Source organism: Staurois parvus, unplaced genomic scaffold (assembly GCF_062004578.1).
Source record: "Staurois parvus isolate SC_StPar_1 unplaced genomic scaffold, SC_StPar_1.0 ptg000417l, whole genome shotgun sequence".
Lineage (NCBI taxonomy): Eukaryota > Metazoa > Chordata > Amphibia > Anura > Ranidae > Staurois > Staurois parvus.
The window spans coordinates 236,268-308,356 of NW_028318213.1; positions in this window are offsets into that span (position 1 = coordinate 236,268).

The following is a 72,089-nucleotide window of genomic DNA, read 5'->3' on the forward strand; positions in this document are numbered from 1 at the left end:
CCATGAGTTGTCAGTCCACCTCTGCTCCTATGTCATCGGGGACATCATTTAATCCTACCAACTTTTTCCCCAGACAACCAAACCTGTAATTGAAGAAAGCAAGGAAAGCTGATCCAAAGGACTTTACTGAATCAGCTGTACCAAATTAAAATTTGCCATGGAGGGTTGATCCAGAAGTTGGTGCAGCATGATCAGATCAGTGTTTCAGAACTTATTAGTGGACTGTAATTAGGATCCATGTTTGTTTTTATGTATGTATGTGGACTTCAGATACTGAGATCCAAAAATCTGGACTGTGCAGATCATTGGGTGCCTAAAGGGTCTCTTCAGAATACATTACCAAAAGCACCAAATATTAAAGGAGATGACATATAAACCATTGTGTGTCCTAGTCTCACCGAGACATGAGGTTGTGATATCTCCATTAACAGATGTAAATTATCCTGTAATTAGAAATATATATTTTATTTAGTTTGTGGGTGTGTAATGTCTCCTTATCTGTTCATGTTCTGAGAATATTTGGAAATGGTTTGATTTGTCTGTAAGCTGCCAAGCAGGGTAATCTATTCATTATGGGTGGTACTGTTTCTTGAATGGCATGACAATAGGCTGAGGGCAATCTGGTGCCAGGATAGTGCTTATCTGAACAATGGATTTGAAGCTGATATCTGGAATTGATTCCTATTCAGACAAGCACTAAGGGTGGCTGACCTTCATCACACCCGCACATGTGTGATTTTCTCCAAAGGGGCCCTCCTACTGGACATAGAGTAATGGAAATTTGACTGATTCAGCAGGGACCAGCTGAATTTTGATCTGTGTGACCCCCTCCTGCTTCATAGTTTTTTTAATAGACTTCTGTTGGGTGGTTTTCCAAAATTCCCATTCAAGTTCCATGCAACGTGGTACTATGAGACAGCAAGTGCAGAGCTGCTGAACCTGCCCAATCTACTCTGGCTCACAAGCCAGTATACCCTCTTCAATTGCTCATCCTTGCACATTTCATTATCATAAACATCTTCAGGGGTATGGAGGAAGGGGAACATAAGTGTATTTGTGTGTGTTGGCCCAGCTGTATGAGTAGTGTCTGCATAACTGACTCACTGCTCTATCATCCAAGTGTAGATAAAAGCATATCTAGAGGACTACGGAGGCAATATAAATAACTAGACTGTAAAAGTTAAGACAATGCATTAAGTGGTAGAACCTCCAACTCTAGAAAAACCCCATATATCCATTACTCTTGTAAATATATGAAATATGTGAAACATTTAAACTTAAATGTACTGAAGACCAGAAAAAATTATGAAATGTTCATGAAATTATTCGAAAAATGTGTATATACAGAGCATCCTGAAAGTATTCACAGCTCTTAACTTTTTCCACGTTTTGTTACAGCCTTATTCCAAAATTGATTCAATTCATTTTTCCTCGTTAATTTATAATGACCATGTGAAACATTTGTTTTGAAGTCTTTGAAGTTTATTAAATAAAAAAACCCCATGTACATAAGTATTTACAGCCTTTGCCATTACACTCATAATTCAGCTGTGGTGCATCCTGTGCCCACTGATCAGACTTGAGATGTTTCTACAACTTGATTGGGAGTCCACCTGTGGGAAATTCAGTTGATTGGACATGATTAGGAAAGACAAACATGTCTATAGAAGGTCCCACAGTTACCAGTGCATGTCAGCACAAACCAAGCCATGAAGTCCAAGGAATTCTGTAGATCTCCAAGACAAAATTGTATCAAGCCATAGATCTGGGGAAGGGTACAGAAACCTTTCTGCAGCATTGAAGGTCCCAATGAGCACAATGACCTCCATCATTAAATGGACGAAATTTGGAACCATCAGGAATCTTCCTAGAGCTGGCCAAAATGAGTGATTGAAGGGCCTAAGCCAGGGAGGTAACCAAGCACCCAATGGTCCCTCTGAAAGAGCTTCAGTGTTTCTCTGTTGAGAGAGAACATTCCAGAAGAACCCTCTCTGCAACACTCCACCAATCAGGCCTTTATGGTAGAGTGGCCAGACAGAAGGTAAATGGCAGTCCATCTGGTGTTTGCCAAAAGGCACCTGAGGGACTTGGGCCATGAGAAACAACTCTCTGGTCTGAAATGAAACAAAGATTGAACTCTTTGGCCTAAATGCCAAGCGTCATGTCTGGAGGAAACCAGACACCACTCACCACCTGGCCAATACCATCCCTACAGTGAAGCATGGTGGTGGAAGCATAATGCTGTGGGGATGTTTTTCAGTGGCAGGAACTGGGAGACTAGTCAGGATCGAAGGAAAGATGAATGCAATGTACAGAGACATCCCTGATAACCTGTTCCAGAGCGCTCTGGCCCTTAGACTGGGGCAACAGTTTATCTTTCAACAGAACAACCCTAAGCATGCAGCCCACATAGAGTGGATACATGCCAATTCTGTGAATATCCTGGAGTGACCCAGCCAGAGGCAAGACTTGAACCCGACTGAACCTCTCTGGAGAGATCTGAAAATGACTGCCCTGACATTCCCATCCAACCTGAAGAAGCTTTAGGTACTGCGAAGAAGAATGGGAGAAACTGGCCAAAAATGTGCTAAGCTTGTAGCATCTTATTTTTTTTTTTTAATAAATTGCAAAGATTTCAAAATTCACTTCTTTGCCGTTGTCATGGGGTATTTGTAGAATGTTGAGGGGGAAAAAAGAATAATCCATTTTGGAATAAAGCTGTAACATAACAAAATGTGGCAAAAGTTAAGGTGAATTGTGGTTTAGGAGTAAGAATAGGTGGAGTTTTGTGAATTTCCCCTAGTCAGCCTGTGAGGCCTAATTGGAAGACATACTGCAATATAGGAGATCGGACAAAACACCAAGTGTATGCTGGAATGGTTTCCATTTATTACAGATGTGACATGTATATAAAAACAGAAGATGCAAGGCATCCAGTCTTTGGTCAGTAGTCCGTGACAATGTTAAGATGCTGGTGACAATCAGGTGGTGGTGACTATCAGTGGTCATGTTTGACAGCTTTTGGGTCTTAGTGGAATTTTTAATTTCTATGTTCATGATGTAATGTCTTTAGACTTGGCACTGATGTTTGTGGTCCTCAGATGTGACTCTCAAATGCATATTAAAGAAACTAAGAGCTGAGATTAATTTAGGGACTAGCTTATAAAGTCCTCAGTACATAAAATCATTAGTAATTTTAATGGCATACAAAAATATATCAAGGTATGGGAGGAGTGAGGATGAAGATTATGGAAGAGGATAATATTTTGGGGGACCTTTTTGGAGGGGTCTTTTGTTTCTATAATCACAAATGCCATTTTCGTTTTATTTTAAAACCATTTTCTCAATGTGTATGAAAAATAGTCCTTGATCAAATAGTTTTGACCGTGTGAATTGTCCTTAGGACAGTGAAACACCCCCCCCCCATGCTGTTCTTTTATAACCCTTTACCTATTAACCCAGAAAATGGCTATTTTGATTCAATGGGGTTCAAGTTCACCATCTGGTTTTCTTTGTAGTTCCCCAAACCCTGCTTGGACATATTCCAGGGTAGTTTGGCTCATCCCGAATTCTGCTGTTGCTCCCTTTAAAATTATATATAATAAATGACCATAACAAGCTAAAAACTACAAGAAAGTGAAAATAAAAATGTAACTCCTACCCAAAGCATTAAAAAAACTACCTAGTATTGACTTAATACTAAAACACCCCAAACCAATCAGGTTAAGGGGACTTAAACTCAGCTCTTCCTAGCCATAGATGACCATTCACTGCAAAAGTATCAATAGAAAAATATATACAGCACACAATATAGTAATACATATAGCAATGAATGCAGTTTATAGCACAATACTGGAAGCACATGACACTAACCGGTCTTTCCCTTCAACAAATGTCACTCACACTAAATCCACCCACACTGACAAATGGGTGCTGTGAAAGCATCCTTAGTGTGGGGGTGCTAACTTTACAGTGACCAACATTGGCCAATGTCTTGCACCTAACTAGAAGCCAAGTAGGTCCATGGCCCAAGCAATGCATTGTGGGACATTTGGTCAGGGGATTCTAGCCAAACAATGTTCACATTTTCTATGAACAGCCAAACTGCAAATGTTCAGTTTGAACCTATGCTAGGACCAAATGTTATCCTCATCTCTACTTTTCATAAAGATTTGCCCACACTAATTCCTGAAGCCTATCCCTTCCAGGGCCATCATATTATGATACACTGATCCATAATTATAAAGACTATAAAGCATGTAAGCAAAACATCAACAGTGTTCTAAGATGTCAGTGTTCAGCTAGGACAGGAGGCTTGTACAGTTCCCCAGAGTGGATTCAACAAGTTGGTCTCTTGATTATTAGGTGGTTGAAAGGACATATGCAATTTCTACCTCAGCTCCTATAGTCAGGGAGGTTGTCTCATTGTCTGGTATAAGATATGTGGCAGCACTGGCAGTATCTCTGGAATGGACATCACTTGCTCTATATGCCATATGTTCTGTATAACAGTAATTGTAAGGTTTTCTGAAAGCAATTCTGCTTTCCAAGGCAGATGAAGATATATTAGAATGTCCCTGGATGAACACCTTTCAGAGACCCCAGGTCCCAGAACATTTTCTTGCCTTCAAGAGGCTTCTTCCACTTTTCTGGTGCAAATGTCAGATCCTCTGACTTGCCACCAAGCAAAGTCCCTATATATTGGGTCACAGTCCTCTGCTCTTTTCCAAGGGAATGACCTAGTCATAGCTGTGTAAATGACACCAAAGGCCCACACATAAATGCTTGGGTGTAGATGCAACTGTTTTCTCCTTGTTTCAGGCTACATTATTCTAGAGCTGTGTACGGTATGAACCAGGACATAGATGGTGCTGTCTTACCTTGGAGCCTTGCCAGTCCAAAATCTGCCTCTTTGATCATATTACATTCAAAGTCCATTAGCAGAATAATGTCCAGCTCGACACGGATCATCCCTTTGCTGTGCATGTATTCCAATGTACTCGCTATCTGAGGAATGCATCACTTCACAGTATCTTCATTTCAACAACCTATTACAAAGACAAAATTAGTCACAAGATGCCAACACAGCAAAGTATGGATAGGAACAGGGAAAATGTAATCCAATAAATCCATCGTACCATCCTGAGACATAGAATATTTGCTCAATACACTCAAAAGGATGATTAAAGGAAACCTGTTTGTATACAATTGTGAGAGCCGCCATTGATGGTGCAAGATTCTCAAATACTTTAAGGACACTAAGAACAAAAATGCTTAAAGATTATTTTCATACAATTTACATTTGGCTTTATTAGAGTGCAGAGTTCCAGCTGTTGCCACCTCCTGGACAAACATTCTCTGCTTATATGAAAGGCAACTTCATGAGTCCTGATTATGTTGGGTGGACGCTGAGGCTGATGGACATCCCATATTCAACCAGGAAGTTGTCCATTGAAACCCTTTCCTTGCAAAACAACTTCACAGCCACTAACTGACCTGTCAGAAGATAATTAGCAACATAAACCCGATGCAGAATCTTACTAAAAGCCCATTGAAGTGTGCTGAAAGCTTGATTAAATCAACAGCAGTGACCCATTAAGATACATAATCATCACACCAAAACTGGAAGTGGGGGGGGGGGGTGCTTTAAGAACTTACAAGAATGCTGCTTAAAGGAAGGTTAATTCTTTGTAAATGCTTCCTGTACACAATGCTGAGGCTAAAGACGGACATAGATGGTTTGAATCTTGGCCAGTTCAGCAGGGACCGGCCAAGACTCAAACCATGTATAGGCAGGCTGAATGTACCCAAGCTGATCATTCAACTTGTACAACCAACCTGTCAAATTTTACATTTGATTATTGCTGGCAGTTATAGCTTTTAGCAGTAATAACTGTTCTTCTGGGGACGGCACCTCTTGACCGCCGCTGGGAGCTCAGTGGCTCCATGGGAAGGAAATCAAATGATTGTTACAGGGAGAAAATTGCCAGCTTTATATTCAAACTAAGGGTAAACAATTTGTCTGTACATATGGCTTCAAAGTCATCCTGTTTGTCTACAGGTAAGCAATTCTATTGATACCTCCTGGCTGCAGAGGTTCTACTAGATCTGTAATTTAATTCACATGAGTTGCTGGTGTCTCTTTACCTATGGGTGACGCCTGCTCTACTGTGGATTTATATCCTTTTCCCTTCTATTACTTCCTGGGTCACTCCCAGTTTGCTTCCATATATATACACGTGCTCAGTGCAGTTGGCTTTGCTTGAGCAATGGCACATTTATTTGAGCTCCTGGGTGGTTGCTGGGTATCTGTGTACATATCCTGGCTTTGTCCACTGTCTGCTTGTTTTCTGACTTTGGCCCATCTACTGGATTTCCTGCTGTTGTACTCTACTCATGTGAGTGGTCTCTGCATCCTCAGCTGTGTGTACCTGGGGGCTGTGACCTGGTTCCAGCTTGCTGCAAGTCCATCCCCACCATCAGGGGCCCTGGGGAAGAAGCAGGCTGGGGCTTAGACTCCACACCCTGGGGAACCCTGAGTCTGATCTACAAGGGCTCATTACCACTGATGCTTGACAGAAGGTACAGATGGATTCTTGCTCTGTCTTCGCTAATGGAATCTTTGTTAATGTCCCAACTTGTCATTTCTTGAAATAATTGCAATATGACAGTTAATCCACCAACTCCCTTTTTTGCTTCACACAAGATCTCTGAAAGTAAGGATTGGAGGTCTGGTATGAAGGGAGAAAATGGCTTTGTTAACTGATGGGAGATTCTGATTGGCCAACACACAGGAGATGGAGACTTTGGAATGAGCTCTAGAATGGTGGAGCATGTAGACCCATATGGACGGGGGTCTGTGTATTCTGTTGTGCTGAGGGTGAAAACCTGAAACCATGGGGTGCAGGAAAGTGAATTGTTCGGTGTTGGAGGAATCCCTCCCACAGAGCCATAGTGTATAGCTGCGGGCAATAGTCACATGTTCAAACCTGACATGCTGGTTGTACCCAACTGTGACCCTCTGATGTGGCATTCTATACAGGAAGTAAGGAGGCAGCTCGCTTTTCAAATCCCTCTGAAAAGTGAGCTGTGTGAATTGATTCTCAGAGGAGCAGCACTTTTTAGTTGTCTAAACGAGCCCCTAAGGAAAGCCTCTATATTGTATTTATTGCAGTGAGGACTAAGTCCGTTCTAAAGTATTCATTTTATAATTTTTCTTCCCTTCTAGTTTTTAAATATATTTGTCTGACTTAAAGTTGTATAAAAATGGTTCAGCTTACATGTTGATCACTATTACTGAAGTCACAGGATAGCTGAAATTTGTTAATGCCGTTTGGAAAAGAAATAACCCTCCCAAAAAATTGTGTGTCTTTTTATAAGAAAACGAGGAGAAATATTTACTAAAACTGGTGCAGTCTCTAGTGCAGCTGTGTATAGTAACCAATCAGCTTCTTACTTCAGCTTGTTTAATAAAGCTTTGACAATAAAACCTGGAAGCTGATTGGTTACTCTGCAGAGCTGCACCAGATTGTGTGCTCCTGCTTTAGTATATCCCCCAATGTTATAATCTGCCTAAAACCCCTCACATCATACTTTACATATGTCAGACTTTGCTTCAATCTATTGAGCAAAAACGGATTAAAAACCTAAATATCCAAAGCTTGGCGATTGCCAAAGGTCTGACCTGGGGACAGTGGAGGAGATGAAAGGGGAAGACATGGATCTCTGCAGCATAGCTGTCCCGTCACAATATCCTAGAATGTATATAAAATGTACCATTGTTTACCATCCCATTATGATATCTTACTTTTCCATCACCAAACATTCTATACTCAATACTTGTTGGTCTATAGGAGCCCAGAACCCCTGTAGGAGTGACCACCATGCTCCATTATACAAATATAAATAAGAAGGGAAGATATGTTCAGTGCTTCTCCTATGTTATTGGGGACATCATTTAATCCTACCAACTCCTTTTCCCCAGACAATGACCAAACCTGTAATTGAAGAAAGCTGATCCAAAGGACTTTACTGAATCAGCTGTACCAAATTAAAATTTGCCATGGAAGGTTGATCCAGAAGTTGGTGTAACATGATCAGATCAGTGTTTCGGAACTTATTAGTGGACTGTAATTAGGATCCATGTTTGTTTTTATGTATGTGGACTTCAGATACTGAGATCCAAAAATCTGGACTGTGCAGATCATTAGTGCCTAAAGGGTCTCTTCAGAATACACTAACAAAAGCCCCAAATATTAAAGGAGATGACTAGAGATGAGCGAAGTATTCAAAAATTCGATTCGGCTGATTTGGCGAATTCGAGGAATAAATTCGAGGCGAATATATTCGCTGCGAATTTAACTTATAAAAAGGGTGTTTCTAGGCTTCAGAGAGCCTTTATATTAGTGCAGAACACTGTACCTTTAATTTAAATGCCCTTGGAGTCTGCTGGGGAAGAGAAATAATACTGTCAGTCAGTATGACATGCAGATGAGTGCCGTCGATCTTAGAATCACCGCACACTTCACTCATTTGGGCAGTCACGGGGCCAAAACCAGAGTGTGGAGCCACAGTGTGGCGGTGGAGGCAGCAGCAATGGGAGGCCATACAGCACCCTATGACAAAATGGAACCCACCAGCAGTGTGAGGAGACCTGAAAGTGGCACATGGCAGAGTGTGGCGATGGAGACAGCAGCAATGGGAGGCCGTACAGGGACCCATGACAGATTACGGGCCTGGCAGCAGCATGAGGAGTCGGTACGGGGGCCCATGGCAGATTACGGGCCTGGCAGATGACGACGAGGCTGCCAAGTGCGATCAGCCTCATCATCATCAATTAGGGTCTCCGCCTCACTACTAGCCCCCTTGGCTGCGTGTGGGTCAGGAGACAGACCTGTCTCTAGACCGGCTACCGAGCCACTCTCCTCGCCACTACTTCTTCGCCTGGCTGCTGAAGAGGCGGATGTCTCCCCCCGTTCCTGACCGCCCTCTGTTAGCTCTTCCTCACTGTACAGTGGGGCTGAGCCCACAGCATGCGATACTTCGCTTGGTGAGGGAACACCAAAGGACAGGGGCAGGTCGAGGACACGTGATTTCAGTGGGCTTGCTCCCGGGCCATGCCAACTAACGGTTGTGTCTGACGTACCCACCGACCGTTGGCTGTAGGTGTCAGAGGTGACCTGGGAAGAGGAAGACGACCGAGCCAACCAATCGATGACGGCAGGGTTGTCGGTGGAGACACGACCGCTGGATGACACCGGGAGCACTGGCCTCTGGCTGCGACTAGTGCTGCCTCGACCCCTTCCTCTGCTGCCACGTCTGCTCGCTCCTGAAACATTGCCTCCTCTGCCACTCCTCTGCGTGTTGTCTGACATACTCTTTAATTCAACGATTCTGTGTCCCTGAGTAACGATTCTGTGTCTGTCCCTGAGTAACGATTCTGTGTCTGTCCCTGAGTAACGATTCTGTGTCTGTCCCTGAGTAACGATTCTGTGTCTGTCCCTGAGTAACGATTCTGTGTCCCTAAAGTCTCTGTGGCCCTAACTCTGTCCCTAATACAGAGAGGTCTGTCTCTCTTGAATGACCAGAGGCTAATGGAGAATTCTAAGATGGCCGCGATTTATAGCTCCACCATTACACAGTGCTGGCTGGCTGGCTGCTGATTGGCTAATGCGATCACATGTCATGAATGAATGCATTATGGGTCAGCGCGCCTTGTCTGCCCGCCTTCCCAGAGATCCCCGCTCTGTCGCCACACATGTCGCCGCCATTTTTGGGAAAATTCGATTCGTGCATCCGAAGTTGGCTAATCTTCGGATTCGTCGCGAATCGAATATTTCCTAATCTTCGAAACGAATTCCACTTCGTCATGTTCGATTTGTTCATCTCTAGAGATGACATATAAACCATTGTGTGTCCTAGTCTCACCGAGACCATGAGGTTATGTGATATCTCCAATAACAGGTGTAAATTATCCTGTAATTAGAAATATATTTAGTTTGTGGGTGTGTAATGTCTGCTTATCCTTTCATGTTCTGAGAATAGTTGGAAATGGTTTGATTTGTCTGTAAGCTGCCAAGCAGGGTAATCTATTCATGACAGGTGGTACTCTTTCTTGAATGGCATGACAATAGGCTGAGGGCAATCTGGTGCTGGATAGTGCTGATCTGAACAATGGATTTGAAGCTGATATCTGGAATTGATTCCTATTCAGACAAGCACTAAGGGTGGCTGACCTTCATCACACCCGCACATGTGTGATTTTCTCCAAAGGGGCCCACTTGCTGGACATATTAATGGAAATTTGACTGATTCAGCAGGGACCAGCTGAATTTTGATCTGTGTGACCCCCTCCTGCTTCATAGTTTTTTTTTAATAGACTTCTGTTAGGTGGTTTTCCAAAATTCCCATTCAAGTTCCATGCAACGTGGTACTATGAGACAGCAAGTGCAGAGGTGCTGAACCTGCCCAATCTACTCTGGCTCACAATCCAGTAAACCCTCCAATTGCTCATCCTTCATTATCAACATCCTCAGGGGTATGGAGGAAGGGTAACATAAGTGTATTTGTGTGGGTTGGCCCAGCTGTATGAGCGGCATCTGCATAACTGACTCACTGCTCTATCATCCAAGTATAGATAGAAGCATATCTAGAGGATCAAGGAGGCAATATACAAAATAACTAGACTGTAAAAGTTAAGACAATGCATTAAGTGGTAGAACCTCCAACTCTAGAACAACTCCATATTTCCATTACTCTTGTAAATATATGAAATATGTAAAACATTTAGACCAGAAAAAATTATGAAATGTTCATGAAATTAGAAAAATGTGTATATACAGAGCATCCAGAAAGTATTCCCAGCGTTTAACTTTGTCCACGTTTTTGTTACAGCCTTATTCTAAATTTGATTCGATTCATTTTGCCTCGATAATTTTTAATGACAATGTGAAAGGTTTGTTTTGAAGTCTTTGAAGTTTATTAAATAAAAAACCCCATGTACATAAGTATTTACAGCCTTTGCCATGACACTCGTAATTGAGCTGTGGTGCATCCTGTTCCCACTGATCATCCTTGAGATGTTTCCACAACTTGATTGGGAGTCCACCTGTGGGAAATTCAGTTGATTGGACATGATTAGGAAAGACAAACATGTCTATAGAAGGTCCCACAGTTACCAGTGCATGTCAGAGCACAAACCAAGCCATGAAGTCCAAGGAATTCTGTAGATCTCCAAGACAGGATTGTATCAAGCCACAGATCTGGGGAAGGGTACAGAAACTTTTCTGCAGCATTGAAGGTCACAATGAGCACAGTGGCCTCAATCATTAAATGGAAGAAATTTGGAACCATCAGGAATCTTCCTAGAGCTGGCCGCCTGGCCAAAATGAGTGATCGAAGAAGGGCCTAAGCCAGGGAGGTAACCAAGCACCCGATGGTCCCTCTAAAAAGAGCTTCAGTGTCTCTGTGGAGAGAGAACATTCCAGAAGAACCCTCTCTGCAACACTCTACCAATCAGGCCTTTATGGTAGAGTGGCCAGACAGAAGGTAAATGGCAGTCCATCTGGTGTTTGCCAAAAGGCACCTGAGGGACTTGGGTCATGAGAAACAACTCTCTGGTCTGAAATGAAACAAAGATTGAACTCTTTGGCCTAAATGCCAAGCGTCATGTCTGGAGGAAACCAGACACCACTCACCACCTGGCCAATACCATCCCTACAGTGAAGCATGGTGGTGGCAGCAACATGCTGTGGGGACGTTTTTCAGTGGCAGGAACTGGGAGGCTAGTCAGGATCGAAGGAAAGGTGAATGCAATGTACAGAGACATCCCTCATAACCTGTTCCAGAGCGCTTTGGACCTTAGACTGGGGCAACAGTTTATCTTTCAACAGGACAACCCTAAGCACACAGCCCACAGAGTGGATACATGCCAATTCTGTGAATATCCAGGAGAGACCCAGCCAGAGGCAAGACTTGAACCCGACTGAACATCTCTGGAGAGATCTGAAAATGGCTCCCCTGACATTCCCATCCAACCTGAAGAAGCTTGAGGTACTGCAAAGAAGAATGGGAGAAACTGGCCAAAAATGTTGTGCTAAGCTTGTAGCATCTTACTCCAAATGACTTGAGGCTGTAATTGGTGCTAAAGGGGCTTCAACAAAGTATTGCGCACAGGCTGGGAATAGCTATGTATTGTTAACTAATACATTGCAAAGATTTTAAAATTAACTTCTTTGACATTGTCATTATGGGGTATTTGTAGACTGTTGAGGGGGGGGGGGGGAATAATAAATTTTGGAATAAAGCTGTAACATAGCAAAATGTGGCAAAAGTTAAGGTGAATTGTGGTTTAGGAGTAAGAATAGAAGTGGAGTTTTGTGAATTTCCTCTAGTCAGCCTGTGAGGCCTAATTGGAAGACATACTACAGGAGATTGGACAAAACACCAAGTGTATGCTGGGATGGTCTCCATTTATTACAGATGTGACATGTATATAAAAACAGAAGATGCAAGGCATCCAGTCTTTGGTCAGTAGTCTGTGACAATGTTAAGATGCTGGTGACAATCAGGTGGTGGTGACTATCAATGGTCATGTTTGACAGCTTTTGGGTTTTAGTGGAATTTTTAATTTCTACGTTCATGATGTAATGTCTTGAGACTTGGCACTGATGTTTGTGGTCCTCAGTTGTGACTCTCAAATGCATATTTAAAAAAACGAGCTGAGATTAACTTGGACTAGCTTATAAAGTCTTCAGTACATAAAATCATTAGTAATTTTAATGGCATACAAAAATATATCAAGGTATGGGAGGAGTGAGGATGAAGATGATGGAAGAGAATATTTTGGGGCACCTTTTTGGAGGTGTCTTTTGTTTCTATAAAAAAGTGGAAATGCCATTTTTGGGTAATTTTAAAACCATTTTCTCTAAATGTATAGAATAGTCCTTGATCAAATAGTTTTGACCGTGTGAATTGTCCTTAGGACAGTGAGGCCCCCCACCCCCCATGCTGTTCTTTTATAACCCTTTGCCTATTAACCCAGAAAATTGCTATTTTGATTCAGCTACCATTAATTTCAATGGGGTTCAAGTTCACCATCCAGTCATCTTTGTAGTTTCCCAAACCCTGCTAGAACATATTCCAGGGTAGTTTGACTCATCCCTAATTCTGCTGTTGATCCCTTCAAATTATATATAATAAATGACCATACCTTCAAGCTTAAAAACTACAAGAAAATAAAAATGTAACTCCTACCCAAAACATTAAACCAAACTAAAACCTTTTTGGCTTGGTGTAAAGGATTAAAAATACTACCTAGTATTGACGTAATGCTAAAACACCCCAATCAGTTTCAGGGGGCTTAAACTCCGCTCTTCCTAGCCATAGATGACCATTCACTGCAAAAGTATCAATAGAAAAATATATACAGCACACAATATAGTAATACATATAGCAATGAATACAGTTTTATAGCACAATACTGGAAGCACATGACACTAACCGGTCTTTCCCTTCAACAAATGTCACTCACACTAAATCCACCCACACTGACAAATGGGTGCTGTGAAAGCAGCCTTAGTGTGGGGGTGCTAACTTTACAGTGACCAACATTAGCCAATGTCTTGCACCTAACTAGAGGCCAAGTATGTCCTTGGCCAATGATGGCCCAAGCAATGCATTGTGGGACATTTGGTCAGGGCATTCTAGCCAAACAAAGTTCACATTTTCTATGAACAGCCAAACTGCAAATGTTCAGTTTGAACCTATGCTAGGACCAAATGTTATCCTCCTACTTTTCATAAAGATTTGCCAACACTATTAATTCCTGAAGCCTATCCCTTCCAGAGCCATCTTCATATTATGATACACTGATCTATAATTCTAAAGACTGTAAACCATGTAAGCAAAAAAATCAACAGTGTTCTAAGATTTAAGTGTTCAGCTAGGACAGGAGGCTTGGACAGTCCCCCAGAGTGGATTCAACAAGTTGGTCTCTTGATTAGGTGGTTGAAAGGACATGTGCAATTTCTACCTCAGCTCCAATAGTCAGGGAGGTTGTCTCATTGTCCAGTATAACATGTGGCAGCACTGGTGGTAGCTTTAGAATGGACATCACTTGCTCTTTATGCCATATATACTGTATAACAATACTTGTAAGGTTTTCTGAAAGCAATTCTGCTTTCCAAGGCAGATGAAGATATATTAGAATGTCCCTGGATGAACACCTTTCAGAGACCCCAGGTCCCAGAACATTTGCTTGATTCAATAGACTTCTTCCACTTTTCTGGTGCAAATGTCAGATCCTTTGACTTGCCACCAAAGTCCCTATATATTGGGTCACAGCCCTCTGCACCTTTCCAAGGGAATGACCCAGTCATTGCTGTGTAAATGACACCAAAGGCCCACACATCAATGCTTGGGTGTAGATGCAACTGTTCTCCTTGTTTCAGGCTACATTATTCTAGAGCTGTGTACAGTATGAACCAGGACATAGATGGTGCTGTCTTACCTTGGAGCCTTGCTAGTCCAAAATCTGGCTCTTTGTTATGCTAATGGACTTTGAATGTAATCTGATCAATGTCCAGCTCGACACGGATCATCCCTTTGCTGTGCATGTATTCCAATGTACTCGCTATCTGAGGAATGCATCGCTTCACAGTATCTTCATTTCAACAACCTATTACAAAGACAAAATTAGTCAAGATGCCAACACAGCAAAGTATGGATAGCAACAGGGAAAATGTAATCCAATAAATCCATCATACCATCCTGAGACATAGAATATTTGCTCAATACACTCAAAAGGATGATTAAAGGAAACCTGTTTGTATACAATTGTGAGAGCCGCCATTGATGGTGCAAGATTCTCAAATACTTTAAGGACACTAAGAACAAAAATGCTTAAAGATTAATAAAGCCAAATGTAAGTTGTATGAAAATAGAGTGCAGAGTTCCAGCTGTTGCCACCTCCTGGACAAACATTCTCTGCTTATATTAAAGGCAACTTAATGAGTCCTGATTATGTTGGGTGGCCACTGAGGCTGATGGACATCCCATATTCAACCAGGAAGTTGTCCATTGAAACCTTTTCCTTGCAAAGCAACTTCACAGCCACTAACTGACCTGTCAGAAGATAATTAGCAACATAAACCCGATGCAGAATCTTACTAAAAGCCCATTGAAGTGTGCTGAAAGCTTGATTAAATCGACATCAGTGACCCACTAAGATCCATAATCATCACACCAAAACTGGAAGTGTGGGGGGGGGGGGGTGCTTTAAGAACTTACAAGAATGCTGCTTAAAGGAAGGTTAATGCTTTGTAAATGCTTCCTGTACACAATGCTGAGGCTAAAGCTGGTCATAGATGGTTTGAATCTTGGCCAGTTCAGCAGGGACTAGCCAAGACTCAAACCATGTTTGGGCAGACTGAATGTACCCAAGTTGATCATTCAACATGGGTACAACCAACCTGTGAAATTTTGCATTTGATTATTGCTGGCAGTTATAGCTTTTAGCAGTAATAACTGTTCTCCTGGGGACGGCACCCCCTGACCCACGCTGGGAGCTCAATGGCTCCATGGGAAGGAAATCAAATGATTGTTACAGGGAGAAAATTGCCAGCTTTATATTCACAAACTAAGTGTAAACAATTTGTGTACACATGGCTTCAAAGTCCTCCTGTTTGTCTACAGGTAAGCAATTCTATTGATACCTCCTTGCTGCAGAGGTTCTACTAGATCTGTAATTTCATTCACATGAGTTGCTGGTGTCTTTCCCTATGGGTGACGCCTGCTCTACTGTGGATTTTATATCCTTTTCCCTTCTATTACTTCCTGGGTCACTCCCAGTTTGCTTCCCTATATATACATGTGCTCAGTGTAGTTAGCTTTGCTTGAGCAATGGCACATTTCTTTGAGCTCCTGGGTGGTTGCTGGGTACCTGTGTACATATCCTGGCTTTGTCCACTGTCTGCTTGTTTTCTGACTTTGGCCCATCTACTGTATTTCCTGCTGTTCTACTCTACTCATGTGAGTGGTCTCTGCATCCTCAGCTGGGTGTACCAGGGGGCTGTGACCTGGTTCCAGCTTGCTGCAAGTCCATCCCCACCATCAGGGGCCCTGGTGAAGAAGCAGGCTGGGGCTTAGACTCCACACCCTGGGGAACCCTGAGTCTGATCTACAAGGGCTCACTACCACTGATGTATGACAGACGGTACAGATGGTTTCTTGCTCTGTCTTCACTAATGGAATCTTTGTTAACTTCCCAACTTGTCATTTCTTGAAATAATTGCAATATGCTAATTAATCCCCCAACCCCCACCAACTCCCTTTTTGCTGCACACAAGATCTCTGAAAGTAAGGATTGGAGGTCTGATATGAAGGGAGGAAATTGCTTTGCTAATTGATGGGAGATTCTGATTGGCAAACACACAGGAGATGGAGACTTTGGAATGAGCTCTAGAATGGTGGAGAAGGTAGGCCCATATGAACGGGGGTCTGTGTATTCTGTTCTATTGTGCTGAGGGTGAAAACCTGACCCTGAAATCATGAGGGGCAGGAAAGTGAATTTTTCAGTGTTGGAGGAATCCTTCCCACAGAGCCATAGTGTATAGCTGCTGGCAATAGTCACATGTACAAATCTGACATGCTGGTTGTACCCAACTGTGACCCTCTGAGGCATTTAGAGGGTCTATACAGGCAGTGAGAAGGCAGCTCACTTTTCAAATCCCTCTGAAAAGTGAGCTGAGTGAATTTATTTTCAGAGGAGCAGCACCTGATAGTTGTCTAAACAAGCCCCGAAGGAAAAGCCTCTATATTGTATTTATTGCAGTGAGGACTAAGTCCATTCTAAAGTGTTCATTTTTCTTTTTATTCCCTCCTACTTTTATACAACTTTAAGTCAGGCACAAAAATATTTAAAAGTGGTTCAGCTTACATGTTGATCACGATTACTGAAGTCACAGGTTAGCTGTAATTTGCTAATGCAGTTTGGAAAAGAAATAACCCTCCCAAAATAGTATCAATTTTATAAGAAAACAAGGACAGATTTACTAAAACTAGTGCAGCTGTGCATAGGAACCAATCGGCTGCTTACTCCAACTTGTTCAATAAAGCTTTGACAATAAAACCTGGAAGCTGACTGGTTACTATGCAGAGCTGCACCAGATTGTGTTCCTGCTTTTGTATATCCCCCAATGTTATAATCCGTACCTAAAATGCCTCACATTATACTTTATACATATGTCAGACTTTGCTTCAATCTATTGATTGCCCTAGATCAGCCAAAATAAATTAAACCTAAATATCCAAAGCTTGGCAATTGCCAAAGGTCTGACCTGGGGACAGTGGAGATGAAAGGGGAAGACATGGATCTCTGCAGCATAGCTGTCCTGTCACCATATCCTAGAATGTGTATATAAAATGTACCATTGTTTACCATCCTATATCTTTTCCATCACCAAACATTCTATACTCAATACTTATTGGGTCTATAGGAGCCCAGAACCCCTGTAGGAGCAACCACCATGCTCCATTATACAAATAGAAGCACTGAACATAACTTCCCTTATTAATGTCAATGTACATCATTTAATATTACCTACTCCCCTTTTCCACATACAGTGACCAAACCTATAATTCAAGAAAGCTGATCCAAAGGATCCGTGTTTGTGTATATGGATGTATAGATATTACATCTAGAGTAAGTGATGGTCTTCAGATACTGAGATACAAAAATCTGGACTGTGCAGATCATTAGGTGCCTAAAGGGTCTCTTCAGAATACACTACCCAAAGCCCCCAATATTAAAGGAGATGACATATAAACCATTGTGTGTCCTAGTCTCACCGAGACCATGAGGTTATGTGATCTCCATTAACAGGTGTAGATTATCGTGTAATTAGAAATATATTTAGTTTGTGGGTGTGTAATGTCTCCTTATCTGTTCATGTTCTGAGAATAGTTGGAAATGGTTTGATTTGGCTGTAAGCTGCCAAGCAGGGTATTCTATTCATTATGGGTGGTACTGTTTCTTGAATGGCATGACAATAGGCTGAGGGCAATCTGGTGCCAGGATAGTGATTATCTGAACAATGGATTTGAAGCTGATATCTGGAATTGATTCCTATTCAGACAAGCACTAAGGGTGGCTGACCTTCATCACACCCGCACATGTATGATTTTCTCCAAAGGGGCCCACCTGCTGGACATAGTAATGGAAATTTGACTGATTCAGCAGGGACCAGCTGAATTTTGATCTGTGACCCCCCCCCCCCCCCCCCCCCTCCTGCTTCATAGTTGATTTACAGATTGACTTCTGTTGCATGGGAATGTTGGAAAACCAAGTTGCATGCAATGTTGTATTATGTGACAGCAAGTGCAGAGGTGCTGACCCTGCCCAATCTACTCTGGCTCACAATCCAGTATACCCTCTTCAACTGCTCATCCTTGCGCATTTCATTATCACCAACATCCTCAGGGGTATGGAGGAAGGGGAACATAAGTGTATTTGTGTGGGTTGGCCCAGCTGTGTGAGCAGCATCTGAATAACTGACTCACTGCTCTATCATCCAAGTCTAGATAGAAGCATATCTAGAGGACCACGGAGGCAATATAAATAACTAGACTGTAAAAGTTGTTTAGATAATGCATTGAGTGGTAGAACCTCAACTGGAGAACAACCCCATATATCCATTACTCTTGTAAATATATGAAATATGTAAAACCTTTAAATTTCAATGCACTGAAGACCAGAAATTATGAAATGTTAATAAAATTAGAAAAATGTGTATATACAGAGCATCTAGAAAGTATTCACAGCTCTTAACTTTTTTGCCATGTTTTGTTACAGCCTTATTCCAAAATGGATCAAATTCATTTTTCCTTAACAATTTTAATGACAACATGAAAGTTCGTTTTGAAATCTTTGCACTTTATTAAAAATAAAAAAAAAAACCATGTACATAAGTATTTACAGCCTTTGCCATGACACTATATTCAGCTGTGGTGCATTCTGTTCCCACTGATCTTCCTTTGAGATGTTTTCACAACTTGATTGGGAGTCCACCTGTGGGGAATTCAGTTGATTGGACATGATTAGGAAAGGCATAAACCTGTCTATAGAAGGTCCCACAGTGCATGTCAGAGCACAAACCAAGCCACGAAGTCTAAGGAATTGTCTGTAGACCTCCAAGACAGGATTGTATCAATCCACAGATCTGTGGAAGGGTACAGAAACATTTCTGCAGCATTGAAGGTCCCAATGAGCACAGTGACCTCCATCTGTAAATGGAAGAAGTTTGGAACCTCCAGGAATCTTCCTAGAGCTGGCCAAAATGAGCGATCGAAGGACCTTAGCCAGGGAGGTAACAAAGCACCCAGTAGTCCCTCTGAAAGAGCTTCAGTGTTTCTTGAGAAAGGAGAACCCTCTGCAGCACTCCACCAATCAGGCCTTTATGGCAGAGTGGCCAGACGGAAGGTAAATGGCAACCTGCTTGTTTGCCAAAAGGCACCTGAGGGACTCGGGCCATGAGAAACAACTCTCTGGTGTGAAATTAAACAAAGATTGAACTCTGGCCTGAATGCCAAGCGTCATGTCTGGCAGAAACCAGACACCACTCGCCACCTGGCCAATACCATCCCTACAGTGAAGCATGGTGGTGGCAGCATAATGCTGTGGGGGATGTTTTTCAGTGGTAGGAACTCGGAGGCTAGTCAGGATCAACTGAAAGATGAATTCAGTAATGCACAGAGACATCCTTGATAACCTGTTCCAGAGCACTCTGGACCTTTAAACTGGTGTCGGTTCATCTTTCAACAGGACAACAACCCTAAGCGCACAGCCCACATAACAAAGGAGTGGCTACATGCCAATTTTGTGAATGTCCTCAAGTGGCCCAGCCAGAGCCAAGACTTTAAACCCGATTGAACATCTCTGGAGAAATCTGAAAATGATTGCCTTGACATTCCCATGCAACCTGATGAAGCTTGAGGTACTGCATGGAAGAATGGGAGACATTGCCCAAAAAATGTGCTAAGCTTGCAGCATCATACTCAAAATGACTTGAGGCTGTAATTGGTGCTAAAGGTGCTTCAACAAAGTATTGTGCAAAGGCTGTGAATACTTGTGTACTTTTTTTTTTTTTTTTTTTTTTTAAATTTGCAAAGATTTCAAATAAACTTCTTTCACGTTTTTGTCATTATGGGGTATTTGTAGAATTCTGAGGGGGTGAAGAATAATCCATTTTGGAATAAAACTGTAACATCAAAATGTGGCAAGTTAAGGTGTGTCTGGGGTAGTAGCAAAAGGAGAGGAATGACTTGGTGCTCTCACCATTAGTAGTGGCTTATTTTGGAACCCAAGATTTTTGGAGGTACAGAGTTCCTTTTAGTGGAAAAGGACCTCCACTCCTGACTGGTGATATTGGAGGACTAAGAATGGAAGAGGACTGAGACATGAGAATTGATGCTTAGGAGTGAGAATAGAATTGGAGTTTTGTGGATTTCCCCTAGTCAGTGAGGCCTAATTGGAAAACACATACTACAGTATAGGAGATCAGACAAAACCTTAAGTATGCTGGAATGGTCTCCATTTATTACAGATGTGACATCCGTATATAAAAACAGAAGATGCAAGGCAATCCTGTCTCTGGTCATCTGTCACCAGCATACTATCAATGGTCAGACTACTATCAGGTGGTGACTATCAGTGGACATGTTTGACAGCTTTTGGGTCTTAGTGGAATTTTTCATTTCTACGTTTATGATGTAATGTCTTGAGACTTGGCGCTGTTTGTGGTCCCGGGTTGTGACACTTAAATGCATATTCAAAATAAGAAAGTAAGAGCTGAGGTTAGCTTAAGGAACTGGCTTATGAAGTCATCAGTAAATAAAATCATTAGTAATTATATTAAAGGCATGCAAAAATATATTCAGATATAGAAGGAAGGAAAATGGAGTGCTGAGAATGGAAATGGAGAAAGAGGTTACTGTTTTGGGGGACATTTGGAGGTGTGTCCTATGAGGACAATGCCCCCTCTCCCCCCATGCTGTTTTTATAACCATTTACCTATTAACTCAGAAAATGGCCATTTTGAGTTGGCTACCATTGATTTCAATGGGGTTTAAGTTCACCATCTGGTCTTTGTAGTTCCCAAAACCCGGGTTGTGACTCTCAGATACATGTTAAAAATAAGAGCAGAGGTTGGCTTCAGCAACTAGCTTATAAAGTCATTACATAAAACCATTTGTAATTTTAATGGCATGCAAAAATATATCCAGGTATAGGAGGGGAGTGAGGATGAAGATTATGAAAGGATAATATTTTGGGGGACCTCTTGCTTCTATTAAAAAAGGAAATGCCATTTTCCCTAAATTGTGTATGGTAAGTCCTTGATCAAATAGTTTTGACTGATGTTCCTTATGACAATGAACCCCCCCCCCCCATGCTGTTCTTTTATAACCTTTTACCTATTAACCCAGAAAATGTCCATTTTGATTCAGCACCCAGTTTTCTTTGTAGCTCCCCAAACACTGCTTGAACATATTCCAGGGTAGTTTGTCTCATCCCTAACACTGCTGTTACCTTAAAATTATCTATAACAAATGACCATAACCATCAAGCTAAAAGCTACAAGAAAGTGAAAATATAAATGTAACTCCTACCCAAAACTTTAAACCAAACTAAAACCTTTTTGGCTAAAGGATAAAAACTACCTACTATTGACATAATGCTAAAACACCCCAAACCAATCAGGTTAAGGGGGCTTAAACTCAGCTCTTCCTAGCCATAGATGACCATTCACTGCAAAAGTATCAATAGAAAAATATATACAGCACACAATATAGTAATACATATAGCAATGAATGCAGTTTATAGCACAATACTGGAAGCACATGACACTAACCGGTCTTTCCCTTCAACAAATGTCACTCACACTAAATCCACCCACTGACAAATGGGTGCTGTGAAAGCAGCCTTAGTGTGGGGGTGCAAACTTTACAGTGACCAACATTGGCCAATGTCTTGCTCCTAACTAGAGGTCCAGTATGACCTTGGCCAACGATGGCCCAAGCAATGCATTGTGGGACATTTGGTCAGGGGTTTCTAGCCAAACAATGTTCACATTTTCTATGAACAGTCAAACTGTAAATGTTCAGTTTGAACCTATGCTAGGACCAAATGTTATCCTCATCTCTACTCTTCATAAAGATTTGTCCACTAATTCCTGAAGCCTATCCCTTCCAGGGCCATCTTAAAATTGATACACTGATCCATAATTATAAAGACTGTAAACCATGTAAGCAAAAAAATCAACAGTGTTCTAAGTTGTAAGTGTTCAGCTAGGACAGGAGGCTTGTACAGTTCCCCAGAGTGGATTCAACAAGTTGGTCTCTTGATTAGGTGGTTAAAAGGACTTGTGCAATTTCTACCTCAGCTCCAATAGTCAGGGAGGTTGTCTCATTGTCTGGTATAAGATATGTGGCAGCACTGGCAGTATCTCTGGAATGGACATCACTTGCTCTATATGCCATATGTACTGTATAACAGTACTTGTAAGGTCTTCTGAAAGCAATTCTGCTTTTCAAGGCAGATGAAGATATATTAGAATGTCCCTGTATGAACACCTTTCAGAGACCCCAGGTCCCAGAACATTTATATGGCTTCAAGAAAGCCTTCTTCCACTCTTCTGGTGCTAATGTGAGATCCTTTGACTTGCCACCAAGCAAAGTCCCTTTACATTGGGTCACAGCCCTCTGCTCCTTTCCAAGGGAATGACCTAGTCATTGTTGTGTAATTGACAACAAAGGCCCACATAGCAATGCTTGGGTGTAGATGCAACTGTTCTCCTTGTTTCAGGCTACATTATTCTAGAGCTGTGTACGGTATGAACCAGGACATAGATGGTGCTTCTGTACCTTGGAGCCTTGCCAGTCCAAAATCTGCCTTTGATCATATTACATTCAAAGTCCATTAGCAGAATAATGTCCAGCTCGACTTGGATCATCCCTTTGCTGTGCATGTATTCCAATGTACTCGCTATCTGAGGAATGCATCGCTTCACAGTATCTTCATTTCAACAACCTATAAGACAATTTAGTCAAGATGCCAACACAGCAAAGTATGGATAGCAACACGGAAAATGTAATCCAATAAATCCATCGTACCATCCTAAGACATAGAATATTTGCTCAATACACTCAAAAGGATGATTAAACCTGTTTATATACAATTGTGAGAGCCGCCATTGATGATACAAGATTCGCAAATACTTTAAGGACACTAAAAACAAGTGAATTCTTAAAGACTTTTCTTTTATTACAATTTGCATTTGGCTTTATTAGAGTGCAGAGTTCCAGCTGTTGCCACCTCCTGGACAAACCTATTCTCTGCTTATATGAAAGGCAACTTCATGAGTCCTGATTGTTTGGGTGGCTGAGGCTGATGGACATCCCATATTCAACCAGGAAGTTGTGCATTGGAACCCTTTCCTTGCTAAACAACTTCAGTCACTAACTGACCTGTCAGAAGATAATTAGCAACATAAACCTGATGCAGAATCTTACTAAAAGCCCATTGAAGTGTGCTGAAAGCTTGATTAAATCAACAGCAGTGACCCCATTAAGATCCATAATCATCACACCAAAACTGGAAGCGGGGGGGTGCTTTAAGAACTTACAAGAATGCTGCTTAAAGGAAGGTTAATGCTTTGTAAATGCTTCCTGTACACAATGCTGAGGCTAAAGCTGGTCATAGATGGTTTGATTCTTGACCAGTTCAGCAGGGACCGGCCAAGATTCAAACTATGTATAGGCAGGCTGAATGTACCCAAGTTGCTTGGTTGTACCCAAGTTGAATGATCAATCTAATTTTTACATTTTGATTATTGCTAGTGGTTATAGCTTCTAGAAATGACTGCTCCTGGGGATGGCACCCCCTGACCCCCGCTGGGAGAGCTCAATGGCTCCACAGGAAGGAAATCACATTATTGTTACAGGGAGAAAATTGCCAGCTTTATATTCACAAACTAAGGGTAAACAATTTGTGTACACATGGCTTCAAAGTCATCCTGTTTGTCTACAGGTAAGAAATTCTATTGGTTCTTGGATGTCACTCTGCATAATATATATATATATTTTTTAAATCTTTGTTCTGCTCATTCCATGGATTGGTTGTGATGGCTCTGATATGATTTAGAAGCATAACTAATACTAAGTGTTGTCTTTACACCAATTAATCTGCAAAGTTTACCTGAACCCCGGTGTTTGGCCAGGAGAACCTTTCCATATTAAATCCATTCCAAGTTCTTGGATCTTCTGAAACCTCCAAGTTGTCAGAGGTTTGAGAGATGAGTTGAAGGACATGCTTTGCGGTGGTTTTAGTCACCACCTGGATGTGAGAAGCTGTTCTGGAATCGCAACAAAAGGGAAATACAGTTCCTCTTGACATTGTTACAAACCGCATTAAACATCCTCTGGATATTGCCCAGCATCTAGGGTCAGGTTTATGTAGGCATATTTGTCCCAGTTGGGGAGCTAACATGTTCTAGGTGTTATATCTCCTTAACTGGGAGACATATATAACAATTTAAGAGCGGACATAGATGACAAACCAATAAATGAGTTTTGGCTGGAGCTGAGCTTTAACTGTTTCCTAACCACCCTATAGCAGATATACAGCTACAGGGCGGCACGGGTACACAAGATTGTCAGTTGTCCTACCTGTGCTGCCATTTGTAGCCTCAGCTGTCAATCACCAGGTCCTGGCCAGTAATTACTCTCCGGCACCCAGTGATCACCGAGTAATATCGACTGGGAGGGGAGAACTGTGTCTGCTCTGTGCGTGCTTCACCTTCATAATGTGCAGCACACAGTAAACCCTCGATCGCCTTAGATGTTAACCCCTTCCTGCCCAGTGCCATTAGTACAGTCAGTACTGTACAGCTCTTTTTAGCACTGATCACTGTATTGGTGCCAATGGGGATGTCAATAATAGTCAGTTCTCCCAAGTGTAAGAATGCCCACCACAGTCCTGCTATCAGTTGCTGATCCTTTGCAAATTCTTGTTATATGTAAATCCTCAGCTTGTAAAAGATTATACACAAGGTATAGGAGAGGCTAAATTCAACTTTAGTTATATTGAACTGCTCACTCAGCACTGCACTCATACATATATATGTTCATTGGAGAGATGGAAAGGAACTTTCCTTGAAATGGAGAAATGTCTATCTTGTCATATTTTTTATTTTTTTTTTGTTTCCACAATCTAATTTACTTTAAATGTTCACTTTGATGTCACAACTTTGTGCCAGTAATGACCCAGATCACATTGGGGGGCCAAATTACTGATTAACTGAAGATTAATAAACCCCCTGATGGCAAAATCCCCCCCCCCTCTAATGGAAAGTCTTTTTGGGGTGACATAGTAAAGGTAAGGTGGCCTCCCCAGTGTGTCCCATACTTCATGTACCTTGTTGAGCAAGGCATAGGGAATCATAGACCAAATGAGGAAATGCAGGAAATGACCAGCTACTCTGCATTAGGTTGGACAGCAGAACATGTTTGATAATTCCTTTGTATATCGCTAGATTACCATATTCAGAAAAGCCTATTGGAAGAACCAATCAAAGCTGGTCAATTTAATATGAATGTTGAAATGTGTTTTTGCTTAATTTTTTATTTTTTTGTGGTTTATTTTCTTATAAGCTAAAAAAAATTGCAAGTTGCCAGATTTTAATTTTAGTTTTTTTAGTTTATTCTTTTCATTGAAATGCGTTTGTATTTATATAATAGAAAACCTCCCCACTACTTACAGCTTTTAATACATTTTTAACATCCTTTTAAAAGTGGAATTTTATAAAAGATGTCTAAAGTGAACAGAAAGTACTAGTTACACTTGGCAGTAACTGTTTCTGGGAAATCTTGCATGATGGCACACATGAGATGACGAGCTCCTCCTGACAGGATCATATTACATTCAAAGTCCATTAGCAGAATATTGTCCAGCTTGGTGTCACGGTGGACCATCCCATTGCTGTGCATATATTCCAACACACTCACTATCTGAGGAACGCATCGCTTTATAGTGCACTCTTTCAAACAAACTAAAAAATCACAACAATTAGTCACTAGACACCAACATGGGAACATGGAATCAAATACGCCTGTCTTATCCATCATATAGAGTAGACATATTAGTCACCATTGATGGTGCAAGATCTAGGACTATTGTCCATAACATTGCTTCACAGCTGAGTCACATACCTAAAATCAATCTCACCAGTTTATAGTATTTGAGCGTTACGGGACTCCCCACTCATACAGTAAGGAAATTAAGAACCTATTAGATCTTTTCTAACATAACTTCACATAGGTGCTGGTTCCAGGTGTGAGGCTTGTCAGTTTACAGCAGACGTGAGACAAGAACGCACTGGTGAGCAGAGCTGATACAGATAACAACCAGGTAGGCACTCTAACCAGATGCCAGAACAGAGCAAGGAACAGAAGAATGGTCACAGGGATAGCCAAGGTCAGCTGCAAGTTGGCAGCGAGGTACAGAATCATAAGGCAGAGATGTGGTCAGGAATGGATCCAGGGTCAAACTGGTGACAAGGCAGAATCCAAGTTCAGGACAGAGGCAAGCCGGATCATCAAGGGAACAAGCAGGGAATAGCTGGAAGACCAGTCAGCACTTAAGCATGAGCAGAAGCATGCACTGATTGTGCCCCTGTGGGTAGTCCTGTTCGCTCCAGGTCACCATTCTGTAGCGAATTCTGCACCCATGCACATTTCTGTGAGCCAAACATCTGATATGCATTCCCTGATACCATCCTAAAACCCTAAACTACCTACTATTAAGAAAAGGAACCCCCCAATTAGAGTCCTAAAAAGAATTGTTGGGTCTCATTAAATCAGTGAATACAAGGGGGCTTACACTCCATTCTCCCTAGCCACTTATGCTGCAAAAACATCAATACAAATATATAAACAGCACACAATATAGTAATACATATAGCACTGAATACAACTTATAGCACCGCACTGACAGCACACTACCCTAAACGCTCTTTCCCTTTTACAAATGTCAGCTGTCCTTCCCTCACACTAAATTCACCAACACACTGACAAAGGGTGCTGTGAAGTTGGTCTTTTATGGTGTGTGGGCTGATACTTTACTGTGACCCAACATTGGCCAATATCTTGCACCTGACTAGAGGTCAAGTGTGACCTTGGCTAATGACAGTTCAAGCAATGCATTAGAGGACAATTGGTGGGGACATTCCAGCCAAATATCCTTTAAAGTTCAGAGTTTCTGTAAACCACCAAAACAGAATGTTTAGTTAGAAATTCTTCTTGGTCTGGAAGTTAGGGCCTTCCCTACCTAACATATCATCATGAGTTGTAGATGGTCATTTTTAGCAGAGGTTCCCTGAGATCAGAGGTATTTCAAGGGTTCCTCTGCATTGAAAAGGCTGAGAGGCTGACCTTTTTGCCTACACTGATTTATCTTTTTGTTCCTGAAACATAATTGTCTTAAATGTTCATGATGGTATCAGTAGTTTAAGAAAATAATGTACATAAGAAATCATGTGAGCAAAAATCTGTTCTAAGATTTACATGAGGTCAGGTAGAAGACATGCAGCAGCACTTGCTGTAGCTTTGGAATTTGTATGCCATATGTAGAACAATACTTGTAAGGTTTTTGAAAGCATATGTGCTTTCCATGGCAGGTGTATGTATGTGGCGCTCTCAGCTTGGGAGAGAGGTAGTGAGTTTACCTCAGAGGCTGGGAGGCTTTACAGTTCAGGGCTTCTGGGGCCCTCCCACCCCTCCAGAAACCCAGAAATTTCTGAAGGAGGGGAGGATGACCAAATCTGCATGTTTGAGGGAACTTGGTCACCATGCTGAGCCCATCTGGAGATTGGCCAAGGACAGCCTTTAAATGTGACGCTGCAGCAGGGAAGTCAGGTGGAAGATTGACAGAGAAGGCTGGAGTGTGGAGCCTTGGAGGCCCCAGGAAGGGGATCCTACCTACAGGCAGTATGCTGGAAATGAGTATCTCCACTGCCCAAGGTCTCTTGGGAAGGACATCCTGTGCAGCAGCACATGAGCCAGTCTAGTGAAAGGCCTGAAAGCGGCTACTAACCCACCATACTGACAAGACAGGACAGTGAGCACTTCTGCACCCCCTGCAACAGATGGAGGGAGAGGGTGGTCAGGTGCAATACCCAGCTAGTTCTCATCCAGGACTACTTCATTGGTCCTTAAATTCCTTGCCTAGGTATACCCTCAGTGCAGCTGGGTGAAAAGGAAGGATTCATCTGGGATCTGAGGTACACCAAGGGGGCTTTAGTGCTCCTAAGACAGTGCTATGCCATTTCTCTGGACCCACATTTTTGTACAGTGTACAGATTGCAAAGTGTCCAAGTTTTCAGCTCCTTGGGCATCCCATATACCCCTAGACCCCATCAAAGTTTTCTCTTAAGAAAAGCTAAACCCCAGCTCTAGTACTGTTTTACAGACTTGGTGTGGATATGTGGAAAATGCATGTTGCCTGGCCATGGAGAGCTTAGGGCAATCCAAACAAATCCAGCAGCCCTCAAGAGGGTAGTGCTACAAATGTGATGTGTACTTGGATTAAGCTATGTTTACCTGAACCCCGTTGTTTGGATAGGAGAACCTTTCCATATGAACCTGTCCCAAGTTCTTGGATGGGGTCAAAGTATAACGATCTTCAGTTTTTGAGGTCTGGGAGAGGGGTTTACATGCCTTGTGCTGTATTTGGTCGCTTTCTGGATGTTAGAAACCATTCTGGAATCATGGCAAAAAATATTTATTTCTCTTGACATTGTAATTATGGAACACATTAAACATCCCTTTGAATATCTCTCAGCATCTAGGGGCAGGTTTTTGAAGTATACTTATCCAAGTTATTAACATCTGACAAAGGTCACAAACCAGAAATGGGCTTAGTTGGAGCTGGTCTGTATACTACAGCACTTGTAGAGTTTCTGGTCAAAATAATCAACATTCTAGCCAGAAATATAGGTGCTAATGTGTTATGGTCATTGTGAAAAAATGTATGGCAAAAGATTAATGCTTCCATGTAAATTGAAAATAGAAGGGAATGGTGGAATTTGGAACCCAAGCTACTGTTAAATAATTGGATTGTACTGTCACATCCAAGTGTTGGATCATGGAGATGGCACAGTTTGATTTTACTTTTATAGATATGTGAAGACAGAACATCTCCATGTATAAAGTTTTCTAAAAATGGAAGTGTAGGAAGATAATGTGGATGGTAAACAAATGGCAAGAAATCAAACACCCTAAATATAAGGAACATTAAATATAGTAGTCTACTCTTTTTGGAACAGATAAGCCAGTTAAATGGACAAACTATTTAAAGGAAAACTGTTCTTTAAATGTGTTTAAGTAACCTCAGAAAATGAAGGTGTCCTGGTCTATCCTGCAGAGTTTGGTTTGTATTTCTTACCTCCTTGCTGCAGTGGTTCTGCTAAATCTGATTTAATTCACATGTGCTGCTGGCTTCTGTTTACCTATGGGCGTCACCTGTTCTACTGTGTATTTATACCCTTTTCCCTTCTATTTAATTCCTGGATCACTCCCATTCATGTTCAGTGCAGTCTGTTGCTTGAGCAATGTCCGTTCTGATTGCCTGGGTGGCTGACTGACTTCCCCTTGTACTGATCCAGGCTTTGTCCATGGTCTGTGCTTTTCTGCCTGTCCTGACCTCAGCTTGTCTATTGGATTTCCTGTTTCCTGCTGTTTTACTCTGCTCACGTGAGTGGTCTCTGCATCCTCAGCTGGGTGTACCTGGGGGCCGTGACCTGGTTCCAGCTTGCTGCAAGTCCATCCCCACCATCAGGGGCCCTGGTGAAGAAGCAGACTGGGGCTTAGGCTCCGCATCCTGGGGAACCTTGAGTTGGCCATTGACAAGATCTCACTACCACAGATGTTTGACAGAAGGTACAGATGGCTTCTCAGTCAGTCTTCACTAATATAATCTTTATAAACTTCCCAACTGGTCAGTTCTTCTTGAAATAATTGCAATATGACATTTAATCCACCCACATGCTTGTATGCATGCCTGACTATATCTGGGTATGCTTCTGAGATGGTGTCTTGGGGTTGTTCCTCCCAGATCTGGACCAGGGCATCACTGAGCTCTTGGCCAGTCTGAGGTGCAACCTGGCAGCTTCAGTTGGACCAAAACCTATCCCAGAAATGTTCTATTGGGTTTAGGTCAGGTGAGTGTGGGGGCCATTCAATGGTATCAATTCCTTCATCCTCCAGGAACTGCCTGCATACTCTCCCCACATGAGGCCGGGCATTGTCATGCACCAGGAGGAACCCAGGACCCACTGCACCAGTGTAGGGTCTGGCAATGGGTCCAAGGATATCATCCCGATACCGAATGGCAGTCGGTGCCAGTCTCACCTGTAGAGGTCTGTGCATCCCATGGATATGACTCCCCAGACCATCACTGACCCACCACCAAAACAGTCATAATGGATGTTACAGGCAGCATAACATTCTCCATGGCTTCTCCAGACCCTTTCATGTCTCAATTTCTCCCCGGGTATGTAAACTTTTGAGCACAACTTTCGAGTACCTGACCAGATCAATATCTCATGAGTTTGACGTGATGCTAGACTCCTACTTTTTTACATATGTCAAATCTGTATATCCAAAGCTTGGTGATTGCCAAAGGTCTGACATGGAGGAGATGAAAGGGGAAGACCTGGATCTCTGCAGCATAGCTCTCCTGTTACAATATTCTAGAATGTGTGTGATGGAAAAGTGTGATATAATGGGATGGTAATTGTATATACAAAAACATTCTATATTCAATACTTGTTTATAGGAGCCCAGAAACATTGTTGGAGTGACCACCATGCTCCATTATAGAAAACAAAAATCAGAAGGAAGATATGTTCTTCAGTGTTTCTCGTCATTGGGGACATCCATTTAATCCTCCCAACTCCCCTTTTTCCCATACAGTGACCAAACCTATAATTCAGGAAAGCTGATCCAAAGGTCATTACTGAATTGGCTGTACCAAATTAAAACTTGAAATGGAAGGTTGATCCAGAAGCTGGTGCAGCATGATCAGATCAGCATTTTGGAATTCATTATTGGACTGTTAATGAGGATCCTTTTTTATAATAACTTGTTACATCTGAAGTCCATTACTGGCTCTAGATACTGAGATCCAAAAATCTGGACTGTACAGATCATTAGATGCTTAAAGGGTCTTTTCAGAATACACTACCAAAAGCTCCAAATGTTAAAGGAGATGAGACAAACCATTATATATGTCCTAGTCTTACTGGGACTAGAAAGGTTATCTGAAATTTCCATTAACAGATGTAATTCTTGTAATTAAATATTTTTTGTTTGAATGTGGCTGTGTAATGTTCTTATCTAATCATGTTCTGGGGATAGTTGGAAATTTATTTATTTATCGAGCTTATATAGCGCCAAAGGGTTTGCTCAGCGCTGTACAATAGAGGGGGGGACAATACATGAAACAGAACAGTAACCTCAAACAGCACACAAAGGGTAAGAGGGCCCTACTCTTTCGAGCTTACAATCTAGGAGGGAGGGGGTAGAGGCACAGGAGGAAACAGCTGTGGGGGATGGAGTGGTAGGAGGAGGGAAGGGCAGCGGCTGTTAGGTGAGGGTGGGGTAGGCTTCCCTGAAGAGGTGGGTTTTCAGGGAGCGCCTGAAGGTGAGGAGGGAAGGTGACAGTCTGATGGATTGGGGTAGTGAGTTCCAGAGGATGGGGGAGGACCTGGAGAAGTCTTGCAGTCGTGTGTGGGAGGAGGAGACCAGGGAGCAAGATAGAAGGAGGTCCTGTGAAGAGCGAAGGGTAGGGTGGTACCTGGGAATCAGGTCGGTGAGGTAGTTAGGGGCAGTGTTGTGAATGGCCTTATAGGTCAGGGTGAGCAATTTGAATTTAATGCGTTGGGCAATGGGGAGCCAGTGGAGGGAGAGGCAGAGGGGGGTGGCAGAGGTGGAGCGGCTGGTGAGGTGGATGAGTCTGGCAGCTGAGTTCAGGATGGTCTGAAGCGGGGAGAGTTTGCTCTGGGGTAGGCCAGTGAGGAGGGAGTTGCAGTAGTCAAGGCGTGAGATAATCAGGGAGTGTACGAGTAGTTTAGTAGTGTCTGGGGTAAGGAAGGAGCGTATCTTGGCGATTGTTCCGGAGGTGGAGCCTGCATGTGTTTGTAAGTGATTTGATATGAGGTTGAAAGGAAAGGTTTGAGTCCAGAATGATGCCAAGGACCTTGGCTTGCTGGGCGGGATTGATGGTGGTGTTGGTAGTGATGGAAAGGATGGGGGGGGGGGGGCTGGGGGGAAGACGAGAAGCTCGGTTTTGGAGAGGTTGAGCTTGAGGAAATGGAGCGACATCCAGTCAGAGATGTCGTTTAGGATGTGAGTGATGCGGGTGGAGAATGTGGGGGTGAGGTGAGAGGTGGATAGGTAGATTTGAGTATCAGCGTAGAGGTGGTAATTGAAGCCGTGGGAGTGTATGAGTTTGCCAAGGGAGGAGGTGTAGATGGAGAAGAGGAGGGGTCCAAGGACAGAGCCCTGGGGGACCCCAACAGAGAGGGGGAGGGAAGAGGAGGTGGCATCTTTGTAGGAAACGCTGAAGGAGCGTTGGGATAGATAGGACGAGAACCAAGAGAGAGCGGTGTCTCTGATGCCAAGGGAGAGTAGTTTATTAAGGAGGAGGGGGTGGTCGACTGTGTCAAAGGCCGCGGAGAGGTCTAGGAGGAGGACAGAGTAGTCGCCTTTGGCTTTGGCGGTTAGTAGATCGTTGGTGATTTTGAGGAGGGCAGTTTCGGTGGAGTGTAGGGGACGGAAGCCGGACTGTAGTGGGTCAAGGAGGTTGCTGTCGGTTAGGTGGGCGCTTAGGCGATCGAAGACCAAGCGCTCAAGGAGCTTGGAAGTGAGTGGCAGCAGGGAAATTGGTCTGAGGTTGTTGAGGTCAGTGGGGTCCAGGGAGGGCTTTTGGAGTATGGGGGTGATGTGCGCATGTTTTAGGGGGGAGGGGAAGACGCCAGTAGAGAGGGAGAGATTGAAGATGTGGGTAAGGGAGCGGATGAGGGAAGAGGGGGGGTGACCGGAGGAGTTGAGAGGGGATAGGGTCCAGGGGCAGGTAGTGAGGCGGGCTTCTGAGAAGACTCTGGTGACTTCCTCAGTGGTAGTAGGGCTGAAGGAGTGCAGTGATGGGGGGGGGGGTTACGGCAGGCAGGGCCTTGGGTGTGGTGGGGAGCAGTGCCGTTGTGAGGTCAGAGGAGGGGAGAGATGAGGGGGTGATGGAAGGGGGGAGGCTAGATGGGGAGGTAGATTGCAAGTTGACTATGTCCTTGCGGATTGCGTCAATCTTGTTGTGGAGATGAGTGGCAATCTCGTGGGCGGTAAGTGAGGTACTGAGTGGAGGAGGGGGGGAGAGAGCAGGGAGTTGAAGGTGGAGAAGAGTCGGTGAGGGCAGGTGGAGAGGGTGTTGATCAGGTTAACGAAGTAGGCCTGCTTGGCGGCGTGGAGGGAGGAGGTGTAGGTGAGGAAGGCAGATTTGTAGAGGGAGAATGCATGAGGGGACCTGGTTTTGCGCCATAGTCTCTCCAGCGCACGACTGCGACGTTTGAGGCATTTAGTATGGTCGTTCTGCCATGGTTGGAACGGTCTGGGTTTGATGTTGCATGTGGTTAGGGGTGCCAGAGAGTCTAGGGTAGCTGATAGTGAGTCGTTGTACGCAGTGGTGGCTAGGTCAGGACATGACAGTGGAAGGATGCTGTCGTGTAAGCGGTCGGCAGCCGAGTGGAGGGGGGCCGGGTGCAGGTTGCGGCTGGTGATGGTTTAGCGCACTGGGGGGGGGGAGTTAGGGGAAGGGGAGATGGAGAACGTGAGGAAGTGGTGGTCGGAGAGAGGGAAGGGGGTGTTAGTGAAGTGGTTAAGGGTACAGAGGTGGGAGAAGACTAGGTCCAGGGTGTTCCCATTGATGTGGGTGGAGGATTGAGTGTATTGTGTGAGCGCGAAGGAGGTTAGGTGGAGGAGTTGGGAGGTAGCTGGGGTGTTGTCGTTGATGGGGATGTTGAAGTCCCCGAGGATGATGGTCGGTAGCTCAGAGGAGAGGAAGAAGGGAAGCCAGGCGGCGAAGTCATCCAGGAAGCGGACTATGGATCCAGGGGGCCTGTAGATCACTGCGAGCCTTAGGGGGATGGGTGAGAAGAGCCGGATGCAGTGAGCCTCAAAGGAGAAGGTTAGGGAGGGGGGGTTAGGGAGGACCTGGAAGGTGCTCAGTGGTGATAGGAGCAGGCCGACACCACCGCCTTTGTGACCGCTCAGTCTTGGTGAATGGGACCAGACGAGACCTCCATGGGAGAGTGCCGCAGGGGAGGTAGTGTCAGTGGCCTGTACCCAGGTTTCGGTGATGGCTAGGAGGTTGAGGGAGCGGGAGATAAAGAGGTCATGGATGGCAGTTAGTTTGTTGCAAACCAAACGGGTGTTCAGAAGTGCAACCGAGAGAGGGGGGATGGATGCGGGGAGGAGGTGCACAGGTATGAGGTTGAGGGGGTTTCGGGGGCACGGGGATCCCTGGAGGGGGGTTCCTGGAGGGGGGGAGAGGTGGTGAGGGGCCAGGGTTCGGGGAGATGTCCCCAGCGGATAGGAGAAGGGTGAGGAGGGTGGCATGGGAATGGGAAGTGTAGGAGCGTGTGGGTCTGGTAGTGGTGGCACGTGGGTCGACCGGGGAGTGGAGTACCAGGAGGAGGTGGTGAGAGCCGTAGTGGGGAGAGGGCAGAAGTGAAGGGGCAATGTAGAGCTGTTTTGGGGGGGTGGGCGGGTAGAGGGAGGCAATTTTTGGGATGGAGGAGAGGAAAACGAGGAGGAGAAGTGCAGGTGGCATGCTGGGGTGAGTGCAGTGCTGTTCGGGTCAGGGGAGGTGAAGGGATACGGGTCAGGGCGAGGTGATGTGGAGAGTCTGCAGCTACAGAAGGACTCTAGTGGACTCCTCCACGGTGATACAATCTGTGGGTGCAGTATGCTGGCGTTCGAGGGGTCTTCAGTGGGTCCGGTGGATCGGCGAGTGGAGGGGTCGTAGGTTGTGATGTCTGGGGGTGTTGGTAGGCACGGCGTCTGGTGATGCTGGCAGCTCAGTGACTGGAGATTCGCTGGGTGGTCCGGGAGATTCGCTGGGCGACGTCTTGATTCGCTGGGTGGTCCGGGTGTTGGGTGTCCAGAGGTGGTAGCTGGGTGCCCGGTAGCTGGGTGCTGGGTGTCCAGGGGTGGTAGCTGGGTGCCCGGTAGCTGGGTGTCCAGGGGTGGTAGCTGGAAATGGTTTGATTTGGCTCTAATCTGCCAAGCAGGGTAATCTATTCATTGCGGGTGATACTGTTGAATGGCATGACAATAGGCTGAGGGCAATCTGGTGCCAGGATAGTTTATCCAAACAATAGGAACCAACTCCAGATATCGGCTTAAAAGGAATCCATTGTTCAGATAAGCACTAAAGCTGGCCATAGACAGGCCGTTTATTGGACGAATTGTCGGCCGATAAACAAAATTGGTCGTTGCTGCCACCAATGCTTATGAAAAACGGATGTTTTTCGTGGATTTTCCAGCATGACCAATTAAAAAGAAACAAGATTTGCGAAAAATGGCCGGCATTGCCCCACTAACAGCGTGCATATCGGCTTTTTTTTTTTGTGTGTGCGAACAAAAATTTGGCTGATAAATGACCCATCTATGGCCTGCATAAGTGTGGCCAACCTTCATCACTCTCGCATGTTTTTAAATCATGACACTTGCATTATTTAACTGTCCTTCTTAGGCATTTTAGGTAAAGTGTTCTAGTGTCAGGATGATTTAAATCGGTGTGACTTTTATTTATTTCACACTTGGCAACAATATAATACAAAAGATAAAATACAGATCAGTGTAGTAAAATAGCACAAAAGCCGTAGCTTATAGAAATGAGCTTTAAAAAAATCAAGCTTCTTGCCCGTTCTATTAAGTAGCAAAGTGTTTCAGCTTTTTTTTTTTTTTTTTTTTTTTTTTTTTAATATACTTTATTTTTTACAAAGTATATAAAAAAATACTTTAGTCGGTACTTCTCACCCTGTACTGCTACACAGCTCTTAATGCACAACATGACAATACAGTTCCAATTGTACAACAAATATTCAGTGAGCGGTATGATGCCTAAAGTGATGTGCACGGCAGACAAATTTCCCAGACAATACATCATGCATGACACCGCTTACCCTGAGACTGACTGTTGGCCCCCTAAGGGTCCACCAGAGTATCCTGGTTGTGTGATGTCAGATGTGCCTGGGTCAGACCCCGGTCCCACACATCCTACATGGCACCACCACATAATCATAACATGCAGAATAAACCAATTCAAACAAGCATCGGGTGTGTTGGTGGGGAGGGAGGAAAAGAGGGACAGAGTTAACAGGCCCAAAGCTTTGTTGAAAGGACAAACGCACGCAAGGAAGAGGATGTCTGAGGGTCTCCCCTTCCCCCTAAAGTCCAAGTTAGTCTGAGTAAACTAAGGATCCGTCTGCAACATTCCTCAATGGACATCCTCTCCCGCTGGTGGATGAGGCACTTCCTGGCACACAAAGCGTCCCTAAAACACGGCACGTGTCAGGTGCTGTCAATGTCCTCCAGGGTAAAAGTCCCACAAGTCCGTTCAACAGACCAAAGTGTGTGATGGCTGCCTGTGGCACAAAGTCCTTGCTCTGGTTCCAAGGGAAGAAAACCGCTTGTAGACCTTAAGTAATTTGTGTGCCAAAAGTCGACCCACTAAACAGCCATTTCCTAATTCAGTGTGAGCTAAATATGTAATAGCCGTATTTGTAAGTGTTCTAAACATGTGTGTGGTTCTTGGCTGTCCTTTGCAAAATATTTTGGTTGACAGAAATAAACAATACTGTTAGACTGTTATGTGATCTTCCCATCACAGAACTTCATTCTTTTTAAAACCTGTTCAACCTTCAATTTAAGGACAGAACACATAAATGCATAAACATAATCCACTATAATTGAGAATATATATCACACTATTCCTAACTAATTCATTAACTATATGAAATTTCTAAGCTATACTATAGTTGGTTATTTTTCTTTATAAAAGACATTGCTTAGCTCTTTACTGCATTCCAAGTGATATATTTTAGGATGTGAAGCCAATGACCTTCTGATCTTAGCCATGAAATACTATGGTACACTTGAACACCGGCTTACAGAGCCATTCACACGCACGGTTCATTTTAAGCTAGCTAATGCTGAGTTTCAATGTGGCTTTGGGGAGTCGGAAATATTAAAGAATACAGATGTCTGCTATTAGCTAAATTAATTATATTCTATAATATTCCCCCTAAATATAATTGTCTAATATATGCATTCATGGCCCAACTACACATGCTCTGAATCAGTTGTTCCAGATGCACCACTTTCCATAACCAGGTCCATTAAGCCAGAGAATTCTCTGCCTAAAAATACCTGACCTGATTTCATCACTTTTTTTTTTTTTTTTTTTTTTAAATAAAATCATAATAAATATGAATGGATGTAGTAAAATATTTCCAGCAGCTGCTGTTACTGAGGTTTCCCCCACATTAATACAGTAATTTTTAAACTTTGACCACCATGAATGAACTGGAAATTCAGACTAATGTCCTATTTCTAGTAGATTTCCCTGTTCATGCTTGAATTGAATTTCTGCTTTCCGAAGTTCTTCAGAGAAAGCAATTTAATAATCCCTTATCCTTTTGTATGATGTCTGCCTGTTCCTTCCATGGAAACTCCTCTACTTGAGATATATTATATTGTATCGGTGGAACACTTACATTTTTCATAAACATATTAGTTACATTTACTCTAATCCCATTTCTCCTGATTCCTGTAAGATCTCCTTCTATACAATATAAGGCCTCACTCAGGATATCTGTGTGCAGGATAGGAAGAAAGCTTTCAGTGTCTCATGACTTGAAAACAGACCTTCCTTTTACCTACAAGAGTGACTAAGTCAAATGAAGTCACTTTTTTCTTTTCTTGCTGTACATAATGAATGATGGAACCAAGAATGAAAAATACCTTTTTTTTATTTTTTTTTTTGTCCTGTTTAGGCAAACAGATTACTTTGGATAGGAAATGTAAACAGATCTAGTTCTGCATCAGATCTATTGGTATCCAAAGCAAAGTCCGCAAAACTGTAGCTGATAATATAACTGAGCATTACTAACTGGCAGTCCTAAGACTGTAATTGGAACTAATATTTGTTCTTTCCCAGCTATGGGAATCATTGAGGTACCATAACATTCATGTTGATTACATTCTACACACTTATTTACCCATAAATCTGTATGATATTTTTTTTTGCAAATACATATTCATTAGGTAAACTTTGCAAAAGACTTGGCGTTATTCCACTTTGAAATGCTTGTGCAATTTATTTTTAAAATTGGTAGAATATTCTGCATCTCTAGACATGTCCTGGCTATGTGGGAATGTTCTGTCCATTAATTTTAAAATAACATCTTGTAAATGGACTGCAGATGGTGCTACAACCGTAGTTTTCTTAACATTTTCTAATACTTGATTTAAATTTCTTTGAGCTTTAATATTTTTACTTCCCACTAAGCCTGCTGTTTCCTGATCAGACTTTAATGTATTAAAATCCATACTATTGGTAATACTTCTAATAGTACCAACTCCTCCTAGAATTCCTTCTAAGATACCTCCCGTTCCTGTTTTTAATATTAGTTCCAAACCATTTATCCATACCCAATTCCATATTAAATATTGACATTTTTGTAAATGTTTTTGATTCTATACTAGCTTGTATTCCAATAGTTACTATGAAAAAAATAGTTGCTTACAACAAGTAGCTCCATAACCTATACATGCAAGTCCATACAAGTCTACGGCTGTGTCAGTGTCACTATCTTGGAAAATGTTTTTTTTGTTTTTTTTTTTCTCTGGATAAAAGCAAGTTTCTTTCTTGTAGGTTCTTAGGCTTTTTGTTCTCTGCTGTGCTGGAAAGTCATACATTCTTATAACTAAAAATGTCAATGAAAAAAGGAGTCCTGTGATGACTATGCTGGAGCCTTCTGCAAATCCTTTTTCAATACTTCTAAAGCATTTTTCTCATTTAGGACTGGATTGGTCAACTATCTTTACTCCTCAAAAGATGATATATAATGGTTTAACATTCTCAGTAAAAGCATGTATGAACTCTCTGCAATGCTCTGAGTTGTTGGAACTGGAATGGAAGTGATGGAGCTCACTGTTCCTTACAATAGTCTCTTTTCTTGACTAATCTGCATGTGAAGGTATTTCACCGGACTTCTCATCAGTTGAACTCTTTCCAAGTTTAACTTTAGGTCTGTAACAACAAACTCTGACAATAGAGCAATATGTTCATCAATGTTCTGGGTACTCAGCATAATTGTATATAAAAGCTGAAAAATACATTCTGGCCTTGAAAATTGTTAGTATTGTCACTATAGACAATTGCTTTGTTTGTAATATATTTATTCAGTGTCCTGAAGTCAACAAACAATATGAATTGTCAGCTTTTTTTTTTTTTTTTTTTTGATAGGCCAAATGGTTATTTACCACAGATTGTGCTTTCTTTAAAATGCCAAGTTGTACTAACTCTTGAATGGCACAGTGGTCCAATTGATTCTAGTGGTAACTCATACTGATGAAGAGGTATTGGTGCTTTTCCCTCCAATATTCAATTCTGTATTTTTCAAAGTTCCTATGTCATTTTTGTAAACTTTGACCACAAACTTGGAAAACGTTGTACCACTTCCTTTTAAAGCACAATTGCCATCAGTATCAGGTCATTTTTGTGCTGTAGACCTATTAGTAATGGAACCAACATTCCTGTATATGGAGGAATCCAGTAACACTGATTTGGGCCTAGATGGATATTTTGAAATGGTTTCCCAAGTCAATCCACATCTGTTTAATTGATTACATCAATGCCAAGAATATTCTCTGCACCATGACAAAACCAGATGTCAGTGTTAGTTGTCACTAGCCCAGGTACTTCAAATGTTTCATTAGACACCCGTCTAGCAGTGGAATGACCTGTAGTAAAACCCTTTATATTACACGTGGGTGATTTTTAGGTTTCACAGGTATGTTTTCTCTGGTCTGACTAATGTCAGATCCACTATCAACCAAAAATATCATCTTTTTACCATTTAGTAAACCTTGTACATATGGTCTTCCAATACAATTGGAGCAACATATTCCAATGGTATTGGGGATGAATCTCTGATTCTTATATTGGCAATGGTAGTAAACCATCTGTCAGTGACAGCCCTTTTCACCATGTTGTCTAACTAGTTGTTGCCAGTTATATTACTAATCTGACTGAGGCATACAGCAATTCAGTCACACATTTATCATGACACAAGGCAGGTTGTACAAGCTTTTTCATTTTCTATTTCCATAGTTTTTTGAGCCTTTTTAAAATTACCAGCACTGTCTTCTCATATGGCCTGGTACATGACCATAAAAACATGTGGTACTCTCCTTGGTCCGCCTGTGTTTTTTTTTTTTTTTTTTTTGGGACCTGTAGTTCCTGACAACTGCTGCCTGACTATCACATTGAATCATGGATACCTCATAATGAGATTGCTGTTTCAACTGTCTCCTAACTTTATCAATGAAACTTGCTATCTCATTCAGATTTCTTTCCTGTGCTATGGCTAATGTTGGGTCAAGGTACTTAAATTTGCTTTACAAAAGCTTTACTCATAGCTGAGTCTTCCTCATTTTCTACTCCAATTATCACTTTATATGCTTTGGAAATTTTTAATTTTAAATTAAGGGTCTAATTCTGTGGTAGTGTATATAATAGATCTAGCATTTCTATGGAAGGTACGTCCTCACCAGTTGTTCATAACAGCAATTGCTGCAGTTTATCTGATGCGTCACTGTTTCTCATTTCCTTCATCAGGTAATTTTCAGAAGTCTGACAATGTGCAGGTAACCAAAGATAATAGATACGGTCATGCTGTTCATCCATAAGGTAATTGTGATCTGTGTAGGTCTCGAACACGTTGACATTATAAAATGAGTCTGTCTTTGAGTCCTATGCTGGGATGTCTTTTAAAATTTTCATTAATTGATCATGTATTTGTAATTTTAATTTAGTTGCATGATCTAATCGTGTGATTTTTCTTAACTTCGGTTTCATAATCTGCGTCATCTCCCCCCATTTCAGGAGTGCAGGAACTGTGAGGCTTTGACTTCAGTCTTTGTCACCTTTTATTACAGCAACTTGTTAACTGTCTTTCTGAAGTCTTAACAAAAGATTTGTTCTGGAGTCAATTTGTCCCTCAAGGTTCTCTATGTAATTACACAAAATTCACCGTTTGGACAATTGAGAGAATCTTGGGACAAACTTTCATACATTGCTGTATTCTGTAAGTGTTACATTCTGTCTGCTTTGGTGTACAAACCTTTTTTAGCAGGTAAGTCAACATTAAAAATCATTTTGAATATTCTTACCAAATTTTAAGATTGGATATCTTTTGCTGTTTACAGTAAATTCAGATTTATCTATCTGAACATTGGCCTGTAAACATTTTATTGTACATGTGTTGCCATAAACATCCATCAGGATATAAAACATCCTTAAACTCTAACTTGCTTTCTATAGATAGTTTATCAATAAATTCCATGACTTTTACTCATCGTAATCGGATGATTTTCTTGTTTGCAGCCGGCTCAGTCATTGGACTCCACGTCTGACTAAAACTCCTTGTCTATAGGTTCCTGACTGTGGTTTTCCCCCAGACTTGATCAGTCACAACTGTGCTGTATGTCCCCTTGTTGAAGAATGGGAAACTGGTGGAGGCTGGCTTGGCTAAATATTGTGACACTTATGTTATTTGTGTCCTTATGAGTTTTAAATCAGCCTGGCACTAGAACACTTGACTAAATCAATGACTTATTTAATTCACACTTCACAACATAAAATGAAGGAAAATACAGATCAGTGTAGTAAAATATAACAAAAGCTGTAACGCCTAGAAATGATTTAAGCATGGAAAAATCTCAAGCCTCTTCCCGTTCTATTGTGAAGTCGCAAATTAAGTGTTTCAGTCTTGTCCGGGAAAAAAAAAAACAGGTGTTGGAGTAGCAAGGCTTGTAGGCCTTAAGTACACAAATGTCTGTCACCTTCAGTGTGTATGAATGTGTCTGTATGTGACAGTCGTTTCTAAAATATTTTTGAGTCAGCCCCCTATACAGCCAATTCCTAATTCGTTTGCAAAATATTTCGGTCGACAGAAATACACAATACTGTTACATTAGACTAATATGTGATCTTCCATCACAACTCATTTTTTTAAAACCGGTTCAACCTTCAATTTAAGGACAGAGAACACAAATGCACAAACATAATTTACCATAACTGAGAATATACGATCACACACTATTCCTAACTAGTTAATTAAAATATGACATGACTATCTAACTAAATTATAGATTAGAAAGTATTTTCTTTATAAAAGACATTACTTAGCTCTTTCCTGCATCCCAAGTGATATATTTTAGGATGTGAAGCCAATGACCTACTGACTAGAGATGAGCGAAGTATTCAAAAATTCGATTCGGCGAATTCGTGGACAATATTCGATTCGAGTCGAATATATTCGCTGTGAATTTAACTTAAAAAAGGGTGTTTCTAAGCTTCAGAGAGACTTAATATTAGTGCAGAACACTGTACCTTTAATTTAAATGCCCTTGGAGTCTGCTGGGGAAGAGAAATAATACTGTCAGTCAGTATGACATGCAGATGAGTGCCGTCGATCTTAGAATCACCGCACACTTCACTCATTTGGCCAGTCACGGGGCCAAAACCAGTGTTTGGAGCCACAGTGTGGAGGTGGAGGCAGCAGCAATGGGAGGCCATACAGCAACCTATGACAAAATGGAAACCAGCAGGAGTGTGAGGAGACCTCAAAGTGGCACATGGCAGAGTGGGAGCAATGGGAGGCGGTACAGGGACCCATGTCACACTGTGGACCCAGCAGCAGTGTGACCAGGCGGTACGGGGGCCCATTGCAGATTACAGGCCTGGCAGCAGCAATGGGAGGCCCGTAATCTGTCAGCACCCTATGACAAAAAATGGAACACACCAGCAGTGTGAGGAGACCTGAAAGTGGCACATGGCAGAGTGTGGCGATGGAGACAGCAGCAATGGGAGGCCGTACAGGGACCCATGACAGACTCTGGACTTGGCAGCAGCATGAGGAGGCGGTATAGGGGCCCATGGCAGATTAGGGGCCTGGCAGCAGCTATGGGAGGCCCGTAATCTGCCAGCACCCTATGTCAAAAAATTCAACACACCAGCAGTGTGTGAGGAGACCTGAAAGTGGCACATGGCAGAGTGTGGCGATGGAGACAACCCACCGACTGTTTTGCTCGCTGCCAATCTGCCACCCTCTTCTCCTGATAATGCGGAAGCAATAGCCTGATGACGACGAGGCTGCCAAGTGCAATCAGCCTCATCATCATCAATTAGGGTCTCCGCCTCACTACTAGCCCCCTCGGCTGCGTGTGGGTCAGGAGACAGACCTGTCTCTAGACCGGCTACCGAGCCACTCTCCTCGCCACTACTTCTTCGCCTGGCTGCTGAAGAGGCGGATGTCTCCCCCCGTTCCTGACCACCCTGTTAGCTCTTCCTCACTGTACTGGATGAGGAGCCTCTGGCTGCGAATAGTGCTGCCTCGACCCCCTTCCTCTGCTGCCACGTCTGCTCGCTCCTAAAACATTGCCTCCTCTGCCACTCCTCTGCATGTTTTCTGACATACTCTTTAATTAAACGTTTCTGTGGCCCTGAGTAACGTTTCTGTGGCCCTGAGTAACGTTTCTGTGGCCCTCAGTAACAGTTCTGTGGCCCTCAGTAACAGTTCTGTGGCCCTCAGTAACAGTTCTGTGGCCCTCAGTAACAATTCTGTGTCCCTCAGTAAGAATTCTGTGTCTGTCCCTGAGTAAGAATTCTGTGTCTGTCCCTGAGTAAGAATTCTGTGTCTGTCCCTGAGTAAGAATTCTGTGTCTGTCCCTGAGTAAGAATTCTGTGTCTGTCCCTGAGTAACGTTTCTGTGTCTGTCCCTGAGTAACGTTTCTGTGTCTGTCCCTGAGTAACGTTTCTGTGTCTGTCCCTGAGTAACGTTTCTGTGTCTGTCCCTGAGTAACGTTTCTGTGTCTGTCCCTGAGTAACGTTTCTGTGTCTGTCCCTGAGTAACAATTCTGTGTCCCTCAGTAACGATTCTGTGTCCCTCAGTAACGATTCTGTGTCTGTCCCTGAGTAACATTTATGTGGCCCTAACTAACGTTTCTGTGTCCCTCAGTAACGTTTCTGTGTCCCTCAGTAACGTTTCTGTGTCCCTCAGTAACGTTTCTGTGTCCCTCAGTAACGTTTCTGTGTCCCTCAGTAACGTTTCTGTGTCCCTCAGTAACGTTTCTGTGTCCCTCAGTAACGTTTCTGTGTCCCTCAGTAACGTTTCTGTGTCCCTCAGTAACGTTTCTGTGTCCCTCAGTAACAATTCTGTGTCTGTCCCTGAGTAACAATTCTGTGGCCCTGAGTAGCGTTTCTGTGGCCCTGAGTAGCGTTTCTGTGGCCCTAAGTAACAATTCTGTGTCTGTCCCTGAGTAACAATTCTCTGGCACTCAGTAACAATTCTGTCTGTCCCTGAGTAACAATTCTGTGGCCCTGAGTAATGCTTCTCTGTCCCCAAGTAACGTTTCTGTGGCCCTAACTCTGTCCCTAATACAGAGCGGTCTGCCTCTCTTGAATGACTGGAGGCAAATGAAGAATTCTAAAATGGCCGCTATTTATAGCTCGACCATTACACAGTGCTGGCTGGCTGGCTGCTGATTGGCTAATGCGATCACATGTCATTAAGGAATGCATTATGGGTCAGCGCGCCTTGTCTGCGCGCCTTCCCAGACATCCCCGCTCCGTCGCCGCACATGTCCGCCGCCATTTTAGGAAAAATTTCGATTCGCGCGTCCGAAGTAGGCTATTTTTCGGATTCGGCGCGAATCGAAAATTTTCCAATATTCGACTCGATTTCCACTTCGCCTACTTCGATTCGCTCATCTCTACTACTGGCCTCTTAGCCATCACATACTATGGTACACTTGAACACCGTCTTACAGAGCCATTTACACGCACGGTTCATTTTAAGCTAGATAATGCTGAGTTTCTATGTGGCTTTGGAGGGTCAGAAATATTAGATTAGACTTCTGTTATAAGCTAAATCCATTCTATTCTACACACATGCATGATTTTCTCTCCAAAGGGGCCCTCTTGCTGGGCATAGAGTAATGGAACTTTTACTATTCATAAGGGTCCAGCTGAATTTTGATCTGTGACCACTCCTGCTTCATAGAAGTGTATTTAATGATTATAAAACATCAAAGTGCAGCGCTTAGAAAAGTAAATAAGTGATAAACAATAGCAAAGAGTCAAAGCATCCACAATGTTTTACTGGAGAAATGCGAACTTCCACGGCACTTTACTCCTTCAAATAACAGAAATGCGCACTCACTAGAAAACGCATGTATAATCAAACATCCCAGGTGATAGGAACATCGAAGGTTAGGCAGCAGGCATTTTCCTCATGATGGGTCATCAGACTCTTTAGTCAGGTCCAGAGGTTCCCCTAAGGTCAGCCAGGTGCTCCACACAAAAACTCCTCTTAAGATGGCAGTGTGCTCTCTCTGTGGGAATGATAGCTCTACATAGGAGCCCCAGAAAACAGATGCCAGAGATAGTGTAGTACTTCCCAAAAACTTTTTATTTATAAAAAACGCATAACAGGGCAGTGTGCATAATCAGTTTCATATGTGAATAGAAAAAGTAGCAGTACTGACCCCAGTAAAGATGCCCGCCGGGCCTCCTCGTGGCTCCGGCGGTAATATGACGTCACGCTCTGCACAGCTCCTCCTTAGGCCTTTCGTGCTACAGGCACATCAGAGGGGAGGCTGTACAGAAGCGTGACCGACGTCAGTGAAGATATAGGAAAACCGGCACATGCGCAGTTAGTCGCAGCCATCTTCCCGGAGACAACAGGAACTGCGCATGCGTGAGCGCGGCAGCGCCATTTTGCCGTGGATCCGCAGTCCGATACATAGCAGGGAAGAGACAGAGATGTCTCATTACACAACCCTTTGGTAACGATTACCTACTATGCCGCAGACCCCAGGGATTTATTATAAGCACTATACTCCCAAATAAATGACAGTGCAAAATACAGTAACAATAACTGTGCGCATATTAATATATGGGGTATAAGAATCCCCTTAGTGAATGGCTTATGGTTGCAGTAACGGACCACGGCAAGATGAAAAAATATAAAATTCAATGTATGTCACAAACGTCATGATGACTCGCAAAATAATTAAATGCAAACAGAACAATAAAGAGGTGAACCTATGCAACGGATGACATATCTGATCTTAAATTGTCAGACCACATCCAGATAAGTGTAATAGATGTGTATATACCCCAAAAGGCGTAATAAATAAAAGCAGACAAAGGAATAAAAAGAGGTAAAAAAAAACAAAATAGGGTTGAATGAACAATGTGAAATAACCCATTAAAATCTAGTACAGTCACAATAGTTCCTCTATTAATCCCCACATCAATGATGCAAACGGGGTAAGGAAAAACATCAGATTGTACATGGACTAATATTTAATAGTCAATGATGAAGGGAAAATGATCCATGATCATTAGTAAAGGTGAAATCTAAAAAAGCATAAAAATGTATTAAAACATCATACTGATGAAAAAATACCCCACATACTAATAGTAAGAGAACACACTAAGAATTCGACTAATTATGGAATGTAAAAACTTGAATATAACACAATAGGTAAAAATTGGGCAAAATATCATAGAGGGTAAAAGAGAAAAAGGGGGGGGGGAAGGGGCAGATACAGAGATAAATCCCCTCAGCTGTTAGCAATAAAGCAGTTAACGTCTACCTCAATGTTGTGGCCCAAGGGGTGTAAGGTATGAAGCTCAAAACACCCATTTTGTTTCGGCTTGGGAAACTGCTCTTGTCTTATTAATACCCCTCCAGTGGTTGCCGATCACATCAATACCAATGAATTTTAACGAAGATGGATCATTATTGTGATGAAGACGGTATTGGTTTGATAAAGAATGCTCCCTGAACCCTTTCTTAATATTTGAAACATGCTCACGTAACCGGTCGCGTAACATTCTTGTTGTCCTGCCAACGTATTGTTTACGTCAGGGGCACTGTAGTAAATATACTACGAACTTACTATAGCAGGAAATAAATTGCTTAATATTGTAAGTTCTGCCAGTAATAGATGATTCGAATGTATTGACTTTCTTTTTTCTGGTATTGTTACACTTGCAGATGATACACCTATTACAAGGGTGAAACCCTTTCAGATCATTAAACGGGGATATGTTTTTAGGGGGGTCAACAACATTTGGTGCAATTGTGAGCCTGACAGCGGTAGCCTTGCAGAATACAATTTCCGGTTTGTCAGGTAAAATTGCTGATAAGATTGGGTCCAATTTTCAAAATACCCCAATTGTCATTCTATTAATCGTCTTATATTGGGTTGAAAGACGTGACAAAGGGGCATATTTTCTTTTGGTTATTCTTAGGCTTATTCATCAGCATGGTGTTTCTATCGATCTGCGCCACTGTTCGAATTGTGTGATCAAGGGTTGCCTCATTGTATCCCTTCTCTAAAAATCTGTTTTAAAATATTAGCCTGAGTTTGAAAAGTCTCATCATCCGTACAACTACGCCTAATCCTCATCTGTCCCTTTGGGATATTCGATAGCCATTTAGGATGATGGCAACTCCCAAGAGGGATGAAACTGTTACGGTCAGTTGATTTAAAAAACGATTTTGTGGTGATTCTACCCATATGGTTAACAAGGGTCAAATCTAGAAAATTAATTTCATCCCGGCTATAAGTATAAGAGTTTAATATTGAGGCTGTTGTTTAATGAATTAAAAAAATTTATAAGACTCCTCCTCCCCATTCCATAAAAGCAAGATATCGTCAATATACCTTTTATAAAACAACTCAGGCCAGTCCCTAGCAAAGATAAGGTCCTCCTCCCAACGGGCCATAAACAGGTTTGCCAGGCTAGGGGCAAACTTTGCCCCCATCGCTACGCCTCTAATCTGCAAATAAAATTCCTTATTGAACCAAAAATAGTTCCTAAACATCGCGAATTCCAATAGGCCTAAAATGAAATCCTTCTGGGTGGCGTGTAGGGAGCTGTAATGCGTCAGAAGTCAGCCGCTTCCATCCCATCATTATGATTGATGTTGGAATACAAGGAAGCAACATCAGCCGTTGCCAAAAAATTTTCAGGAGAAGTAACTATAGTGCTGACCTCATTAAGAACCTGTTTGGTGTCTTTTAGATAGGCTGCGGTTTGTAAAACAAGCGGTTGGAGAAAAACGTCCACATATTCACCTATCCTAGAGCATAATGAACCAATACCACTTATTATTGGCCTACTTGGTGGTTTAATGGGATCTTTATGGACCTTCGGCAATATATATATAGGACTGGTAATCTCGGTGTTGTTGGGCCCCTGTCATAAACAATACGTTGGCAGGACAACAAGACGGTTACGCGACCGGTTACGTGAGCATGCTTCAAATATTAAGAAAGGGTTCAGGGAGCATTCTTTATCAAACCAATACCGTCTTCATCACAATGATCCATTTTCGTTAGAATTCATTGGTATTGATGTGATCGGCAACCACTGGAGGGGTATTAATAAGACAAGAGCAGTTTCCCAAGCCGAAACAAAATGGGTGTTTTGAGCTTCATACCTTACACCCCTTGGGCCACAACATTGAGTTAGACGTTAACTGCTTTATTGCTAACAGCTGAGGGGATTTATCTCTGTATCCCCCCCCCCCCCATTTTTTCTTTTACCCCTCTGATATTTTGCCCAATTTTTACCTATTGTGTTTTATTCAAGTTTTTACATTCCATAATTAGTCGAATTCTTAGTGTGTTCTCTTACTATTAGTATGTGGGGTATTTTTTCATCAGTATGATGTTTTATTAATACATTTTTATGCTTTTTTAGATTTCACCTTTACTAATGATCATGGATCATTTTCCCTTCATCATTGACTATTAAATATTAGTCCATGTACAATCTGATGTTTTTCCTTACCCAGTTTGCATCATTGATGTGGGGATTAATAGAGGAACTATTGTGACTGTACTAGATTTTAATGGGTTATTTCACATTGTTCATTCAACCCTATTTTGTTTTTTTTTACCTCTTTTTATTCCTTTGTCTGCTTTTATTTATTACGCCTTTTGGGGTATATACACATCTATTACACTTATCTGGATGTGGTCTGACAATTTAAGATCAGATATGTCATCCGTTGCATAGGTTCACCTCTTTATTGTTCTGTTTGCATTTAATTATTTTGTGAGTCATCATGACGTTTGTGACATACATTGAATTTTATATTTTTTCATCTTGCCGTGGTCCGTTACTGCAACCATAAGCCATTCACTAAGGGGATTCTTATACCCCATATATTAATATGCGCACAGTTATTGTTACTGTATTTTGCACTGTCATTTATTTGGGAGTATAGTGCTTATAATAAATCTCTGGGGTCTGCGGCATAGTAGGTAATCGTTACCGAAGGGTTGTGTAATGAGACATTACTCTGTCTCTTCCCTGCTATGTATCGGACTGCGGATCCACGGCAAAATGGCGCTGCCGCGCTCACGCATGCGCAGTTCCTGTTGTCTCCGGGAAGATGGCCGCGACTAACTGCGCATGTGCCGGTTTTCCTATATCTTCACTGACGTCGGTCACGCTTCTGTACAGCCTCCCCTCTGATGTGCCTGTAGCACGAAAGGCCTAAGGAGGAGCTGTGCAGAGCGTGACGTCATATTACCGCCGGAGCCACGAGGAGGCCCGGTGGGCATCTTTACTGGGGTCAGTACTGCTGCTTTTTCTATTCACATATGAAACTGATTATGCACACTGCCCTGTTATGCGTTTTTTTATAAATAAAGTTTTTTTGGGAAGTACTACACTATCTCTGGCATCTGTTTTCTGGGGCTCCTATGTGGAGCTATCATTCCCACAGAGAGAGCACACTGCCATCTTAAGAGGAGTTTTTGTGTGGAGCACCTGGCTGACCTTAGGGGAACCTCTGGACCTGACTAAAGAGTCTGATGACCCATCATGAGGAAAATGCCTGCTGCCTAACCTTCGATGTTCCTATCACCTGGGATGTTTGCTTATACATGCGCATATCCATGCGTTTTCTGGTGAGTGCGCATTTCTGTTATTTGAAGGAGTAAAAGGCCGTGGAAGTTCGCATTTCTCCAGTGAAACATTGTGGATGCTTTATTGACTCTTTGCTATTGTTTATCACTTATTTACTTTTCTAAGCGCTGCACTTTGATGTTTTTATGGTTATATTGATATTTTGAAGGCAGTGTGGTTGCCTTTAGTGTTCTAGCTGCTTTATTTATAAGAGCGCTCACTATCTTCTAAGCGGAATTCTTGTATTTAATGATTGACTTCTGTTGAATGGGAATGTTGGAAAAACATCCAAGTTGTGTGCCGCTGTGACAGCAAGTGCAGAGGTGCTGAACCTTCCCAATCTACTCTGGCTCACAAAGTATACCTTCAACTGCTCATCCTTGTGCATTTCATTGTTGCCAACATCTTCAGGGGCATGGAGCAAGAGGAACATAAGTGTGTGGACCCAGCTGTGTGAGCGGCATCTGCATAACGAACACTGCTGTATCAACCAAATGCAGATAGAAGCATATCTAGAGGACCACAGAGGCAATATAAAGAACTAGACTGTAAAGTCTTATAGATAATAGTAGTACCTCATCCACTGGAGAACAGCCCCATATAGCCATTACTCTTGTAAATATAAGAAATGTAAAACATTTCAACTTCAATGCACTGAAGACCAGAAAATATATTATTTTGGAGGGGTCTGCATACACTTTATTTATTTATTTTTTTTAAATCCCTTTTACCTATTAACCCAGAAAATTGCCATTTTTGATTTGGCTACCATTAATTTAAATGAGGTTAAAATTCACCATCTGGTTATCTTTGTAGTTGCCCCAAACCCTGCTTTAATATAACTCAGGGTAGTTTGACTCTTCCCTAATGCTGCTGTTGCTCTCTTAAAATATTATATAACCAAAATAAAATAAAGCCAAAAACTCCTACCCAAAAACATTAAACCAAACTAAAACCTTTTTTTTTTTTTGTTTACAAACGATTTTATTGTACATGAGTAGACAGTAGAACAACAGCACACTTTAAAAGTGATATTGTCAGCAAAAACAAGGCACTTTTGAAAAGTACAATACATAAAGGTATATTAACATAACAAAGAAGATAAGGAAAAAAAGAGGAAGTTACAAGTGCATGAAGTACGTAAACGACAAAATAGGTTAGGTGATACACCTGTCAATAGTACATGCCAGCCAACTTTTACTGGGGATGTTATTAAGCATGTAATAAGTGTCTGCAATCTCTCCATGACTCCCATTTTTTATCGTATAAGTGCAGCTTATCCAGTAGGGTATAATGAATGCGTTCCATAAGCATTACAGTGTCAATTCTGTGTAAAACTGAGTCCAAGGGTACAACATTGGACCTCCAATGTAGGGCAATAGACCATAAAGTGGCAATACATAATGTGTGTATCAATCTCAGATTGGCATCAGAGACCCCTGGGATATGGGCCCCCAATAAACAGGTCTGCATGGACAATCGTATCGGGGCACCCGACAATAAGGCAGCGACCTCAGAAATCCTACGCCAGATCAAAGATATGGTCGGGCAATCCCAAAATATATGAACCAAAGTACCCGTGCAGTCACAGCCCCGAAAACATAGAGGGGACGTTTGTGGAAACAGTACATGTAGTCTTGACGGGGTATAATACCATCTGGTTAGAACTTTAAGGGCCGTCTCACGAACCGGAAGAGATCTAGAGCTCTTGCATATATTATCCACCATGGAATCCCAATCCTCATCCGAAAAAGTGACGCCACAATCCTCCTCCCATTTTCGTCTGTACAAAGGGGGAGCATGAAAAAGACAGATCAAAAATTGGTGATAAAGATTTGAGATAAGACCCCTACCTCTGGGAGAATCACAGCTGATACGTTCAAAAAAGGAAATCGGAGAGGATGGGGTAAGGCCAAAGTGCGCCTTAAAAAAGTGCCTAATCTGTCTATAACGAAGGTACTCACGAAGAGGAACATCAAACACGCGCAGCATATCAAAGGTAATATAAGATCCTCCTCTTTGGAAATCAGATAATCTGATAAAAGATCGATCATACCACCAACGAAACATATGAGGGGAAGAAAAGGCTACAACAAAAGTAGGATCCCCAAAAAATGACACACCTGGGGGAATAGAAGAGACTAAACCCAATTTAGATTTGTGTTTGGACCAAAGCGTCAGTGAGTGAGTCACTATGGAGTTATGAAAAACAGTCGATCGGGGGGAGATGTTAGACCATAAAATTCCCGGTAAATAAAAAGGACGTATCGACTGAGACTCAAACTTGATCCACGGGATTTGAGAGTTAATAGTAGCCCATTGTGACAATTGCGCAAAACGAGCCGAGAGATAATATAGCCAAAAGTTAGGAAGACCGAGACCTCCCGACCATTGTGAGCGATACAAAATGGATGAGGCAAAACGTGGATGCTTATTTCCCCAAATAAAATTATTAATAGTCCGCTGAAAATGATCCAAAAAGGTTTTTGAGACCGGAACTGGAAGTGCTCTAACAAGATAAAGCAATTTGGGCAAAATATTCATTTTAACCGCCGTGACTCTACCCAGAAAGGAGATATGATAACCGTGCCAGATCTTCAGTAGAGTAGAGAGACGCGATACACACAGTGGATAATTAGCTGCAAATATATCCGAGTATCTGGGAGTAAGATTAATCCCCAGATAGGATACCCTGTCCTTGACCCAGCGAAATGGGAAAGAGCTACGGAGAGATACACTTAGGGAGTCAGGAACATTAACAGGCATGATCACAGATTTGGTAAAATTAACGGTGAGACCTGACACTTTGGCAAAATCGTTCAATACAGCACACAAGTTAGGCAAAGAAGTCAACGGGTTAGTAATAAAAAGCATAACATCATCAGCATACATGCTCAGCTTAAAATGTGAAACTAATAATGAATAGCCAGAAATATCCGAATGTGATTTAATCGCCAATGCCAAGGGTTCCAACACCAGCGCAAATAAAAGGGGTGAAAGAGGACAGCCCTGGCGAGTACCTCTACCCAATGTAAAGAAGTCAGAGTTACAGCCAGGAAGCCTAATTCTTTTTTTAGGAGAGTCATACAGGGCATGTATGCCTGCCAAAAACCCATCACTGAAGCCCATTTTCTGTATCAAGGAAAACAAGTAGGGCCAAAGAACACTATCAAAGGCCTTGTTTATATCCAAACTCATAAACAGAACCTCTTTGGAATGTAAATTGGCGTCTTGAATAACATTTAGAGTGAGACGAATGTTATCAGTAATAAATCTGTCGGGAATAAAACCCGACTGGTCTGGAGAGACCAAAGAGGAGATGATAGGGGCCAACCGGTCCGCCAAAATACGGCTAAATATCTTTAGATCATTATTCATGACTGAGATTGGTCTATAGTTTTGTGGAAAACAGTGGTCCTTCTGTGGCTTGGGTATTAGAGACATGTTAGCCAATAACATCTCCTCAGGGAACTTACCCCCCTGCAAAACATCATTAAATAAAGTTATCAAGTATGGAGCCAATGTAGAGGCAAAATGTTTATAATAGCTAGCGGTAAATCCGTCAGGACCCGGCGCAGTAGAGCGCTTGAGCGCGCCTATCGCACATGTTATTTCCTCTAAAGTACAGGGGGCATTAAGAGTGACAATCTGAGAGGGTGTAAGGGCAGGGAGGGGTATAGAGTCCAGCCAAGAGTCAGACAGAGGGACAGAATCCGACTGCGGAGGAGCTAGTAGTTTAGAATAAAAATGTTCGAAAATACCCAAGACTTCCTGAGGTAGAGATGAGATAGCACCCGAATTTGTGCGTAATTTATACACGTGTGGGGGGCGCAGAGAGTGGTTCAACTTCCTTGCGAACATGGTAGATGCCGAGTTACTATGTAATAGGAATGAGGCCTTCGACCAGCGAAGGGCCTTTTCAGTTTTTTGGGAAAGCAGGGCATTCAGTTCCAAGCGCTTTTGGGACAGTAGCTGTTTATTAAGTAGAGATGGATTAGCGACATGGCTTCTATAGTGTGCTTCTAATTCTCGGGTTAGAAGTAATATTTGCTGCCAACGTTTTCTATTTCTGGATGAGGCCATGGAGATAAGTCGGCCTCGTAGGACCGCCTTGTGGGCTACCCAGAGTGTGGCTGGGGAAATATCAGGGGTTAAATTAGATTGAAAATATTCCTGAATAGATGTAACCACTTCCTGGCGAGAGTCAATATCGGTTAGCATAGAGTCATTAAGTCTCCAAGAGAAGGGAGTAGGTGCCAATCCCACAAATGTGATAGATAAGGCCACAATACTGTGATCCGACCAGGGGCTCAAATGAATGCAAGCTACCTTTAGAATTGGCTAGTAAAATTGGGGTACAATATATATAGTCTAATCTAGCATAAGAGTCATGTGGGTGGGAATAAAATGTATAATCCCTGGCTCCGGTGTTGTGCGCTCTCCAGGCATCCACCAACTGGAGGGTATCTAATTTCTTAGTAAGGGATTTTGGGAAAGCCTGGGAAGAATGCGAGGGGGAACTACGGTCCAAAAGAGGATTTGCCACCAGATTAAAATCCCCACCCACCAAGAGATGAGGAGACAAAAACCTATCCAGAGTACCAAAAAATTTTGAAAAAAAGGTAGCTTGTGCTGAATTCGGTGCATATACATTAGCAATAGTAAGTTCTCGACCTGAAAGGGTGCCTTTAAGAATGATAAACCTACTGTCCGGATCACGATACACATGTTGAACCTCAAAGGGGAATGAGTTATGTAGAAAGATGGCTACGCCCCTACTCTTGGAGGAATGCAGGGTATAATACCCCTGCCTATAATATCTATGAAAATATGTTGGGTGTTTTGCAGCTGCAAAATGTGTTTCCTGTAATAAGATAATCTTGGCTCCCAGTCGTTTATATTGAAGAAAGGACGTTTTGCGCTTGTTTGGCGAATTGAAACCCTGGACATTATGCAAAATACATTGAATTACCATAGTAAACAGAGCTTATTACTATCATCATAAAAGTACACATTACAAGGATATCCCCTAAAATTAATTGGCTAGACATAGAAATCCGCAGGTCTATAGCAGACAGACGTACAGGTGGCAGAACCAGCCCAGGGGACCTCCTGGCCCCAAGATGGGGGCCATGATGTCCACAGACCGACACAACACCATCCTCATGCACTAAAGTGTTGAAAAAAAAGAAGACAAAAAACAATAGAGAGGAGATTTGAAGAGCTCCTACAAATAAGGTAACTAAAGAACATGGATCAGGCTGAAAATTTGTCATACCTGATAAAACAAAAAGTTCAAATATTAAGGGGCCAAATGGGCCCAAACCCTGTCTCCCTAAAACATGGAAAACGGAACTGCCACCCCTCAATCGGGCGGCGACACTTCCGGCCATGTCAGGAGGCAGGGTGGGGTAACGTGTCAAAGAGTTGTGGAACCATAAACCAATGGGCGCAATTAAGAGGGACCAAAGACCCTTGTTATACCTTAACTCGTCCAGCTATCAATGCAAGACACACACATTACTCAGGATTATAAAATTAACATAGCAGTAACCATAGAAATACACATCCTGACAGCGTAAGATGTAAGAAACAAAATCCCTGTGTCTCAATTCTCGGTAAAGTCATAAAAGACAATAGGCAAGACCAAGGACTGTCAAACAATAGGTAATAGGCAAGTGAGAATGGACCTATCAACCCGGATCCTGTCTGACTCTCCTTCTATCTCTCCGTGGAGATGGGGTATGCCAAATGGGAGAGACACGAGGGGTGGAGGGTGGACGTTGAGGTGATGGGGCATCCGCTAGGCCCAGTTTGGCCAAGATTGCTCTACCTTCAGAAGGAGATGTAGCTATATATGTGCTCCCATTATGTGGAACAATCAACTTAAAGGGAAAGCCCCATTTGTAGCGAATACGAGCTGAGAACAGGACCGTTGTGACTTCTTTCATTTTTCTACGCTTCTCCAACGTGGCCGGGGAAACATCCGGAAAGATTTGTAAGACCGAGCCTTCAAAGGAGATCGTAGGGGCATTGCGAGCAGCTCTGAGTATTTCCTCTTTGGTCAAAAAGTCCCTCATGCACAGGACAATATCCCTAGGTGGCTTGTCAGTAGGAGGTTTAGGGCGCAGGGCTCTATGGATGCGGTCACAGGCAAAAGACCCAGGGTCACGATCCGGGAGGAGTGATTGAAATAATTTGGTCACGATTAAGGAGAGGTCAGACATAGACTCCGGGATTCCCCTGATTCGCAGATTATTCCTGCGATTGCGATTATCAAGGTCCTCCACCTGCGCCTGTAGTTGAAAAAAGGCCGTTTGTAAATGATCATGCTCTCTGGAAAGTTCACCATAGGCCAGGCTAAGTTCATCGTGTTTGGTTTCTAAGCGGTCTGTCCTGGAGCCCAGCGTGGCTATTTCCTGAGAGAGAACATTAGTGCTTTTATGCAATTCTGATTGAAATTTGGCGGCTAGTTTGGCGTACATAGATTCCAAGCAGGACTCCAAGTCTCCTTTTGTAAGTTGCTGTGTATTTTCACTGACCAAGGCCGATAAGGGAGTGGTGGTATCCTGTGTGGGATCGGACAGGGATGCTCGCTCTGTATTGACTGGAGACATGTTACAAAGCTCGTGTGCCTTAAATAGGTATGTCGTGAGGGACTTCTGGGCTTGTCCCTTTTTTTTTTTCTTTGTGGACGGCATACAGGGAGTCTCCTGGGGGTGATCAACTGAAAATAGGATAATGAATGGAGATTATAACCCCAGGGGACCTATAACGCCCAAAATAGGTTTAGGGTTGTAGTTACATGAATGCGGTTAGATTCATCTGCGAGAACATTATATTGTAAAGATAATTAGCAAGTCATGGAAGGGTAGAGAGGACATAGATCACAGTAACACGCAGATATAGCACACCGGAGCAGGATGATGGCACCAGATCGCAACCTAGGACACAAGAGGGACAAGTGGGAAGCAGAGGACCTCCAACACCAAGCACAGGGCCCTCCAGGGAGACACTCCACGGGGCAATATTAAGGCCCCAGTAGGCCTCTGAGCCCAACAGGGGCTGTGGTTACAGGAGATGGCAGGCTCCGGAGTCAGCAACGTGAGGCCCACTCCCAGGTCACTGTGGGGGGAGCTAATAATAAGAGGGCACCCGCATCCCCCACTCACTGTGACCAGATGGAGGCTCCAGACCGGTGATGTAGGCCGCAGAGGCCGCCGCCACCGCGGGAAGCAGCAAGGCTCAGCGGCGTCTCTCCCCCAGTCCCCGCAATGCAGAGGGCGCCGCGGATGTCCCCAGGCGATCTCCCACAGCCCGGATGGCAGCAGGTGCGGATGGGAGAGCTGATGGGTGGCGCCGGAGCCCCGGCCCACGCGGCCGCACCAGGCCGCGGACGTCAGCCGCCACGAGGGGCGGAAATATCACCCGGGTTCCGACTCCCCGGGATCGGGGATACTACCCGGGTCCTCCGCCGTCACTCCGTGATCCGCTGCCGCACGGATGGCAGCGGATTTAAAAGCTCGGCACCGGAGCTCCGGATTATGCGGCCGCTCCGGTCGCCATCTTGGACACGCCCCCCCTAAAACCTTTTTTTACTTGGTGAAAAGGATAAAAACTACCTACTATTGACACAATGCTAAACACCCAAAACTGTTGGGTCTGTTGCAGTACTAAAAGGGGGCTTATACTCAGCTCTTCCTAGCCATAGATATGACAATTCCCTGCAAAAGTATCAATAGAAAAATATATACAACACACAATATAGTGATACTTATAGCCATGAATACTGTTTATAGCACAATACTGGAAGCACATGACACTAACCAGACTTTCCCTTTTAACAAATTTCATCCGTCCTTCACTCACACTGAATCCACCTGACAAATGGGTAAGCAAAGTGTTCTAAGATTTAAATGTTACCTTCAACTAGGACAGGAGGCTTGTACAGTTCCCCAGAGTGCATTTAACAAGTTGCTCTCTTGATTATTAGGTGGTCAAAATGTATGTATGCAATTTTTAACTTGGCACGAATAGTCAGTGAGGATGTTTCATGTTCATGATCAGGTAGAAGACATGCGGCAGCACTGGCGGTAGCTCCAGAATGGACATCACTTGCTCTGTTTGCCATATGTATAACCGTACTCCTTGTAAGGTTTTCTGAAAGCATTTCTGCTTTCCATGGCAGATGAAGATATTTTATAATGTCTATGGCTGAGCACCTTTGGAGGCATTGGCAGCCAAAAAGTCCCAGAACATTTGCCTGGCTTCCAGAAAACTTCCACTTTTCTAGCACGAAGGTCCGATGCTTTGACTTTCCACCGAGCAAAGTCCCTATACATTGGGTCATGGCCCTCTGCTCCTTTCCAAGGGAATGATCCAGTCATAGTTGTGTAAATCATGACACCAAAGGCCCATACATCAATGCACTGATGTAAAAGCAACTGTTCTCCTTGTGTCAGCTTACAGTTATTGAGCCGTGTATGGTATGAACCAGGACAGATGTTTCAGTATCCTGGAGCCTTGCCGGTCCAAAATCTGCTACTTTGATCATCTTACATTCAAAGTCCATTAGCAGAATATTGTCCAGCTTGGTGTCACGGTGGACCATCCTGTTGCTGGGTATGTTTTCCAACGCACTCGCTATCTGAGGAACACATCTCTTCACAGTATCTTCATTTAAGCAAACAACTGAGTTACATACCTAAACAAATCAAGCCAATAAATCAATATTACCAACTTACTGCATGTGGGGAGTCCCGTAAAGCTAAAATACTAAAGGGAAACTAAAAACAGATTAGATCTTTACTTAAAGGTTTTTTTCATACAAACTTACTTTTGGCTTTATTAGGGAGTAAAGCGTTTCAGTTGGTGCCACCTCCTGGACAAACTCGTGGTTTGAAGATCCAACTGAAGTTAAAGGGGGAACTCCACATTGGCTGCTGGTTCCAGGTGTGAGGCTTGTCAGTTTATAGCAGACTTGAGACAAGAACTCGCTGTGGTGAGCAGAGCCGCTACAGATAACAGCCAGGTAGGCACTTGAACCAGATGACAGAGCAAGGAACAGAAGCGTGGTCACAGGGGAAGCCAAGGTCAGCTGCAAGTTGGCAGTGAGGTACAGAATTATAAGGCAGTCGGTCAGGAACTGGTGACAAGGCAGAATCCAAGTTCAGGTCAGCGGCAAGCAGAGTCATCAACAGAACAAGCAGAGTAGTAGCAGGGAATTGCTGAAAGCATGCACTGATTGTGCCCCTGTGCGCTCCAGGTTACCATTCTGTAGCTATTTCTGTACCCATGCAGTTCTGTGAGCCAAACATCTGATATGCATTCCCTGATGCCATCCTAAAACACTAAATCAAACTGCCTACTATTAAGAAAAGGAAAACCCCCACAAAGTCCTAAAACTGTTGGGTCTCATTAAATCAGTGAATACAAGGGGATTTACATTCCACTCTCCCTAGCCACAGATACTGCAAAAGCATCAATACAAAATATACAGCACACAATATAGTAATACTTATAGCACGGTACTGACAGCACACTACCCTATACGTTCTCTTTCCCTTTTACAAATATCAACTGTCCTTCACTTACACTAAATTCACCAACACACTGGCAAAAGGGTGCCTTGAAGTTGGCCTTTTATGGTGTGTGGGCTGACACTTTACTGAGACCCAACATTGGCCAATGTCTTGCACCTGACTAGAGGTCATGTCTATTACCTTAACCAACAATGGTTCAAATACATTGAACTTTAAGGACATTTGGCTGGAATGTCCCCACTAAAGGTCCAGAGTTTCTGTAAACCCCCAAAACAGAATGTTTAGTTAGAAGTTCTTCTTGGTCTGGAAGTTGGGGTTGTGGTGGTTTATGTAATTTATTCTAAATACGTAGGGCGGTGTCCTCTCCCTTAAACAAAATATTGCAGTGCCTCCAGCCGTTAAAATACAGCAATATTTAATGAACCAATAATTTGGACACCTTTTTTTTTTAATAATTTGATCACCACTTAATAATATACCTTGAGTCTTTTTTAGCCAGTATGATTTCGTACCATATACACAAATTGCCTTTTTAATAAATTAAATTTATTTATGTACAAAATTTATATATATATATATATATATATATATATATATATATATATACAAACGCAAAATACTGGTGATAAATGTATACTTGTACATATAATTAAATATAACAGGCTAATTTCTATGATCAAACAATAGATATAGATGGAAAAAAATCAAATTTAGTTAAGTTGTAACCTTATAGTGCTTCAGAGATTATTTCTCATATTCCGTGGCCATAGAAATGTAAGTATTCTCTGATAAATTGCACTATAACAAAACTACAAATCGGTTATTATGCAATATCTAATTTCAATATCAAATCAAACAGTTTTCAACGATAATTATATAAAGATCTTAATATTTCTAAACACACAATACAAACGCTATAAGTCTATGGAAAATTAGAAATATCAAGTAAGCTACAGTATCCTAATACACTCACCACTCCTAGAACCTTGATTTTGAGGCCTCCCCAGTGGGATGCAGTTGGGCCTTCAAATGGTCCTCAAGGCAAAATGGCAGCTGGACTCCAACAAAATGGCCGCAGGTAGCAAGTGAGAGTGCAGTCTGGATTGTAGTGTTTAGAGTAGAGTGTAGTTATTATGAGCAAAATAGATCAGAAGTGTAGAAGTTCAGAGGAAGCTTTAAAAGGTTTAGAAGTAGTTTTAGAAGATCTTTAAGTTTTTTTTCAGATTTCAGCTTCTTCAGATTCTTCAAGATTTTTCTTTTTTTTTTTTTTTCCAGGTTTTTCTCCTTTTCAGCTTGCTTTTTCTTTTTAGATGTGAGGTGCACGGCTTTTTATACCATCCAAACCTTTGTTTTAAAAGACCCTCCCAACAGGCTTGTTTGGCTGGTCGAGGTGTGTGTACATAAGATCTCTCACCTGTCCACTGGGGGCAGCTAGGGATCAGAAAACCATTTGTTGCAATGATGACTCATCCTTTGATTGAAATAACATGTCTTTAGGTATCACATATATATGTATCCTATTCAAGTATAGTTGATATTACTCTTGAATGAGAACCATAAAGATGTACGTACATTTGGTTCCTCATTTCCCTGATATTTAACTGTTTTGAAACCTTTGATTTATTTTGGAAATGTATAATTGACACCAATTCACGAATCATCTTATTCTTCGTCATTTCACACTTAATTGAGTGGTATGCAATACCTAACCTTCTCAAATCTTTTCCCTTGATAAAAATTGTTAGTAATATGCCTTTGATAATGTCTCTGTGGGTAGATATCAAGTTCTTAGCTTTAGATGACCTAAGCTTCACCTTTTTGCTTAAGGAATGATGTTCCCATGAATAGGAAAGACCCTCTGTTTACCTGTTGATTGTGTGGGAGCTAGTGTGAACAGCCAGTTATATTTTTACCTCAGTGGATAATAGTGTATTGTCACATTTCAAGAAGTCTCCTCTGGGAATCCACACTTCCAAGGTTTTGTGTGGGCTTTCAGACAGTTAGGTTTCCATCTCATCATTGTTCTTTTGGTTAGGTGTGGTGACTCACCTGTGGAAGTCCAAATAGTGGTGTTTTGACTTTATAATTAAGTTTCCTGCAGAATCTCCTAAGTTTCCCTAGACAATGGTATTTAGCAAACATCTATCTGCAAGATCTTAGACTCCAAACTCAGATCCCACCATTCTTTTCTGGGACCTTGTTCAAGACACAATATACTATTTACATTTCTACAGGTGATCAAACAAGTCTCTTCCACTCATTGTGTGTGTGATAACCTCTTGACATATCCCTTGAAATTCACTCTAGACTGTTAACCCCTAACAGTCATCTGGGATTTCCCAATTTTGGAATAAAATCATTTTTTTTTTTTTTTTTAATAGTCCCCCAAAAGTCACTACAGGGTCTACCCTACCTACTAACGTATCATGAGTTGTAGATGGTCATTATTAGCAGAGGTTCCCTGAGATCAGAAATTTCAAGGGTTCCTCTGTATTGAAAAGGTTGAGAGGCTGACATTTTTGCCCACACTTTTTGTTTGTTTGTAAAAACATTGAGAAATACAGCAGAATGGTAACAAATACAGGTTAGTCGGATCATGTATACAACTCAGTAAATGCCCGTATCTCTGACTGGTATAAATCTGGAACATAACCAATGTTAACTGATGACATTATATGAGTCAAGACACAAACAAATAAAAAAAAAAAAAAAAAAAAAAACCAGAAGAGAATATGTTCTAAGCCTGAATTGACATAAAATAAAGTGAACAGAGCAGTTGGGTATAGACATCAGCCAAACCTCATATGCGCCCCTTTTAAATGACATGTGATGTAATACAAAGTGAGAGGATGGTGAGGACAGTGGATAATAGGGTGTTTACCCCTAAGCGGCAGAGGCTGAGGGGTTTCAATTGTACCTGTGGGTCTGCTGGTATTCAAAGTTCACCTAAACTCAGAAATGGGAAGGTAATATTGAGAATGGTGGAATTTGGAACTGAAGTTACTGTTAAAGAATTGGAAAATGTATATTTTATATGGGGCACACCTGTTGGAGCCCAACCTCAGTAGCTGTAGGATAAAGGTGCCAGGTGCATATCAGGGATGGATGGATGGGAGCAGTAACACTGTGGCAGCTCTTAGAGTGGAAGCAAGGCTCTAATGCAGTAACAAGGAGAGGAAGGCGCCTCAGTGCAGTATTGACCATTTATTTAGTAAACCATGGATAAATTGCACTTACAAGATAAATAGCCCAAGACTCACCGTGTGGTAATTGGCTCCAGGTGGGACATCCAGCTGTCCAGCAGCAAACTGTCTATAGGATCAGGAAGTAGAGTCCAGGATGTGCCTGTGCATCAAAATGAAGCTAGGAGAGCAGAGTTGGATGTAGGCGCTGAAGGGGGTGGTAATGCATTTTGGAGCATGCTCAGTAGGCTCCTTCTGCCTGTCCTGACCTCAGCTTGTCTGCTGGATTTCCTGTTTCCTGCTTTGAGTGGTCTCTGCTTCCTCAGCTGGGTGTACCTGGAGGCTGTGACCTGCACGTCCATCCCCACCATCAGGGACCCTGGTGAAGAAGCAGGCTGGGACTTAGACTCTGGGGAACCCTGAGTTGGCCATTGACAAGGGCTCACTACCACAGATGCTGGACAGAAGGTACAGATGGTTTCTCAGTCAGATTCACTAATAGAATCTTTGTAAATTTCCAGACTTGTTAGTTCTTCTTGATGTAATTGCAATATGACAGTTAATCCCCAACCCCCACCAACTCACTTTTGCATCACATAAGATCTCTGAAAGTGAGGACTGGAGGTCTGGTATATGTGACTTTTGCTAATTTAATGGGAACTTCTGATTGGCCAACACAGGTACATCTCATTACCATATAACTGGAGACTTTGGAATGAGCTCTAGAAGGGTTGAGCAGATAGGCCCATATGAATGGGGTCTGTGTATATTTTGTTGTGCTGAGGGTGGAAACCTGACCCTGAAACCAGATTGTAGGAAAGAATCGCTCAGCAGTGTTGGAATATCCCTCCCACGGAGTTATTGTGTATCCTCCCGGGGGAGGGGCATATGAAGTCATCCCTGCCAGAACCGTGATTAATGCTAGCGGCTATAACTGCTGGAAATAGTCGCATGTAGAAATCTGACATGCTGGTTGCACCCAAGTGTGATCATCTGATGTGGCATTTTAAAGGGTCTAAACAGGCAGTGAGGAGGCAACTTATTACCTCCTCACTATAAAATCCCTCTGAAAAGTGATCTGATCATGGATTGCTTTTCAGAAGAGTAGCACTTGTCTGTGTGAATGAGCCCTAAGGTAAAGCCTCTATATTGTTTCAGGTGGGATTAAGGCCGTTCTAAAGTATTTATTTCATTAACCAACTTTTTTTTTTTTTTCTTCCCTCCTAATTTTTTACAATACGGTGGGGGAGGAGTCCTCCTTTTTTGATGGGACTTTTAACGGCCCAATTATATAGTAAACTTAATGCTAAAGACTTTAAGATTGTAAAAATAACAAAATTTCATATTGTTTTGAATAAACATCGCTACAATACATATTGTGGTTGTGTCATCAAAGATGGTATTGCAAATCTAGTCATGGATCATGGATGGTTCGTACTTGACGCATTTCAAGATCAACAATCTCTTCCTCCAGAAGTGCTCAAGAAGGCATGACACCTATAACAAACCTATATCTCAATATACATGATGCAATCTAATTAACAATTTGATCATTTACAATATGGTTCTACACTTAAATGTCTTGGTGGTTTTTACCTCGCATGGAATCATAGAAGAACTAATTGTTATATGAACACAGCCACGGATTTCTCATATCTCAGCAATAATGATGAAAAAAAAATTAATAAAACTGAGACCAGTGGATAATGCTGCCCAAATGCCTCCTGAAGGGGCCCCGCCCAAATTCAGTCAAGATTACCTGCTTGTTGGTACTGATGGGTCAATGTTGCAATATGAATAATGAAAAACAATATTAACCTCTTGCCGCCCAGCCACTGCATTAAAACGGTGGCAGGGCGGCACGGCTGCGCAAAAGCACGTTTTAAAACTTGCTCCGCGCTCCCGAGGTTTTCGTGGGCAGGGGGCGCGCGCGCTCCCGCCGACCCGCGGGTGTCATGATTTGATCCCTGGGGGATCAATCATCTGGTTTCAGCCTGTGATGTCCGGCTGAAATCAGATTATCGGTCCCTGTCCTATCCTGTCCTGTGTTGACATTTACACAGGACAGGATATGATGTCATTCTTCTCTGCCTGGGCACATTCGTCCCAGAGAGAGAAGACAAACTGAGTACAAAAGCACTAAACAGACAGTTAAAACACTCTAGGACACATTTAACCCCCTGATCGCCCCCCACCCCCCGTTAACCCCTTCACTGCCCTGTCACCAGTGTCATTGATCAGTGAACAGATTTTTACTGATCAGTGTCGCTGGCGACTTCCAATAGTGTTAGCGCCCCTCCCAGATAGTGCCAGATTGCCCACTAGTACACCAGTAATCCCATTTAACCCCTTGATCGCCCCCCCTAACTTTGATTTACGATAAATTTTTTTTATAGCTGAAAGTAGAAAATATTGGGGTTTTTTTCAAAATTTTGTTTTTTTTTGTTTATAGCGCAAAAAATCAAAAGCGCACAGCTGATAAAATACCACCAAAAGAAAGCTCTATTTGTGTGAAAAAGCGGACGTAAATTTTGTTTGGGTACAGCATTGCATGACCGCGCAATTATTAGAATTTGAATTAGTGCAGCGCCAAACGGCAAAAAAAGGCCTGGTCATTAAGGGGGTAAATCCTCGGGAGCTCAAGTGGTTAATATCAATTAGATATCATCAACCCTAGAGGAATTTTAGTTAAAAGCTAAGCACACTATGATTGCAGAGAGATGACCACAAGGGATAATGCAACATGTAAAGTTGTGTAGTACTAATGGCCATTTGACATTGACCTTTAAAAGGTATCAGATGGGTATGTTTAGCTCAGTCTACCAGATGTGATTCAGATGGGCTATTCCATGTTAATGTAGTACATGACTTCTCATCTGGTTGTAATGAGGTACGACCAGATTGTTAATCGCCTTGAGATCATGTACTAATCTCATCTCATCATTGGGCTTTTTTTTGCCAGATTAATTAGGGTCTCCTCCTTCTCCTTCTTCTCCTTCTCCTCCTCTTCCTCTTCTTTTTTCTCTTTTCTCTTTTCTCTTTTTTCTCTTTTCTCTTTTCTCTTTTCTCTTTTCTCTTTTCTCTTTTAAATCCTTTAAAGATAAAATAGATGGACTTACAACTAGGAACCCTGTTTATCATAAATAACCACTGTCCAATAGGTTTAAGTGTGGCTTTATACGGTGTGCAGTCAGACCTGCATCTGTTGTCCCTTAGTCCATAGGTTTTCAGGAAGCTTACTTAAATCATGATCCATGGCTGCAGAGATTAGGAAAGGTGTCCAATTGCATACCTTCCTCCGTGATGGACATCATAACTTTAAGCTCAGCTAACAAATCTCAGCCCAATAGGGACACAAGGCAATGCGGGAGCACACAAAATTTATGGTACCAGACCTTTCCATCTTTTGCTTGAAATGGGAGGGGAGGTGTAATTCAAGTGGAGGTTTCCTTTCCCTCAATCCCTATTGATCGAGTTACTCAAGTAAATATCCATGGGGGGTCCTATACTTACAATACCATTTTTTTTTAAAAAAAATGTCTTATTTAATGTTGATGGCCCTTGTGTCCACTAAAAGTGCAGGGACTTCCCCCACTGTGTGCAATCATGGGAGTTTCTGAAAATGAATCTAACAACTAAAAGATGGAAACAGAGGCACTTTTGAGGAAGCATGCTCAAGCAGACCCTGGCCTCCCTATTTTTTAGTCCAGTACACATTGTACCTGGGGCGTTGTCACTCAGGATACTGTTGCTGACATCGCCTGTTGGTGGCTGCCTGTTCCCTTCTCTCCTACTCAAACTCTCTCCTCATCCGTGGGATCCCTTCTCAAACTGTACTCCCGGAGCAGTACACTCCCGACAAATGCCCCTCCTCCCCACAATTGTAACATCATAGGACCAATTTAAAGGGCCTGCGCTAGTACTAACACTGCTCCCTGGGTCTTTCCTCCCAGTCATCACTATGTTCCAGTGCCTGTACTTGGGGCTTCTTTGTTCCCGTCTCAAATTCCTGGTGCATCTTTACCAAGAATCCATTTTTCAAAATTTAGTGCAGATTTATCCTCCCAACCATCACACAATTGTCTAATTGCTAAACTAACATAGTGCCCCATTCATCCAAGATTGGATAAAAAGTGATCCACACTCAATACCAGCCAGATCCATTCACCCTTCCTCCAACCAAACTTTCTAAACATCACTGTTTGTATGAAGGGGGTGGTGCAGAATCATTTTGCTGCCATTAGTCTTATAGCCTGGTGCATACTTCAACCAATTCTTAACCCCTTCATACATATAATTGTCCCAATCTGGATCTCCAATCCCCCAGATACCTACCTGGGGCTGTTCATGCAAACACATTCCCCTAATATCCTTACGTGTAATTTCCCCCTTAATGAGGAAAACTAGCTCCACCCAGTCCTTCTGACCATCCTGCTAAATTATCCACCCAGGGATTAACATAATCCTAAGAAGATATCCTTGCTACATATTCTTTACAAGTTTCATTTGAGGAAGATGTGTTCTTCCCCCTCAGTGTTCTAGTTTTTTTCTTTAATAGCTTAATCAACTTTTGTGGCGGCACATGACAGGGTCCTTCCTCCTTACCTGAGGAATTACCCATAGCAGCAAATTGGTAAACCAACAGACAAGACAAAATAAACAATTTTTACAAATTATGCAAAGTGCTGTGCCAGGTGTGTCCGGTATTAATCCCAGAGCTGAGAATCCCTTAGTCTCACTCCTAAAACTCCACCCACCAAATTTCCCTTTAAGTTTGGAATTATGACCTCGGTAAGGAAAGCATTTAAATAAGACTCTTACCTTGGCAATTATCCCACTTCTGACACCACTGCATTTAGTTAGGTGGTCTTTCTCCAGTTCCTTGGGGGGGGCCCCTCAGGTACCAATTGCCACACCTGGACACAGCTATGAGATCTCAGAAAGGTGAGTGCACTCAAGTCACCTCAGTTGCGATTGCAAACACTTCAGCTTTATTGGAATATCAGGGTTTTTATACTGTAGCCTCTGGGCAGACTCCAGATAACACTTTCAGACCATCCAATCAAATACATGCACATTATCTTTACCTTAAAGCAACAATTATTTGCATGACGTCTGCATTACACCCAAGTTTCTGCCTTATCTTTTACACCATATCTGGCCTAACGCCCAGTCCTTGACTATAATCTGCAGGAACTCTTCCTCTTTGCCTCTTCCACCCCCTTCACTCTTCTCACCACTCTGTTCTCCTTCTTCCCCCACCAATATACAGGGTATGACCTCTCAATTTTGAATTTGAGGTTTCTGACCATATCTCTTATCCCCTTAGCCCCTGGGTCCTATTATCATTCCCCAGCAGGGCCGGCCAGATGTTGCTTCATAACTTCACACACCTTCTAAATATCACTATTGTAATTCTTTCAATGTCTCCTTCCCAGTATCCCCTATGTGGGAATTACTTGTTATGTACATCTTTCTGGTTTTACCTACAAAAATACTGATCCAGAAACTGTCACATCACCAGCATGGTTCCACAATGTGCCTTATTACCTGTATCTTAATATTGAGGTTGTATTTCCATTTCTGCTTTTCAATAAAAATTATTGTACCAGAAAAGGCTAAACACTCCGACATGGGCAATATGCTGAATTTTCTACTATCCTTGGGAGGGGGGGGGGGATAAAGTATTTGAGGTGTGAAAGGTAAGGTGGTGGCCTCACCTGTGTCGCCTATGCAGCCAGATCTTTTTGAGCAAGGCATAGGGAATTGTAGACCGAATGAGGAAATGCAAGAAATAACCAGCTACTCTGCATTAGGTTGGCTGGAATAACATGTTTAATTCGTAATATAGGAGGTAATATACATGTTAGATCACCGGACTGCCATATTCGGGGAAAGGGTATTGGAAGAACCATTTAAAAGATGGTCAATAGGAAGGAAAATATTGAAGATTCAATTTTTTTGCTTGTTTTTGATTCCTTTTTGAATTTTTACACTTTTTTTAAAAAAAATTTAGATTTTTATTTTTAATTTTTTTAAAGTTGTTTTTTTTTTTTACTGAAATGCATTGTATTGTATGAAAAGTAGCAGGAGGATGTTTGGTAATGTACATATTTTATCATCCTCATTTTTGGAAAAGTAGAACTTTGTAGAAGAATAAAGTGAATACAGTTGCAAATACTGTAAATTAGAGCATTATTTGTATCTCATTGTAAAACTTTCTAGTGTGTAAACCTGTGTGGTCAGTAGACCAGAGTACAAAGTACTAGCTTAAGCATATATTTGCAAATGTGTGCAAACAAAACCCTCTGTTTTTAACACCAACTGTTAGGGTTAATTCTGTTTTGCAGTAGACATGTGCGGTTCATCTAAATTAGGACAAATTTTCCTTTTTTATTTGGAGAATTAGTTGTATCCGAATACAATAGTAACGAATTTTAAACAAATCCAAAATAACGAAACAAAATGTTTATTCAATTTCAGATCAATTCGAGTTTTTTTTTTTTTTTCCAAAAAAAATGTTTATTGTGAAATACAGATTGACATAATAAGCTAAGATAAACATGAAATGTGAGAGACAATTAGCAACACACACATCCAGTCAAGAGTGCATGAAAACAAGTACAATTACAAAAACAAAGCAGTGTGGGGTAACTAAACCACGACACGGTAGTGCCTGAAATACATTAGGACGCTTGTAATGAAACGCATTAGGCCAGGAGGCCCCAGACCTCCTCTGATAACGTCACAAAGTGTGGATCTGCAGCGGGGAGAAGAGAGCAAACGACGTCTAAGCCAGAGTCAGTGCTATAAGTTGAAAGTGGTGGAGGCGTCTGAGCGCGGATGTGAGAATGTGTGATCAGGTATACTGCTAGTATGAAAGGGGGAAGTGATTCTGTCATCATAGCTAATTGTCCTTTGGGTAGTTGACCAATGCATGCATAGGTTAGTCTGAAATGAAGAAAAGAAGCCATAGAGTGGAGAAAAACAAAAAAGGGGGGGGGGGGAGAGTAAGAGAGAAGAACAAAACAAAACAAAACAAAATAAAAACAAAACGGGGGGGGGGGGGAAGGAGCAGCACAGGGGGTGGGCAAATGAGAAAGAGAATAACAGAGTGATTGTTATCCATACGGTGATACAGTCGCCAAACCTACAAAATTCCAGCCTGTCATCAGAATCGGTCGGTTGGGGGAGGAGGACAAACGGGGGTAATCTGCCCCCACAGAGTCAAACAAGAGAGAGTAGCGCAATTCGAGTTTTATTTTAAAATGGAATAAAATAGATTAGAAAATGAATAGAGTAGAAAATAAAAAGAATAGACAATCAAAACCTAAGATTAGAATTGAAGATAATAGAATTTTAATTTGTTCTACTTGAAATTGGAATTTCAGTTATATTCTATTAGAACACATTAGAAAAGCATATAAAATACTGGAATGTAATAGAAAATAAAAATACAAAAATTAAATAGAATGGGTAAAATTAAAGGAATAAAATCGAAATAGAAAAGAATCAAAGAACAAAACTAGAACAGTCTTTCGAAATGTGAATTTTGAATTAGAATATATTAGAATAGAATACTTTACAAATCAATTGTGAGCTGCGCTATGGTGATGCGAGTAGTGATCAACAAAGGCACAGTAAAAAATTTGGTGAAATGGATTGTGGATTACAGATTGTAATGTTTGAATTCAAACAATTCTAATGTATTGGATAATTCTACCGAATTTTTGTTTTCAGAATTTGTTTCATTTAATCCATTTAAAATTTCAAACATATTTAATGAATCAAACAAAATAAATTGGTCAAATACAGAATCAAAACTAAAAAAACAATTTTTCATTTTGCACATGTCTATTTAGCAGGCTGGTCAGTAAGTGTGCAGGAAATCTTGTATATGCTGTGCATTGCTCTTCCATGTGCACCTTGCTGCATAGACCAGTCATAGATTGGGGTGGTTGCCTCTTGTTGGGTGCAGGGACGCACGGGATGACTTTGCTGCCATTGTGCACTTGCTAGGCATTACATGCGTCGCTGTGCCTTTTTTGAGAAGTGGGCTACCTCTAGGCACACCGGCCCCAAACTATCCAGTCCTAAATGTGCTCCTACTATGGAGGCTCTGGAAATTTTAGAGTTAGGACCACAGTATATACAGAGGTCCCTTGACGTGGGCACTGTGGCTTACACATAGATTTGCAAATGTGTGCAAACAACCTCTTTTTTTTTTTTTTTTTTTTTTTAAGCAACCTATTGGGGCTAATTCAGTAGTTTTGCAGACTGGTCGGTAAGTGTGCAGGGAAATCTATTATTTTTTTTTTTTTTTTTTTTATACCTACAGGTATTAGCCTTTTATTTTTTGAGTTTGCCATACACCATTATCAGTAGTCAGTGTCTACAATACAAAACATGGTCTGTGGAAATGGAAGCCATCATTGTCTAATGTTTCTACTGTCTGTCTAGGTTTTCAGGTCTACTACTGTCTAAGTGTTGGATTGGAAGCCATTGTCATTGTCAAATGTATATGTAGATCAGGGGTCTCCAAACTATGGCTGTCCAGGTGTTAAGGAACTGTAAGTCCCATGAGTCCTTGCAAGGTTGACAACCACAGGATAGACTTGCAGAGGCATGATAGGACTTGTAGTGCTTCAACAGCTGGAGGGCCATAGTGTGGAGACCCCTGATTTTGATGATCACCTTTTTACAATTTACTGAATCCCATCACCATTGCTCTCCGTTCCTCCCGTCTATTGTCTGTTGCGTGTAGGCTGAAACCATTCAGGGTAGATCTTGTTATGGAACATTTCTGTGCTCAAACACGTCGGGTGTACTGAATATTCTTGTCTCAGACTAATGGCTTAAAAATGTTTTTGGTTTTCTGTCTTTTTATTTTCCCATCACTTCTCCTCTTGCATGATCTTAACGTTTTGGTGGAACTCTGAAAAGTTAATGTAATTTCTTGGCAGCCGTTTCAAG